This window comes from Athene noctua, chromosome 1 (genome assembly GCF_965140245.1).
Source record: "Athene noctua chromosome 1, bAthNoc1.hap1.1, whole genome shotgun sequence".
NCBI classification, from domain to species: Eukaryota; Metazoa; Chordata; class Aves; order Strigiformes; family Strigidae; genus Athene; species Athene noctua.
The window spans coordinates 90,415,308-90,487,396 of record NC_134037.1 but is presented as its reverse complement, the minus strand read 5'-3'; the positions used below and the strand labels follow the sequence as shown (position 1 = coordinate 90,487,396).

The 72,089-nt window shown below is 42.8% G+C and overlaps 1 protein-coding gene across 1 annotated transcript; it reads left to right on the top strand.

Annotated features, from left to right (window-relative positions):
* The first annotated feature begins 36,696 nt into the window (after positions 1–36,696).
* On the top strand, positions 36,697–67,282 carry SRD5A2 (steroid 5 alpha-reductase 2). Its single transcript, XM_074925667.1, has 5 exons — positions 36,697–37,008; positions 61,822–61,985; positions 63,893–63,994; positions 65,292–65,442; positions 66,008–67,282. The coding sequence occupies exons 1-5, from the start codon at positions 36,725–36,727 to the stop codon at positions 66,072–66,074; spliced, it is 768 nt and encodes a 255-aa protein (XP_074781768.1). The 5' UTR covers positions 36,697–36,724; the 3' UTR covers positions 66,075–67,282.
* Positions 67,283–72,089: the final 4,807 nt, after the last annotated feature.

Genomic DNA, 72,089 nt, shown 5'->3' with positions numbered 1-72,089 from the left:
ACCCTTTCCTCCACCATGACTTGCTGCTTTCCTCCAGACTGCTGGTCAGTGCTTCAAACTGTAGCATCCCAAATGACTCATTTCTGCTGAGGCCAGACTGGTGCCAAATGTGGGGTGTATCACTTCACGTTTTCACAGATCTCACCACTGTATGGTGTAACCTGGTATGATGCTCACCCTTCCCTGCAGCAGCAAGGCACTGTGACACACGCTAACAACTAAATTCAGCACAACAGCTGTGTAGCCAGGTGTTGCCTTGTCAAATGTCTGCTCATCCAGAAACCCATGCCAGGTTTGCACTTTCTCTTGTCCTTATCAAACTGCCTTCAGTTTTTTAGATAGTTTCTCCAGTTTGACTAGATTGTTTTGAATTCCTAGGCTGTCTCCTGTGGACTGGAACTCCTTCCACTCCAGCTGTCATCTGCAAATTTAATAATTGTACTCCCAGCTCTCAGCATCCAAAGCATTAATGAAGATAGAGTATGGTACCATAGACTGGCTTCAGTGAAATCTATGCTTGATGTACCCTTCCAGTTTGACTAAGGATTTACTGACAGTGACTCCGAAACAAGTTTTCTAACCAATTTTAACTTCCCTTATGACAGTGTCACATTGATTCAAGTCACCTCCCCTTATAAGCACGCCATGTGAGAAAATGCCAAAGCTTACATGGAACTATGGTCTCCACTTGTATTCTCTCACAGGAGGAACCTGAAATGAGTTTTATATTAGTTCCTCATTAATCTGCATTTACCATCATCCATATGCATGGCATCTTTGATGTGTTTGTGAGTAGCCTGGTTCATTCTTACGGTGTGTTTCTGGTCACTGAAGTTAAGCCAACTGGTCTCCAGTTGTCTTGCTCATCTGTCCCCCCTTTATAAAACTAGGCACTCTGTTGGTCAGTCTTATGTGACCTTGGTCACCCTCCCCAAATTCTCAGGTAACCTCAGCCAGCTCTGAGATACCTTCTGCCAGCGGTGGAAATAACTATGGGGAATTTCATTAGGCACAAACAGTTTGAAAACATTTTATTTATCTAAATGGTCTTTTTAGATAAATTTAGATAGCTTTCTCTTTTTTTTTGTACTACCCTGAAATCTCAGTCTTTTGATGGCAGTTCTGTCAGCTGTATGATCGCACTTGACCCTTTCAGTGGAAACAGAAAAAAAGTGATAGAAACGTGGGAGTGGAAAGGACTACCTGGTTCAGTAAGTCCCATCTCCAGTGGCCATAACGTATAACATAATGCAGAGACTATGCAAATCTCTGCACCTAAGAAGCCAAACCCCCTTTAACAAGTTCCTGCCAGGAAGCTATTACCCTGTGCTGCTAACACTGAAAAGGCAGGCTGAGCTTTTGGAGACCTGGGGGTTTACCTTTTGCCTTTCCTTATTACGAGGATTATGCTCCTACTCATCATTGCAGCACTAGCATGCTTTTGGCTACTGCCCTGCTGGGTGGACAGCCTCTGGGTGCTAAAATGGGCTGTGGCTGGAAAGGAAGGCCAGGGAGAATGGTCCCCAAGACAGGAGGTGGCTGTGGTGGCCTGAGAGTGCAGCCCTGGTGTGGCACAACATGGCCAAAGGGCCTCTCCCTCGGCCCTTGGTGCAAAGGGGAAGAGGTGCAAGGCTGGGGCTTGAGCCCTTGCTGCAAGGCTTTGGGCTGCTGATGGGACAGTGAGGAGGGAAAATACAAACGAGATCTCCAGGGGGGAGTCTGCAGGATAACAGCAATGCTCATCAGCTAAACAGTGTCATTGCTAACTTCTATACAGGTTCTTGTTCTCAATTCAAAAGGAAAGACACTTTATTCAGGGCTTCACCCTTTCCTGCAACAATCCCTGGTTTCCTTGTGACTTGCCCATGGATGTATGATGGCTGTGCTCTCTCTTGTTCTCCAGTTCTTTTTGCAGCATTTGCAGCATCATCCCAGATCAGAGACCCTCAGAAATGTCCCCAAGCTGTAAAAATGGATTAATCATCCAACAATCTTACTTCCAATTCAGCAAAGTATTATACAAGCAGTCATAAATGCTGATCTTTGAAAACAAGAGAAGCTTCACATGCAACTGTTTAGTTCAACCAATGTACAAAGCAAAAATTTTCTTGGAATGCTACATTATTGTTATTTTTTTTTAATACTAAGTGGTCCTTTAATGAGTGTTAATCTCTGACAGATGGCTCTGCCCATCTGGCACTACTGAAGAGTGTAAAAGTCTAATTTATGTGGAAAACTTATTTAAAATCGTATATTAATTAAAAACAACTAAAACAACTGATCTTTTCATCCTGGGAGTGCATGGTGGTGCCAAAGCACCACTAATAAATTCCACTGCCAAGAAGTGGGAGGGAGTTTGCAGACAGAACTGATGGCATGAGCAATTTTTCTCCTTTCATAGTTGTGAAATATTTTTAAGGAAAAAAAAATCCTGTGAACAAAGTGCAATATCCCTCACAGACAGATTCACACAGGCTCTGGCTTGCACTGAAGGAAAGTACCATATCAGCATCTGCCTTGGTCTCTGGTACGAGGGAGCATCCCTGGTGGAAAGGCAGAGTTGGAGATTCTGGCTTTGAGTGTGCCTAGCTCAGCACAACACATGAAGGGATGATGATGTCACTGCTTCCCCCACCAGACTAGCAACTTTATACTCATCCAACCTACTGCAAAGGGCTGAAGGTCCAGTCAGGCTGCCCCAGCAGCTTGGGGTGCTGAGGGCATTGCCTGGAGCAAGCTGTGGGGGGAAGCCAAGCACAGCCCCAGCTGGGGAAAGCTTTGTGCCTGCACGATGGGAGAAAAGGGAGGAGGAGGAGATGAGAACCCTCTAGAAAGTCTGCAGAATGGCTCAAGTAGGGAGGTGAATGCACATGAAAGCAGGCTTTATCAGTCCTGCTGCTCAGGGAACAATGTTACTTGAGCAGGCATCAGCTTCAGAAAAGTTAAAAAGGCAGGAGAGGCCCTGCAACAAACAGTTGCACAGGAATTTTTAATAAAACACAGGATTTGCCATCTTCAGAGCATGATCCCACTCCTATGGTGGCCTGTGTGGTGAATCCCCTTGGATTTGGGGGGAACTTGACTGGATTATTACATTGCTCTGGGAAGCTGAAATGTTATTTGGATGTGACGTTGTGCTCAGAGAATAAAGAAACACTTTGTCTATGACAAAATAAATATCGATCTGTTATTTTTTCTTTTAGCATCATCAAATACCCAGCCTGAGAAGGAATACCATTGTAAAATTTGTCCTGAAATAAGAAAACATTCTATGTCAGTTTAGAAAAAGTTCTTGTCAGCATTGAGCAAGATGATTGTCTTATCTTGAATCATGAAGGGGTTGAAGTTTGAGTATTGTTTCATGCTGAAGTAAAAATATTATTTTGTCCTGAAGATCGGAACAAAGTATTCAGTATTTGTCCAGCAAGCTGATCTATATTTAGAGTGACAATACACAAGGTTTTCTTAGCAATGGTAATTTTTTTTTCTACAAAAACAGTGTCCTAAAATTAAATCCTTAGACAAGACTGTTTAGCATTTAAAAAGTGCTTTCTTTTGAGACTTCCAAGTGAGGTTAGCCTCTTAAATGTGTATGGAAAAGTCTTAGGTGATTTATTAAAAAGCAAACTAATCATGGCCTTGCTATGTGATACCAATGTATTAAAATGTATAATTTCACTAAGCATGTATTTTCTGGTGGTATTTTAATCATTGAGTATCTGACAGCAGAAGCATTTTTGTGTTAAAGTTCAACGGGATAATTTTAAAAGGCTCTGGAATACACTGTTTCCTTTTAAATGCTCTATGATGATTCCCTAGCAGTGAGAGGTAACAGCTCCAGGCTGCCCTGTTCGAAGCCAAGCCTCATTGTGCAGTGGATGCTGAGGGAAAGCTGTTGGGGCGCTGGCCTGTGAATTGGAGGAGCTGAAAGTGAATCCGTGGTCCATCCTACTCTTCCTGCATGACTGTCTCTAAACTCCTGAGTGTGTTACAGGACTGTGAGGCTTCAGCAGCCAGGCAGGGCTACTAACATGAAAACCAGAACCTGGAGCTCATGCTTTTGATACAGGAGACATGGAAAGTTTGATACTCTTTAAAGAGGTTTGGAAACCAGGCATACTGTGGGTCAGGCAGCCTCTAGAGTTTGCCACCAGAAGATGTACTGGGATAGGTTCAGAGTTAGTGCTCCAGACCTTGGGCACCCAAACTTGGGTTCTAACTTGAACGCTGGTGGTAACGTCTTGCCTTTCCAGAACCAAACAATGGTCATTGAATACTTTAAAAAAAAAAAAACAACAAAAAAACCCACAAAAAAACACAAACCCAAAACAAAAAAACCCCGACATTGGTGTTAATGCCTAAATTTTAAATTAGTGGTTTGAACACATGCTCAGGAAATGAGACACAAGAGTTGTAAGTCCTTTTCAGCTGGAGGATGTTCAAACCCACATCAGAGAGAATCAGCAAGAAAGAGCCTGTAGCTGAGGGATGAGCGAGTGCACTCAGGCACAGGGGGCAGGTCTGCTTACACATTGCACTCTAGACTTTGGATGAAATGCAAAATAATTTTGGGAACACAGATTGGAGCCTCACTGGTCTTCTGAGTCATACTTCCTCCTGCCTCGTCTCTTCTTCCATGCTTTGGAGAGCTGTGTTTGTATTGCCTCTGCCCAAGGGAGGTTGCTTCTGACCCTGTGACAGATACTTAAAATTATTACCTTGGAATAAAACTGCCCTCCCTGACAGAAACCTCACAGAGACAAGGCACAGGTGCTTTGTAACTGAGTATGAGTTATTGAGGTTGGCTACATGCTCACAGCCTTCATCTGTTACCTGTACGGTAAAAACTACCAACACTTCACCTCCACTGAAATAGACATCCTGAGCTCCATGTCTCTATGTAAAAACACAAGTGGTGGTCACAACATTTGGCTTTCATTCTCCACATACTGATTTAAAAGCTGACTTGCAGTTCTCTCTGGAAATACCAGCTCAAAAGGGTTGCAAAGCGCTCAGATACTTTAAAAGAGAGTGGCCCCATTGGAAAAGGTCCTGCGTGAAAGCCGCACTGTCAGCTGTTTGCGCTTTCCCAAGCGCAGAGACAGCAGAAATCTTGTGTTGTAGAGGGATCAAACCCCGGTGATGGCTTTCCATGACCCTCACTAGTCAGGCCAAAAGTGGGACTGTCTTTGCTGGTGTGAGAGGCCTGAGTCCATCCTGGAGCAGCACATGCTTTCCTAAACTAAACAACTGAAGAAGAGAATTTCATCCAACAGTTATTTTGAATGAAATTCATAAGCAGATCTGCCCTTCTGCTGCCAAGGGTGTGCTCTGTGGAACTGAGGCATTTTATTGCAATTATCATGCTACCAGAGAGTCTCTTAGAGTCCCGACTCCCACAGTCCAGGGAACACAGGACAATCCTAGAATTGATTAAAAGTAATAATTCAGTTTCTAGCTGTCATGAGCTAGAGAGAAGCTGGAAATTGTTACTTGGTTTTGATTAAAGAGTTCAAACAAGCAAAAGGTCATGGGTATGTTCTTTTTTAATGTCATTATTTTAAAACTAGCCCCTTTATATAAAGGAAGAGCCTGATTTGTGATTTTTGGACATGTGTAGTTGTCAGTTCTGTGAATAGGAGTACCGTGCATCTAGGTCAGTTAGTGTGTGCTTCACCAACATAAGAAGCCCCCAGCATAAGAAGGACATGGACCTGCTTGAGTGGGTCCAGAGGAAGCCACAAAGATGATAGAGGGTCTGGAGCACCTCCCTTATGAGGACAGGCTGAGAGAGTTGGGGTTGTTCAGCCTGGAGAAGAGAAGGCTCCGGGGAAAGTTTATAGTGGCCTTCCAGTACTTAAAGGTGGCCTACAGGGAAGGTGGGGAGGGACTCCTTATCAGGGAGTGTAGCGATAGGATGAGGGGTAACGGTTTTAAACTGACAGAGGGTAGATTTAGATTAGATAGAAAGAAGAAATTCTTTACTGTGGGGGTGATGAGGCACTGGCACAGGTTGCCCAGAGAAGCTGTGGCTGCCCCCTCCCTGGCAGTGTTCAAGGCCAGGCTGGACGGGGCTTTGAGCAACCTGGTCTAGTGGAAGGTGTCCCTGCCCATGGCAGGGGGGCTGGAACTAGATGGTCTTTAAGGTCCCTTCCAACCCAAACCGTTCCATGATTCCATGATTCTATGATATGCACATTTTAGAAATTAGGACCCTGGTGTCCATTTGTTAGTTAAACCTCCCCGGATCTGGCTGCATTGGATCTGTTCTGGAGGTGCTGCCAGGCATTAGTTAATATTTACATTGCAGCATCTGATGCTACCTGTGGTGTCTCTAGCTATAGAAATAAACACTTTTCCAGGGGTAGCATTCACAGTCAGGCTTGTCAATACAGGGGCTTGATGTTCATAGCACAACAGGGTATTTTTAAGCTCGGTTCATTCCTGTAGTTGAAGTCTTTTGAAATCTTTGGAACCACTGCCCAGAACAAAGTACAGCTAGAGGAGAGGCTGCCCAAGTAACAGCTGACTGTCTGTCTTAAGTGTTCCCTTATGACAGGAACTATTTCAGATAGACTGTAAGTAGCACTTCATTGACATAACAGTTGTCCCATGACAGCAGGATTTTTGTACTATCATTAAGCTCTGCAAGACTTGACACACAGACATGAGAAAGAAACAGGAAGGTAACAGAGCAACCGGAGCCCTCCATACCTAATCCACTCATTCCTCTTACTCCTAGTTGTAAATGGAGTAGTCTTGTTTCCACTTCTCTCTTCATTTCTTCCTTTGTGTGAAGAAAGTGAGTTGACTGAGACAATCTGATCATGGAGCAGTTGAAAAAAGAAGGGAAAATGCATAAAAACTGAATGCATGCTTCTTTCCCTTAAAGAAAAGAAATGGATTTGGAGAGTTATGCTTATAAATGGTTATAAATTTGAGAACCAATTCTCTGACATGGGAAGCTCATTCCCCCGCTACCAACATTTAAGCCAGGAAGGTAGGTCTTGCACCTTGCTGTTCACTGTTCTCTTTGTGGGTTACTTAAATGGATGGCTTGTGTTTTAAGTTGCGACTATGAGGGAGTACAAGCTTTCAGACAGAGAAACAAGTTCTGAGGCTTGAACACAAGCTCAGCTGTTGTCAATACAAAGTAACAATTAACCTAGAAACTCTTACTGAGGAATCTGAGCAACAAATGATCAAAGAAGATGTCTCTCCCCCATTTCATTGGTCTGGTTTAACTCCCTACAAAAGGATGTTTTGCACTCCGAGCATGGAGGAGGGGATGTCCTTCTTTGAAGTTTTTTTTTCCAGTGCTTTTGGCAAAACTGGTAAGCAGTATGATGTTTTCTATCTCCTTCTCTTTGCAACAAAATTACCAGCTGCACAGGCCAAAGCCTTTCCTCAAGAACTTCAGAAGAGTGCAAAAGGCTACTCCTCCAACTGGTGCTGAACCTCTTCCTGACAAATCTTCTCTACTTTTACACTGGCTTTTTTAGAAGCCGGTTGAAGGCCATCTTGCTCAAGCATGGCAAGTGACAGATCAAAGGACATGTTGTCCAAGGGCTCTGCAGTAAGCTGGGACCGGAAACATGGACGAGAGCTAAGCCTAAGCAATGTTTTTAAAGTTTTGCTGTTGGCAGCACTTTCAGCCCAGCCAAACCTGAAAGGGAGATGAGCTGGAGCTTTTGACAGCTCAACTCCCTGCTTAACACACTGTTCCCAAAGTGAAAGACAGCAAGTTTTAAACGGCACTGTTAAGTGTCGCATAGTTTTACTGAGTTAGTTTTCTGTTTCCTGATACATGGGGAAGGAGCAGCAGCAGGGAGGAAAGGCAAAACCACCCTCTTCAGTGGCAGCACAAACTAATTAAAGTGATTAAAGTCATGCTGTAGCCGTGACCTCAGAGGACCTGCAGCAAAGACGCAGCTCTTTATTCAGTCCTGAGCAGTCCACGTGGTTCAGTAGGTAAGTATTTAAGCAGTACTCCATATGAGGGATCATAATATATTAAATTCAACCTTGTGGCAGGAACAAAAAAAGACAAGCACACACATAAACCCGACTATAATGACATTTAAAAAAAAAAAAAAAGAGATTAATGGAAAAATCATAGAATCGTAGAATGGTTTGGGTTGAAAGGGACTTTAAAGATCATCTAGTTCCCACCCCCCTGCCATGGGCAGGGACACCTTCCATTAGATCAGGTTGCTCAAAGCCTCATCCAACCTGGCCTTGAAATGAAGAAGCTGTTTGATAAGAAATTAAAAGGAAGCTGGGGACAATATGCTTATAGGCATCACAGAGGTTGCTTAAGGACACCATTTTAGAAGCTGAGAATAAATGTGTCTCTCTAATGAATAAAAACTGATAGACCCCTGATAAGCCAAAGAAGTGAGTGTGGTTAAACAGCAGAAACTAACAAAAGTTTACTAAAAAAAAGAGATAGCTTATTTCAAGCAAGGAATAAAGCATGATGTCTGTCAAGTTAAGTGTGAGAACAAAAAAAAGTTGGACCAGATAAAAGTTTTTAAAGAGCAAGTCACTAAAGGCAAAATCTAATATTAGATGTCTTTAAAGACATCAGAAGCAAGAAATTGTTAGGTTATGTAATAAAAGCTCAACTGTACATCCACGAAGAGCACAGAGGGATGGGGCAGGAGGAGAGAAGGGGGGTATATAACACCCTGCCTGGTTCCTCCCAGGTCCAACAGCCCACTAAATGTCCATCTCCACATACAAGCAATAAAGGTAACAGGCCATGGCAATAAGGTTAGCAGAAAAGCTTTGGTGTCCACTGTATTGGCCTTTAGCCTTTCTTTATGGCAAAAAACCCTCCTAAAACTAAAGAACAAATAGATGAGACTTCAGAGCTGATAATATAAATATTGTCTGGTTCTCAGGGCCAGAAGGTATTCACACTAGAGTTCTGAATGTAGCCAGAACTCAGATATAAAGTCATGAAACTACTGCTTGGATATATAATCCATCCAGACATAATACCTGAGCTGTGGTGCCACAGGAATGGAAGATGACAGATGTGACACTAATCTTTAATCCAGAAAACGGAGCAGCAATCCTGACTTCCACTCACGGACATAGCACAGACTCAGACTAGAAGTAGTCACATAGATAAATGTGGTATGTTGGGAAAGGTCCCATACCGGGTAGAGAAAAGTCATGATGTGTGTTATACTTCTTTGAAGCTTTTAAAAAAGAATTAGATTGCCAGGGGCTTAGAAGGAAGATAATTTTATGTATTATTAAGTGGTTGAATAATATAAAATAAAATTTTCTCAATGGAGAAAGGAAATCAGTGGAATCTCTTAGGAATCAGTGGTAGGGCCTCAGCTCTTCAGCGTATATATAAACAATCAAACGTGTGTGAACAGTGAGGCAACAAAGTTTGTTGATTATAAAAGCTATTCAGATACAATATGCCCTTCTGAGTTCAGTTGAGGTTTTCAAGGCACATAATAATTTACAAGCAGATCCTTAACAGCAAAAATACACAAAGTAATAAAAAGTTCAAGACATAAATGAAATATAACCCAGGTGTAACACAAATAGCAGCTACAATCTGGATTTATAAATAGTCTCATCTACATCATTTTCCAGTAAAATCATATACAAAACTGATTGTAGTACTATAAATCAGTATTATGAAGAACTGAGTATTCTAAATTATCCTGTGTCTTTAAACTGAAGACAGTTGGCCATGTGGGCTGGCTGAAATCCACTATCAGATGTTATCTTAGTTTAAACTGGACAACTTCACATGCTCCTAGAAAGAAAGGCTGTAAAGGGGCTTCTGAGACCAGTCAGTCCATTGTCCTAAGGCTGCATCATGTGTGCTTGAACCTTTCCTGAGAGGCTCATGTTTCAAAGACCTGCAGCACTGGGGAACCCAAAGGCTCCACTTTGTAACCCTTACTATTGCAATGTTTTACTTAACATTATCTTGACTATCCTTTGCAGTAACTTAAGCTTATTACTTTTCATTGTGAATATGGGAAATAGAGTATTCCTTTCCTTTGTACGGAACCCTTATATATATTTAAGGACATAAAAGATCTTCCTGACTTCTTCGGTCTTCTTTTCCTTTGGTCTGAGAACTCAGTTCATTCAATCTTTCTTCTTAAGTCATATTTTCTAGATCACTAGTCATTCGTGTTGCTCTTCTCTTGACTTTCTCCATCTGCAGCGACGTAAGCCAGAACAGCACAGGCAATATTGCAGCTGAGTTTTTACCAAGCACTGAATTAGAGCAGAATGGTCATTTCTTATGTCTTGCAGTCTTTAGTCTTGCTTTTACAAGAACAGCATTTGCTTTATTGCCACCAGAACAACACTGTTGATACAAGTTCAGCTTCTTCAATTAACTTATTAATCCTCTCGGATAATTTTCTGGAGAATGCTTCATAGCATTCCCAGCTATGATTCTATAACTCTAGAGACCTATGTACTTTTGGTTCATTACCTAGTGACAGAGTAAACCTAGAAGAGATTTCAAAGAAACCACCTCTGTATGTTTTACATTTTAATAGTGGACCACCAGTGGCTACTCTGAGGTCACTTGTGTAACCAGTTTTGTACTGGCCCTATAGTAGTTTTGTGTAAACCAGCGATTTTGAAACGTCATCTTTAGGCTTTGATATTTTCGCCAGCATTGGACACTTTTAAGATTCAGCTGGACAGGGTGCTGGGCCACCTTTTGTAGACCATACTTTTGCCAAGAAAGATTGAACCAGATGATCCTTCAGGTCCCTTCCAACCCTCTATGCTGTGATTCTATGATATGGGCTAGCTTTAAGGGGTTTCTGAAATGCGGCAAAGAGAAGTAGGCGTATTTTCAGTAATTAAAATTTATTATGGAGGACTGTGAGTTTCTTCATGGATCTACATTAGAAAAGCCTGAAAACCACTCATCTAAATCATGCTTACCTAAATTATAATGAAAATAGCAAATGATATTCTAAGGCTCTAAGGAAGGCCTGGCTAGAATTGTGGAATGTGGAAACTCTTGCTTTTGCTCTTTCCACAAGACATATTATTCCTGTTGCAGAAGGAAAGCAAATTGGCTTAACATTATTTATACTTAACAAACCTATCTTAGTTAATACTCATCTTCTTTGTCTTCCAGATACAGTTTGTTCAAATTTTTTCATCAAGATTTTTTCAGTGAAAATTTCCTTTGGTTGATAATTTCCCATTTCCATTCTACACTTTTAAAAGTTACCCACTACCTTTTCCATTTTCTCATCTTCAGGCCACCTTGTCTGCCCTCTGTGGATTTGCAGAGCTTGCATCATTTTGAGGTTACTTCCACCAGGTCTTCAGGATCTCAGGCTGAAGTTTATCAGTCCTAGTCCACTTGAAAACTTCTAGATTATCTAAATAATTTTCAACTCATTATTTGCCTATATTAGAGTGAAAACTTTCTCCTTTGCAGCTGATACTGCTTTTTTTTTTTTTTTCCAGATACTTGTTTCAGATGCTTTTGCTCACTCAGATGTAGTCTAAACCAAGCAAAATGAAAAGGCCAGAAAGGCAATTTCACAGTAATCCTAACCAAGATTCAGTTAAAAAGAGAGTAATAACTCGGTGAGAACCACGCCCTGTCTCATTTCCCAGGCATTATACAATGACTGAACATAGGAGACAAGTGCAGCCTTTACTCTAAAAGCACCTGGAATACAGACCAAGAACCCTCAATCCCCATAATCAAAATGCATCCACCAAATAACCTGGTGGAAGAATCACACGTGTTTTAGGCAAAAATTGCATTCTCCAGAGGAAAAAAAACCAAACAACTGAGAACAAAGGAGGAATGATGTAGGTTCATAGGCAAACCACGCACAGTTTGTAGTCTAGTTGCCAAATTCTTCACCTAAAGATGACAGCCAGAGAAGGGACAAAACCCTTCCTTGCTTCATTCCCTAGAGATTCCTCTATCTCTCCTGAAGCCTCAGGATAAAGGCCTGGTGATAACTAAGTGGCAAAACTTCTCCCCAGGCCTCTTTCATATGGCCTGAAAAAAAAGACTAACAGATCTTGTGAAACTCAAGTGGCAAACCACTAGTGCTGGGTGTCATGTCAGGAATGCAGCTGCTTGAGTCAAGGGTCAGTGCAGAGAGAATCAAATCCTGCCCAATCCTTACAGGTCCAAAGATGAGATACTGTGAGGATCTTGATGAGATCTGGTGAGTCACCAATGGACACATGCTCTGAAAAATGTAGGTCCTAGAAGATCCCCCAAGACCCTTGACACTGTCATTTGCCTTCTGTATCCCACGCTTTAGCCCAGAGCAAGGCAGAAGGGAGCTAGTGCAGAAATTTGGGGTGCTCAGAAGCCAAGTCCGGACCACTTACCCAAACTTTGTCATCCTACACACCCTATAAGTTTGGGTTTTGCTATTTTGTACTCTTTGTAGTGGCAAAGGTTACATCAAAAGGGGTTTTTGTTAGCTCTGTGGATCCCCAAACTTCTGCACATGGTGGCAAAGACTCAGGGCTGTCTAGTCCAAAAGATTAATATTTACTTTCCTCTTCCCAACAGTCCTTAAATGCAGGAAAACCCATCCCTTAAAGCAAACCCATCTCTTTAGGATAAATCAAAACAGTACCACAGTTACACGCTTTATATAATGTGAGTCTTAGAAAGTCATGGGAGGAAAAGGTTTGAAAGAAAACATAGCTATGAAGCACCAGTTCAAATTCTTATCTACAACTCTGTTAGAGACCACAAAGATAGAAAATAAATTATCTACTATTGCATTTAAACCTGTCCAATGGGCCATGAAGAGAGTGGCACTAAAACACTGCAAGTTATACTGTCTTTCCTCAGGGTGGAAATGTCACCAAACTTCAGCCAAGACTAAATCACTGAGCAAAGAGGATGCAGTTCCAAATGTTCCCCATATAACATCTAGTTAAGAGTGTTTCAAATCACTTCCCCAGAATAAAAGGTCAGTCATTAAACAATTTGCCAAAAGAACAAATTATCCCTGTGGAAGAAACATAAACACTAATTAAAGAAAATATTATGTTGATCAAAAGAGGAACTCAAAACACCAATAAACAACCTGAAATAACTTCCTGAACAGAAATCAAATCAAGCCAGAGCTGCAAGCTCTACACTACAACGAAGAAAAACTCCCCTTCCCTACTCAGTAAACCAGTCAGTGTCATTTTCTTTACCTAAGTGCATCTCCAGCACAAAACAGAAATCTATCATCTCTTGGAACATGCTCTATGAAGAGTTGCTCTGAAGAGACATATCTGCAGAGACCCACACTTTGACTTTTACAGAGACTAAAAAAGAGCCAACTGCCAAGCCTCAGACAAACTACTGAAGCTAAAGCAGTGGACAGTCACTAATGCCCGGCATCATCACTGGCCCAACAGGCACAGCAGCTGTCATTCTCCTTAGCCTGTATCATTTCCAGTTGCTAGGCTTTACATATAGAGACATGTCCCACAATACATTGATCAGACAAGTAAAACAAGGTAAAATCCAGAACCAAATATCACCCCTATCCCATCTTCAGATCCATCCAAAGAGACCACTGAGCACATCCTCCTCAGGGCACAGTGAGACCAAAAGCATTCCTGATTCCCTGATCCCAAGCTCAGAGCTGTAACCCTCTGCCAAGATGGTTGTCACTCAGACCAACCACTTGCAACTCATACAGAAATTAGACACTGAGCAGACACATGTGAACAATACTTTCATTAACATTAATCACAAGAGAAGTTTCTAAAGCAGCATCCTTGGGCCTTGCCATTAAAATCAGATTTCTCACGTCTCACATGTGAAGAGAAGCCCTAGACGGGTGGGAGAAGTGCCATTTGCAGGGTTTCTCTGATGCACCCAGCACCAGCTGCTATTGGAGGCCAAGGGACTCTGGACCTTCTTCCCTGTGGCACTTTTTTCACTCCTAAATAACATGCTGGCAATTTGCCTTGGAGATCTCGATAAGACACAGCACCAGTTGATAGCTAAAACATGATGCTGACATGTTGGTACAAGGATTTGTTTGAGTAAATTAATTTTAAACCTTATCATTGCAGCAACGAGTAAATTATTAGATCTTGAATCCATGCTTAGTGTAACTTTTTCTGAGATAGGTTTGTGAATAACCACAAGCTTCAAGGTAGGCCCTCAGAAACACTGAGGCGGTTTGGAAAGAGAAGTGCAAATGGAAAGAGAAGTGCATGACCTCTGTTGTTTGGGTGATGATCCTTGGCAGATAAGCCATGGTGTGGAAAGGTTTGCTCCCATACAGGCAGGGAGATTATGGATGAGCACCTGGTCTGGCACCAGGAGGCCGTTATCACTGGTGGGGGACACATGCTGTGAAAGCACAAGGGATGGCACGTGGCTAGGGTTTGGTGCAGATGGATTAAAGCCAAATGGGACTGACAGGCCCGCTAGAGAGGGAGAGAGACATATAAAACCCTGTGCCTATTTGCCATGCACAAGCCTGTGTATGTCCTATGTGTAAAATGGCAGTAGACACTTATGTTTAGGAACCTGCATTCCAGCGTTCCTGTCCTTCCTGGTTTCCTCTACCCTCAAATGATATCCTGACTTGAAGAGGGCAAAGAGCTAAGAAATGCCAATGTTCAAGTTACTCTACCTCTGGGCATGCATGGCCCTCCCAGCAACCCTGTCTCACTCTGGCTGCGCGCTGTGGCAGCCCCTGCTCTGTTTACTGAGATATCTATGGCAGCTGGATCAAGTCTCTTCCTAAGGCTACAGCTGTCAAGACATCTAATGAGATGCATCTGCCAGTATTACTTCCACAAGACTTTACAAGGTGTTGTTAAGAGTTGTTTACTGTCACAAAGCACAGCATTTGAGCAAGATATGAACTCCTATGTGGAAACCCTTAAACTATCGAGACACTGAGATGCCAATAAAAAAGAGATGCAGGCCAGTCAAACCCTGAGGTACTGAACAGTCGTTGCAGAACTATGTTTACTTTTCAGTGAGCTTGTGCATATCCACAGGGCAAGTAAGTAGGGCTTTACAGAACAGCGAGATTTCCATCATAGCTCTTGCTGTGACTGCTGTCTCAGGCTTACAGACAAGGATGAGAACTGCTGTGGGGACATCTCAGCTCAGGATACTTTTATGTATGATTTCCTAGGATATTAAAGTGGGTAAGACATCCTTTGTTGCCTCTGCCTTGCATCCTTTTTCAGTCTGTTATCCTGGGGGAAATAAGTGATGAGATGCAAGTTCCCATGCAGAGGTGGTTCTCCAAGAAATGAGACGAGGCAATAAGGGCACTGAGTGACCTGTGCCACTAGTGTCAGCACCTGGGTGAGCCTGAATATGGGGTTTCACATCCTAAGGAAAGGCTGGCAGAAGGCGCACTAGAGCTGAAATCGTGGATGCTCACTGAAAGTTTCTTGGTATGGCAGATGGGTACTAACCCAGGTTCAGAGAGCCCGAGATGAAGATAGAGCATCTGTCTGGAGATGGAGATCAACTGCAGTCAGTTCTTTGGAATATGATGTGTGATACAAGACCTGTTACTGGGATGATTCAGCTGTGATCAAATTCTGAGCTGGTAAAAGGGAGTAATTCAATCCCAAGACAAATTATTGCATTTTGAATCTTGTTTTCATCCTAATTTAGGATTAAAAGTAAAAATTTAAATGAGTAAACAAAATCTAGAGTAAAAACTTTGAGAGAAAGAGAAAATTGTATACAAGGACATAGAAACCACCTTATAGCAGCACTTCTGACATAAAAAATAGCAATGTTACAATGAAAAGGCTGAAAATAAATTGAGTTGGTCTGCAATATCCCATTTTCAAGTCATTCCAATATTATTATTTTGAACCAGAATTCATACATTCCCATTAAAAAATGAAATTTCAGGGAAATTAATTTTCCACCTGTTCTGAAAATAGAGGAGGAAATCAGTCTTTAGTTGGTAATAAGTGATAATAGATAGTTCTTACCAATCTGGTCTTTCAACTTGCATTTAAAAATACTGCATGGATGAAATGAACTCTTTGGAAGCAATTGATTTGCATTGAGCGAATTCCCATTCTTGCCAGCTGAAGCCGTAATTTGGGTCAGATGTCTGGGCAATTCACAGCTAGGAATAGATGAAGAATTGTTGAGATTTGCTTTGAAACACATGATGGGGTGAATTTCAATTGTCAAAATTCTTGTAAAGTTGAAGCAGGGTAGGTTCCTGCTGACTAGATATTCATGAAAAATAGCTAGCAGCAGAAGAATGGAAAAAATGAGTGACAAAATGCAAACCAAGGAATATAGCAAAAGCTTGTACAGGAAGCCCAGTCCTTGAGAAACATTTTGACATCCAGAGTATGAACCTATCTTCAGTGGGATCTGTTGCCCCCACGTTGCAGGCCACGGGTGCTTTCAGAGCAGCAAGGGGTTTACTTTGTAATGCACCAGGAACGTGTCGTTGTTTCTTGAAGCAGCACTGTTCCCATGCTAAAAAGAGAGACACAAATTGTTAGAGACTGTCTGGAGCCTGAAAATGAGAGATGTACAGCCCTTGCTGGAATGTGTGATGACAGCTGGGTGTCGCTTGATTTTGTAATTGTCTGGGAATTTTCCAAAGCACCTCGAGTGGTTAGGTACCCGCTTCTCACTGGCATCCAGTGGGACTATGGCATGTTGCTTTCCTACACTCTTTTCAACATCTTTAACAGTGATGACCGGAAAGAGGCAGTTCATTTTTTGGGGGGAGAACCTGTTTTCTTCTGATGTGGGAAGGAATATCAACTTAAAAATATTCTCATCAAAAGAGAGTGAAGCAACATGGGTCTAGGACAGCTTGGCTGCGAGGGTTCCCCCAATCTAGGATTCCTCAGTGTCCAATGGTCGGCACCAAAGGCTGTGGTCACTGCATTACCCCACGTCTGTCCCCACACCTCCGGCCTGGGCAGCCCTGGGACCCTACACCTACCTACCCAGTGAGGCCACCCACGGTGAGGCTCACAGGGAAGGAGTCAGGAGGGTTTTCACAGGAGACGGCATGTTGTATGTACATGGATTTCATGAGTCACTGCTCCAGGCAACAGGAATGCAAAGCCGAAGTACACTGTATACCTCCTCCCACACAGGTATCACTGCTGACTCAAGGTTAGACTTTCTCAGAGTTTTCTAAGAATTCAAAAGAAAATAATTGTAAAAGCACTGTAATTTCAGAAACAAACAAAAGATGTAAAGTCAACATATGTTTAACATCTGCTAGAGCTAGAAAGTCTTCCCAAACCTTACTTCAGCATCCTACTGTGCACATCACAGAAATTACTGCAATTAGAAAAACTAAACTTCTGTGTGGAGGAGGAGTTTGTTTAACATTTGACTCGAACAGTGACCATCAGAAGCCAATCTCTCATAAAATGACAATTTCTTTGGCACTTTTCAAATTATCAAAGAGCATGGAAAAATACAAAGGAAACCTTATTCAGTCCATACTGACAGTGCTATGGTAAGGAGGAAAAAGCCTTCACAAACCCAAAGTAAACCCAAGTAAAACTCACTATTACTAGCCACTGTAAAGCAGAGCATTTCTGCCCTGAAATGGCAATTAAATTTAAAACACATTTGAAATAAAAACACAGTGACAGTCCTGGTTTTCATCCAGCTCTTATTATCTTGTGAACCTTTCTGCTGCAACATTCCTTTACTGCTAAATCTGTATTTCTTTCTTACACAGAGAAAAATGTAAGAATATGATGATATTTCAGTTGATTGTACTACTGACAGAAATGGAAATTCAGTGACATGGTTGCTGAATGTATGTATAACTTGGCCTTTATGAAATGAAGACAAAACTTTGAGCATAGTTGTACTAACAAACAAAACACAGCAGGTGCTTAGATCTACTGCAATTTGTTCTTATTAAGTTTTGCGCAGAGAAGGAAAAAATGATCATTTGCCAGATGATCCATATCTTAAAATGAATAAATCAATGGTAATATGTTTATCTCTAGCATGTTTAGTGTACTTTTGTCACCTCTCAAAAGCTTATAACAAAATCAACAGCCCACACTGGCTGAAGTTATTCAATACAATATCATATTACAGAATAGGCTTCTGTGTTTTTAAAACTTGGTTTTGGTAATGCAGAATTAACTTTCAATGTCTACTTTTATGTTTGGAGTTTTGTTTTTGTTTTTGTTTTTTTTACACAGAATTCTGGGTCAGGAATTCTTGTTAAAGAACATAGCTGAGAATGTTAGCTCTGCTGTCCAAGCAAACAAACACATCTATATAAAATATCTTATCATCTTCCACTGCTAGATTCAAAGTAAGTTAAATTATTTTTTTATCTAAAAGGAAAGGTGAAGAATGAGATAGAGATAATAAGATGGACTGTATGAAAGTACAAAAAAGGTGTTAAAATTGAGAAAATGAGAACAGGAAATGTCATACAGCAGCCAGCCTCAGATAGAGCTACTAAAATAATTGATTCATGGCTTTTCTTTTTCAACAAAACAAAAACTAGTCAAAATTAGATTTTTGTTTAAATTATAAAATGAATTTAAAGCTTATGCTTTAAACTATTAATAGTTTTTTCAGATTTTAAATGAAAACATTCTTTTGAAATGCATAACTGACTTATATTGACTAATTTTTTCCTCATTTTGCTTCTCTTTTGTTGAAGTGTTGAACTGAACCTAGAAATATCTTTCCATATTTCTCTCCCTGAATTTCTTTAAGCTGCATGGTCTACAAAATACTGGAATAGTCTCTGGTGTCAAGAAGTTTCCCAACTCGTTTGGTTGCATAAATACTGCATCCCCCCAATTTCTACAGCCCCGTATTGCAGTCATTAAATGGTGTGTTAATAGTACTGTTATTTTGAGAACTCTGATTCTATCTGCTCTCAGGGTGATAGGCTTTTCAGTAAGTGGAAATTTGAGAAAAGTATCTTCTGAGCTACAGTACCAATGTGTGAAAAATGACCATGAATTCTGGAAGAGGGAAAGAAAAATGGAAACATGTCAGGGCATGGCTTGAAGCACTTGAGAAATTTCTGCCTTGTGTTACCAACACATATTGTGTTTTAGAAGTTTCTACAGGCAAATGCCTACTCAGTATGTGGCAGAATAGCAGAAAGCTCTTCCTAGGAGAGTACAGAAGGAGAGGAGAGGGAACTGCTCAGTGCATCCATCAGTCAGGCAAGTGTGTGGAGATGCTTTTATCTTCAAAAGCAGGGTGCAGGGACATTAAATGTGACCCAGCACTTCTGCATGCATCGATTCACAAAAAGCCTCCAAGCCTTTTAACGAACTTTAATAGCTTGTTATGGCACATTATCAATTTTGAAGCTGATGTACATGTGTTGTTAATATGCTATGGTATTTGTAATTGAATATGACCTCCTGTGACATTAAAAATTTGACTGTCTGTCCCAAAAGACATCCACATGTTTTATGAAGGACGAGTGTGCTTCAATAAACCTTTTAACCAAGAACATATGCTCAATAAACAAAAAGCTTTTATTGATTTCATAAATAGCAAGACAATGTCAACCCTGAGCCAAGCAAACTATTGCACAGCTTACTGAAGTGCTATGGTACGTGTGAAACAGAGAGTGGTAGTTATATGCCAGGGGGACCATTACTGGTCTCCTTGTCTTGGGGCTGGGACCAGTGAGACAACTGTCCATTCTCTCAGCTCTGCATGGAATTGCAAAGGATTCCCTGCACAGCAATAGCAGTCATGGAGGAACAGGAGTAAAAGGGTGCTGTGATCATGTTCTGCATCTTTCCTTCACATCCTTTTCCTCACATAGTCACTGCAAAGATATTCTCTTGACATCTTTTCAGTCATCCTCCAGTTCTTTTGGTTTTCATCCTGCAGTGTGTCTTGTCTTCCAGTCTTTTAGTCATGTTTGCCATCTCCTGGGAATGACTCATGAGATCAACAAGCATTTCTATATAGGCCATGCCCAGGCAGGGGTTACCAGAACAGAGAAACCACATAGTTACATGGCATAACAATGTTAGCCAACTGCCAGCATAGATAAAATGTTATTTTCCCTTAATTTTTTTCAGTTTGGGAATTTGATTTCTTTTTGCTCTTGCCATTGTGGGGAGTGCCTGAAAATGGAAAGGCATTTTTCCAGTTAAATCTCCTGGCAAACTTCTTGTACCATTGTTATGTGCCCTAATTTAACATTCCTTTGTCAGATGACTTCTACTGGAGATGTTCTGATGATGATTAGATTATCCTTAATTTTTTTTTTTTTTTTTTTTTTTTTTTTTTTTTTTACAGACCTAATACAGTTTACTGGTTTTGTCACAACACTTGGTACAGTTCAGGAGTGTTTTTTCCCCACATATGTTTTACCACTCTTGATCTATTTTAGCATTCTGTGATTGCTGGGAAGAAGCCAATGGGGAGGCACATCTCCATGGAAAGACCCCACAGCAGGTTGTTATGATTGAGTCTGATCCTCCATAAATTCCTCTGTGAGCTCTTTGGCACATGCCTGTAACATTCAGAGAAAAGTGGGACATTCAGCCCAGGCTGTGCCAGAACAATGTGATTAGGCAGGCCAAGCCTAGTACCAGCTAAGGCAGGAATAATTGCAGCAGCAATTGCTCAAGCTTGGATATACATCATCATGAAATTTTTATATATTTTGCTTTCAATTCCTAACAAAGTAGCAAAGTTCTTTCCAATTATTTTGACAAAAAAAGGTTAAATTGGGAAAAAAGGGACAATATCAGTAAAAGTGGGGGGTTTTCCTACAGGAAAAAACAATCCAGGGTTGCTACTGCATTCATTTTTAGTTGCCTATAATGTTTCAGCACTATCTCTTCCCCATTCGAATGTTCATATTATAACAGATGAAGAAAACTAATTTGCCTAAATAAAATAAAAGCAAGCATAGTGGAAAAGGCTATACATAGACCCAGCTCTCCAGTATTCCTGAATCCATTATAAACAGTGACAATAATAACGCCTCTGCTTAGTGTTGCTGACACTACCCTATTTTCTTCTTTTCTATATTTTCCCTGCTTGGTATCTGCCTAGGACTGATTAAAAGAATAGGTGAAGTGTTCAGCACTTTGGAGACATCAGTCGTATGGGAAAAACAATACATTTCTCTCCACTTTTAGGAAAATCAGAAATATTTTAGTTAAAATATGGTAATTTAAATTAAAATAATTCAAAAATTCATTTGAGATCAGTCTCTCTGAGGATGAGGTATAAGGAAAATTAATGTCTTTTCCTTCATAAAAAATTCTTTAAACTAGCTTGTTAAACAGAGAAAAAACCTCCATGTTTTAGAGCTGGCAGTTTTCACTCAGCAGTGATTTATCCTGTTACCAATCCCCACTGAAATATAGTGAAATGCGTCCCAGTTTCACACTTCAGATGACTTGTATGCCCTTTAGAAACTTTTAAACATTTGCCTGCTAATTCTCCAAACACCTGTCTGTAATGAGCATGGCCTAGTCCCTCCCAGCAGGCTGAATATACTTGATCTCCACCAAATGGCTGAACAGCCTCCATCCCAGGCCTGAAAATTAAGTAGGATCTTTCTCACCTTTCTCATGTTGTTTCCCAAACACCTGTGGTGTATGACAGCAGGGCGGGTGCCTCAATCCCTCCTCAGCTAGCAGTAGGTCAACATGGAAAAGGAAGCTGCTACTTGTAACATTTATTCCATCAACTCCAGCAATAAAGGCACATTCAGTTACTGAACATAGGCTCTGTAGATCCTAATTGTGCTGATGATTGCCTTTGTGGCAGTTCAGTTAGTTCCACATGAAAACACTTGTCTTTTCCGGTGTTCAAGTCAGAATGCAATGTTTAAATCAGATTTTTTCCCAAAGGCTTCCAAACATAGTCTTGTAATTCCAGAGTATTGTACTGGTTCCAGTTCATATTCTATCCTGTGTGCAGATCAGTTCTCATTTGGTTCTTAATGCAGCCAAAAGCTTTCTATTAGCTATGTGCATGAACTAAACTACAGCTGACATACATAGTCAGCTGGCTGGTGACTGAACAGTCAGTGTGTGCCTGTCCAAAAAAAGTAGATGTTTCTGTACCCAGTTCTGTGTTACAGCAAGGAAGAGGCATGGTTTCATAGTGAGTCAATACAGCAAGTCTGTAGGTCCGTCAGCCACTCACTTGATAACAGTAAGCAATTAGATAAATTGACAGATAGATAAGATAAATTGATGGAATTTAAATTAAAAGCATCATATAGAAACACATATTTACAATTTCACAGATGTTGAATTGCCTATGTAGTTGTAAAAATGCATGCTACTTTGATATACAATACAGGAATTCAGAATGTTTTCCTAAGAGAAACTAAAATTTGTCCTTAATTGTTCCTGGGTGTGCACTAGTTTAAGTGCTCATTCTAGTTTTAGAAGTTCAATTTTAATGCATTTAAATTCACATTCCACTTGTTATTACAATTAGACATTTTTAGAATTTCTATAAAGCTGTAAGTAGACATTTGCTAAGTTTTAAAAGTACATGAGTTTTGTATGCTTGCCAATATGTAGAAATTCCAAGTTACAGGACTTGGCATATGGCTTAACACAAGCAAGGTTGCTTCTCTCCTGTCACTGACACCAAGTGAAAACGTTCTCAGTTTGTTCATTTTCTTTACGTAGGTCAGCACTTCAGCTATAGTTGTCCTCTAATTCTGCCAGAATCCTGTTGATCTTATCCTGATTCTCTTAATAAAAGACATAAATTTTTATTTTAGCTCTAGTTAATTATAACAATACTTATAACTTGAACAAATGTATGTGGATCTTCAAGAGGATGGCAAATGCCACATTTCTGAAACAGAGCCTAAATTCAAGTACTCCCAAATAGCAATTCCCTGTCTGCTACCATGGAGGAGATACCACTTAAAGAAAATGTTGCCAGAATACCCTCAAGAAGAGGTCATGTCCCCTTTTCTTCTCCCAGCGCATGCTGAGTCTGTGTGCTCTGTTGGTTTTGGACTGAGCATGCAAGCTCACTGTGAGGGAGAGCACAGCTGATAGGGAGATGATGGAGGAAAGCCACAGATCCCACCACTGTGCCCCAAGAGGATGCTTGGCAGGAAGGGCCTTGCTGCTCTGCACAGGCATTCAAGCTAAGCCAGGACTCTGGGGATGGCTGTTGGCAACCCCATTTTACATGGGATGAAATCTGCTTACAGGGGCAAGGCGACTTTAAAGCTACTACTTCAGATGTGCAATTTTTGGTTCATATGCTTCTTCCCCCCGTTCATTTCCACTTGCCCCACCTTTGCTATAAGTCCTTGGGTGTGAGTGAAAGGAATTGGGCAGTGAACCTTACTCATGACTCTGCACCATGGTTGCAGGGAGTACAGGATGTCAGTGTCAAGCAAAAGGGCCTCTGCAAGAGCTGGGCAGTTTGTGGTTCCTAAATGGACAGCAGGATGGATGGCGTCACTGAACACCCTCAGGAGCACATTAAACAAAACAAACTAGTCAGTGTAAGATTGACACATCCCTTAGCTACAGCCAATCCTTTATGTAGGCATGCTCAGCAGCTTCTGAAAGGAAGCAACCAGAAAGCAATCAAATGCTTGATGTACCAAACATACAGATTTCTACTTCGTGTAAGATAGTCAGAGCAGCCTGGCAAAACAGAAGTACACAGAATTACAGTAACTCCATTACCACTACTTGTATACCAGGCTTGCAAGCACACAAAAGGGAAATGTTGAAATAGAAGAACAACCAAAGGTGCTTATAACAGAAGTAAGAAAAAATTACAAACTATTCCTAAAAGAATACTGCCAGGGGTAAAATAAAATAATTACATTTCAATAGCAGAGACATAAAATCAGTGTGGTCTGTTGTTTAAGACGGTGCCAGGAATATGTCAGCCTCACAGACTGTGAAGTCAGAAATGCTTCATCACTGGTACAGCTTGCTTTGTCCACCAAGGCACACGTACGGGCTGTGCCATGAAGCACTGCTGCTAATGGCAAGGTCTTACAGGGTTGGTGACACACACTTCCTTTAATTCCTTGTATTCTGTTTTAAGCAAGTAGCTCATAGTATTATAAGGATCAAGAAACTCATAGTCCCCAACACACTAGCCTTCTTACAAACCAGGGAATCAGAGTGCTGTTATTGCCATTTCACAAACCAGGGACTGAGGAAAAAAGTGATGAAATAACTTGCTCAAAACTACCTGAGGAGTTTCTGGCAGATCTGAGAAGTGAACTTAGATCTCCCAAGTGCTGGGTAAAATACTGAACCATTCTTTCCCTTGCTAAACTTCTATTGTCTGCTCAAGCATATACTTAGGACAACAGCAAGGTTTCTGAAGAAACAATATGAGAAAATACATGTCCCCAGGGTCTCCTCTCAAATGCTACTGATTAAATCTAACACAAAATGGTAGCCAATGACTAGTAAAATATTCCCTTGAAACCTAAGAAAAAAAGACCATAACCCATCTTTCTAAAGTCAAGAGTAGTCTTTCCAAGTAATCCCAATGAATTTACAGGGATGGGGAGGAGGCATGTAGCAAATAGATTAAGCACATGTTAAACAGATGCTATGCTGATTAAAATATTAAAAATAGACATGTACATAAAAAAACCATAATATTTGGCATTAGCTTACAGTTCAAAACACAGTCCTTTTGGCTACATCATGTCACCTGGTAACCCTGGGCTGAGCACTTCATACCAGCTACTTCAAATGTTCTGCTTGAATCCACAAACATATTTAATCATATGTTCAGCACACAGATGCTCTGCCCCCAGGTCACACACCATTTTTTTCCTCACATTTACCCCTTGCAGATCTAGCAGCCACTACTCTCCGCCCAATCCATGACAACCACTCCTTGTGTCTCCCCTCCAGTTCCTGCTGGCACTTCAGATGCTGGATCTTTAGCTGAAATCTAACAGAAATCTAGTTATTTTCCAAGATTTTTGTATAAAGGTAACACAAGGGTCTGGGTGCCTTTTATTTTCCAGATGGTGTGTCGCCCAGATTCTTACTGTAACTGCCAGACACAACTGATTCTTATTCTGCATGATACTTTCATAAAGGTCTATCCACTGCTCATTGTATTGCCAGAAGTGAAAGTCAGTAGAAGCTAGCAAATAGTGATCCTCCAGCCAGGCTTTAAGAAGTCACAACACAGCAACATGTTGTGTCCTGTTACTAGATCAGTGCCAATGCGTAAATGAGCCAAAATTAAAACAAACTGTGAGGATAACAAAATACATCAAGAAACAATTAGAGGTATAATCAAGGATATCAGCTTCTAACAGACCATGTTAAATACGACTGTTTTCCCAGCTTGTACACAGCGCAATCTTTACTGTCACCACTGCCTTACTTAAATTAAACACAATTATTTACAAGTACATATATAACTATAAGCATGCAAAAATACACCCAATTACTTGATCACATAAACTTTCTTAAATAATCTAATATCATGCTATTTTTACTGTTGCTGCAAGTTTAACTGAAGCATTCCATGCAGTATGTGAAAAGCTGAACTCTAGGCTGGGCTGAGAAGTATATGTGTTGTAGCTGCGTTGGTGGCTTTGTGCCTCTATTTACTTTCTCTGGCTTCTGCTGAAGAAACTCATGCATGCTCTGTGCAACAAGTGGAGGTGATTGGGTATTGTGTGTCACATTGTTCTGGAAAGCCCTTTATTTCTAGGCTGTATCTTGATTCCTTGAATGGCCAAAGTGAACAATGTTTCTGGTGGTATGAGTATCACAGCTTCATAAGCTCATGCTTATAACCAGAAGTGGATTAATATATGCAGCAATGGCAGCTCCTGGCTTTTCAAACTCACTCATTTCAAGGCCAGAAAGAACCTAATTCACCTGAGTACCTAACAGAGGCCACTTTATTTTATCCAGCTCCTCATGCATTGAGTTCAGTAACTATACTCCCCTGAAATATACCTCCTGGAAAGGCAGCCAGTCCTACTTGGAAAGCATTAAGCAATGGAGAATCGACTGCTTCTCTTTGAAAGTTTATTCTAGGATAGTCACCTCCAGCTTTAAAAATGTGTTATTTTTTTTCAATTGAAGTTGGCTGTTTTATAATTCCAGACACTGGTTTTTGTTACACATTTTTCTGATAAAAAAAAGTAATTTAGCACCAAGTATTTTATCTCTGGGAAGGTCCTGTCACACTGTTTTGCCAATTATTAGGCCTAGCATAAAGGACACAGCCAGCATAAAGATGAACCAATAACCAAATTGTAGTTGATACAAAAGGGTCAGTACATGGGTGAGCACTGGGGGTACAAACAAGTCAGTCAGATTATACATAATCGACATCAATCCCACTGACCCCCAACAACAACACCACACAACCAACAATGGGTGGAATAAAAGGTGAAATGCAGATTCCCATAGAAGCCAAACACATAAGACCAAGGAAGCCACATACTGAATCTCTATACAGCCTGCGTTTACAAAAGCCAGACCTGACCGGAGCCCAGTTCCAGGGAGTCAGGAGGTCCTTCCCCAACATGGAACTCTGCACAGTGCATCCACCTCACAGACAGACACTGCCCCTGCCTGCAAGTGGTCCCAGCTTTTACCCCTCAGTGGGACACCTGACCCTTGGTTACTTAATGCAGACACCCAGGGCTCATTTACCCAATGGCTCTCCCTGCCAGGCCGCTGTACCCTGGAGGGAAGTCTAAAGGCAAACTCATCCCCCTTTGTGAAGGGCTGTAGGAATCACCCATATGTCAACCTTAATTTGGGGCTTGGGGTTGAAACCCCAGCATTTCACACATGTATAAAGTCACCTTTCCATCTTAAAAATGAAGTAATTTTAAAATATTGCTGTATGATTTTTTTCAGACCTAGAATAGTTTTATAGCTCATTTCAGCACTTTTGGAAACATTCTTTATAGTAATGTTAACGACAGATTCAGAAACACAGTTCCCTTGTAACTGGCACCATCACTTGAGAATAATGTATGGATTTAAAAGTACCCAAAGTAACTCAGAGGAGGGTGGAAAGAGTTGAAAAGGTGAAAACTCTGCTCCGTTCCATGAGAGGTCAGGAAATGAAGGTCCTCATTTTACAAGGCATCCTGGTAGGTCTCACCAAGAGAAATGAAATTCATTTGAAACAGTTGTTTGCTTTAGAAAAACAAGTGAGGTGCTTACACAGTTTGTGAAGACTAAAATTGCAAAGGATGATAAGAAGATAAAAATCAGCAAGGAGCTATCCCACCAGGTTGGAGGGAGGATATCCAGGTTCCAAGAGTCACCTTAACTGATGGGGCCTCAGTGGCTCAGCAAAAAGTTGAGGCGTAATGACAGACACCCATAACTACTCTTCTGGCTCAGATATACAGTTCAAGGAGAAATTTCTCTTTCACTATTTGCACTCTGTTGATTTGACTTAGAAAATTGTCAATTGTTCTGCCTCTTTAAAAACATAACAAACAATAATATGTTGGTTTTGTGACTATCAGAATTGTTTCAGAAACTGTTAATGGCTTCAGACTGATGTAGAGGAATCTAGTCTTTCATCAGAAATAAATATATTCTGGCAACCTCTGGCTGCATCTACTCTGCTGAATTGGACAATGCCATGAATGGCACTAGAGGGCAACTGTTAAGTTGCTAGAATGATCCTTGGCACAGTTTTGTCCTAAACCAGATGACTCTCAGCTGGGATTATAATGCATGCTTTGGCAGTGAGTGTTGGCAAGGGCCTGTTCCCTATAGACAGCTTGCATGCAAAATCGATCCAAGAGTCTGCAGACTGCCTGGAGTATCATCAATGAAAGATATGACCTGTTCTGTTCCTCTCCATGGGACAGGTCATACTCCAACCCATACTTTGAGGTTGCAATTCACATGCCAGTATTCTCAGCTGCTTCACTAATGGTTGTTTTGGTCCTGATTTAGATGGGACTTAGGCACTCACCCAAACTAATATATCAGTGATACAGCATTATCATCTTAATTATATTGAATCTTTTATTTGAAGTTTGTAATAATGGCCTAAATATTAGGATCAAGAGATTACATGAAGATGTTAGCTTCATTCAAGTCTTGTAATTCTGGCAGAGTAAACAATTGGCCCAAAGAGCTGTGGTGGAGTTAAATCCAGTTGGTGGCTGATCATGAATGGAGTCCCCCAGGACTCGGTTTTGGGGCCACTCCTGTTTAACATCTTTATTGATGATCTCGACAAGGGGATCGAGTGCACCCTCAGTCAGTTTGCAGATGACCCCAAGTTGGGTGGGAGTGTTGATCTGCTCGAGGGTAGGGAGGCTCTGCAGAGAGACCTGGACAGGCTGGAGCCATGGGCTGAGGCCAACTGGAGGAGTTTCCATAAGGCCAAATGCCAGGGGCTGCCCTTGGGCCACAACAACCCCCAGCAGCGCTACAGGCTTGGGGAGGAGTGGCTGGAGAGCTGCCAGTCAGAGAGGGACCTGGGGGTGTGATTGACAGCCGGCTGAACAGGAGCCAGCAGTGTGCCCAGGGAGCCAAGAAGGCCAATGGCATCCTGGCTTGTGTCAGCGATAGCGTGGCCAGCAGGGACAGGGAAGGGATCTGGCCCCTGTACTCGGCACTGGTGAGGCCGCACCTCGATTCCTGTGTTCAGTTTTGGGCCCCTCACTACAAAAAGGACATTGAATGACTCGAGCGTGTCCAGAGAAGGGCAACGAAGCTGGTGCAGGGTCTGGAGCACAGGTCGTACGGGGAGCGGCTGAGGGAACTGGGGGTGTTTAGTCTGGAGAAGAGGAGGCAGAGGGGAGACCTCATCGCCCTCTACAGCTGCCTGAAAGGAGGTTGCAGAGAGCTGGGGATGAGTCTCTTTAACCAAGTAACAAGCAATAGGACAAGAGGTAATGGCCTCAAGTTGCATCAGGGAGGTTTAGACTAGATATTAGGAAGCATTTCTTTACAGAACAGGTTGTTGGGCATTGGAATGGGCTGCCCAGGGAGGTGGTGCAGTCCCCATCCCTGGAGGTGTTTAAGAGTTGGGTTGGACATAGCACTGAGGGATATGGTGTAGTTGGGAATGGTCAGTGTTAGGATAATGGTTTGACTGGATGATCTTCAAGGTCTTTTCCAACCTAGATGATTCTGTGAAATGGAAAACAAAATACCATGGAAGACTAGCAATCTTCCTGTATAAATGTGATTATATATACTGTGATTATATATACTGCGATTATAATCACAAAATCTGTGGTTAAAATGAAAATGCACTGAAAGCAAAACCAAATCCATCCAGTTACTGAAATAAATGTGTTAGCAACATTCAAATAGTAAACGGTTCACTTGATAACTTTCCTACCTCAGTTTAAAATAAATTGCCACCGAATTTAACAGAATCACAGAACAGTTGAGGTTGGAAGGTATCTCTGGAGGTCACCTGGTTCAACCCCCTTGCTCAAGCAGGGTCACCTAGAGCAGGCTGCCCAGGACTACATCCAGGTGGCTTTTGAATATCTATCTCCACGGATAGACATCTCCACAACCTTTCTTGGCAACCTGTGCCAGTGCTTGGTCACCCTCACAGTGAAAGTGGTTCTTGATGTTCAGATGGAGCCTCTCGTGTTTCAGTGTGTGCCCATTGCCTCTGGTCCTGTCACTGGGCACCACTGGAAAGTGCCTGGCTCCATCTTCTTTACCCCCTCCCTTCAGGTATTACATGCATCGATGAGATCCCCCTGAGCCTTCTCTTCTCCAGGATGAACAGCCCCAGCTCTCCCAGTCCTTCCTCGTATAAGAGTGTTGGGATTCTAGAGGACTTTCTGTGAGAGAATGGACATGTGAGCAATCCTGCATGAGAACAAGACTGGTAAGAGCCTCAGCCTGAGCAAGAATGCAATAAGGATGTGACCCTGAATAAGGGGGGAGAAACTCGATGAGACAAACAACCCCCGGAAGGGGTTGGGACGGAAGAGGAAGTTACACAAGGCAGGAAGCCTGGCAAGGCCGATGGGGCACTTTTTATCCAGTCATAAGAAGGCTTAAAGTGCAGGCTAAGTTAACTGTCCAGTCTTGAGGACTTGTACTGCATGTTACTCACGTGTGCGGGAGAACATTATGAAAGGGCTTTTTTAGTTGTAATAAACGGGCATTGCTTGATCACATTGGTCGTGTGCGTGCTCAGCCCTCCCGCAGAAGAGGTGCTCTGACCCCCTCTAACCATCTCTGTGGCACTTCACTGCACTCTCTCCAGTACCTCCATCCGTCTTGTGACACTGGGGAACCCAGGCCTGGACCCAGCACTCCAGGTGTGGCCTCACCAGTGCTGAGCAGAGGGGAAGGTCCACCTCCCTCCACTCACTGGCAACATTCTTCCCAGTGCAGCCCAGGATACACACCATCGTCCTTCTTTGCCTCAAGGGCCCAATTTAGAGCTGATTTGCCATAAAGTACTAACAGGCAGAATGCTAATACTGCTGTGCCATCACAGTTCTGGAAGTTCAAGATACTGTATAATACAAACAGATGATGATATAGAGACATCCATGACAATGGTCTTGTGCATCACACTGAATTATCCCAAGCAGACTATTCTGTTTTTCTGTGAGTAAGGACTTGGGTTACCCTGGTTTATCACAGGCTACCTATGGTTTTCTAGCCTCTGAGACTCCTACCTGTGGAGTCTCCTTAAATATGGAGAGATTTCAGGAGGTAATTTGAATACTGGAGTAGCTCAGGGAAGCCAAAAGTGGGACTGCTGCCTCAGTGCAGAGTAAATGGGCAGAATGAAACAGCACAGCCAGCTAGGAAGGTGGGTGCTTGTTGGTGAGAAAAGAAAAATTTCCATGCTTCCGAATTACACAGAACAGTTGCTAGATTAGTTATCAAGCCTCAGACTTAAAGCATTCATCCCAATTCCTGTTTCTGAACTTGCTAACCATCGTAAGAACTCAGAACCCCAAACCTCTCTAATTCACATGGTTGGAAACAGATCCTATACAGGTAACTGAAGTATAAGTCTGTATCTGCAGCACCGGGGTACGAATTTACTACCCATCCAACTCTATATAAGGACGTCAGCCCTATTCTGTCCAGGTCCTGTCCCCTTCCTGGACTTTCCATTTCTATGGAGGACAAACCCAGTTGCACTGGCTGGAAGCTGTGGCACAGTCCGGACAGGTCCCTGATTTTAACAGGAAAGGGCCTAGGACCTCCAGGGGAGGCATTTGCCCTGCAGTCCAGCATAGCTGGAGTTTCCACCCGGTGCCTGCATTGCTGGCTCAGACCACCCAGGCCACTGAGTCACAGGCTGGGCAGGCAACAGCAGTGGTTCAGTGGCAACCCCTGCTGCTGGGATTCAGGCAGGGAAAAATTCAGCAGCAGAGGAGCCACTCTACTTCATTTGTTGTTTACATACATAGCAGGTAGGGGGGAAAAAACCCACCAAAAATCCTTAACGATGCTTGGCATTTCCCATTGTTAGGCCCCATCTTACGTTGTTTATAACTTTGCCAGCTCTAACCATACAATCTGCAGTTTTCCAAGTTTGGTGCCCGCTCAAAGTTTTTGGAAAAGGTCAGCCAACAATTCAACTGTTTCTGAAAAGAAAGAAACTAACCATGTTAGAAAAAAATAGTGTCATTTTCTTTGAGCTGCTCTAGCACCCCCAAGCTTTGGAGCATTCACATGAAAGTTGTCAGGAGGTGGCCTTCCCGTCTGGGACATGCCAAACAAGAAGTCTTTGAAAATATGTGGTTTACAATGATCAGGAGAGGAGAAACATGCCAGAGTTTATAGCTAATTTCCCAGGAGGAACTGTCTGCAGCGACCGTGTCCCAGCTTCTGGTGAGCGCAGAAACTGCAGTTCTGTGCGGTGTGGACTCTGCTTTACACCAGACACCAGATGAGGAAGATTCTCTTGTGCTCCTCAAGCTCCCCCTACTTTTCATTCTGTGATTCTCTGGCTCAGCTTCAATGGGCCAGACAGTGAACTTGAGTGTGTTTCCTCATCTTCTTGTACCATCAGTGGCTAGGCTGTTTTAGTGCTAACAAAACTAGGTGGGGCTGTGTGAGTCTACAGATATCTTCCTATCTTCCTTCTCTGCTGAAAGAACTGTGTTCTCAGGGATCAGAATATGAAAACCAGACCACACTGCAATAAAGTCACTAGATAAAATAAGATGAATCAAAGGAGAGAACTGGGGGTCAGACTCTGATTCCGTGGCTGATTTATACAGGTGCTGTTCAAGAAAATCTGAAGTAAAAGGAAAGCCAGTCTTAATATTTTAAGTCTCTCCCTATTGCTTGTGGGCTTTTGTTTGACATCATTTTTATACTCATCTCAGTAATGATGCGAACACCTTATTAAAAATAACTTGCTGCAAAACTCTGTGTGCACTAGGTTAAAGTTAATCCTGCAAGAGATTTATTCCTCCTTCACACACGCTGGAGTAATCATCTGCTCTGTCTTCCTCAAAACCTGTTCTCACACTTCCGTCAGTGTTAGGAGTACAAACAGCAGCGGCTTATTTATTAAATTTCACAAGCCAAATTAATGCACACTTCTGAAGTTCTAATTTCTTTTCTACACTTGCTTGCACAGGTCATAGAGGAGGCCTTTAAAATGTGGGTTTACTAACCAGATGTTGTTTGGTTCCTACTCTTACTATGCACTAAAATCTTTGACCAAAGGAAAATGATTTTTCTGTTTTGAAATGTTTTAAATTTAACCTGCTGGATCTAACATGTGATGCAAAATCACAGTCATGCAGCTGCTTACGTCAGTAGATGACAATTTCTGCTAAGTAGTAAAAGACCACTTGTGACTGAGAGGGAAATGTCTGTATTGGATTATTAACCATGTGCTCCTGAAACATTAAAATTTGTATGAGGAGAGATAGCACAATAGGAAATGAGCCATGAGGAAATGAATAGTTTCTTATTCAGCACAGGATACATCTGATGTAAAACAAAGTGTCAACAGCAGCTGATGGCTCTCAATGTTTCTTAACTTTGGCCTAGATACATTCACATCAGCACTGGAGAGAAAGCTGTTCAAAATCGCATCAGTGCACGTCTAACTTCTGGGAGGTCTAAGGAACTATCTTATGCAACTGTTCATCTGATCTAGTGTTCTCATTCAGAACTTAATCCTGCAGCCCTTCCTAAAGATGATGCATGTGCAACGAAAAGACTGCACACCTAATGGTACTCTCTACACCCAAGCTCCAGGTCCTCTTGGTAAACGTGACAGACCACTTCTTACTTCCACCGTGCTCTGATTCTGGTTTACAGGAGGTCTCTCAGATAAGAAGTTTCTCTGGACTGCAGAAGTACCATCAAACAGAACCATCCTGTTCTCACCCAGAGCCGCTGGAGCAGGGACATAGATCATGGACATCAGAGGAGGCACAACCGTGTCAGATGGTGGCCGGCTGTGCTTTGGGAACGCTACACTCCAGCCGTTCTGGAATTACGCAGTGGGCCACACCGACTTGGCTACCTCCTGAACCCAGGGAAGAGACCTGCAGTAGTACAAGACCATCCTGATTTCCATCTACAATTTCCTTCTGAAAAGCCTCTTAAATCCACAGACCTCTAGATTTATAAATGTCCCACAGTTTTTCTCCAGATGATTCCTGCTTATAAATTTATACCTCTGACATACCTCATTTTGTACCTTCTGTACATTCCGTACAATTAAATTCTGCAGAAGAGTTGGATTTTTCTCTTCAAAGATAAAATAAGCCAAGAGTTTTGAAGTTTTATCAGATATGCAAACAGGGCTTAGACTGTGCATTCTTCCCCCCTCTCCCTTCAAATTCAGCAGGCCTGCAAACACTTTACTGTTGAAGTATTTTTTTTCCAGCAAATACTCCCACTGAATTATTTACTGTTGAGACACAAAAAAGCACTCAGAATATCTGTAATTTACTGGAGGAGAAAATGTCTGAATTAAATGGTCTGTGTTTTGTAGCTCGATCGTGCTGGCTCGAGAAAATTTCAGGGCAAGATTCATTACTGCTTGGTACTCCTTTGTGCTGGTGAAATGAACAGTCACAGATGCAGCCATAGGAAAATAAAGTTTGGTTTATATAAAGTTTTGGCGATCCTATACAAACCACACTCTTTCAGCACTGCACCTTGTCCTCTTCTCAAAACCCACTAATGTATACAAAGAATGATTCTGCAGCATTGCTTCTCCTTTCTCATCGCAATCCCTGATGTGGTACTTATGCAAGAATGAATTCTCAGGGGAAGATCTGTCCAGCAGTTGAATGTGATGAATAATCATGCAGTGTTTGATTCCAAGAACGAACATAAACACTGTGGTACTTAAAGGAGTGTCTGTCCACAGAAACTACTTCAGAGCTCTAACTTACAGAGCAAGAGTGGGATACAGTTCTCCTAACACATTTGTCTAGACATCTTTTAGAGCCAACAGACAGAAACAGGCTCTTCTAGGTTATGCTTCATTTATCTCTTTTATCACCCTTCTGGATGAGATGAATCTCACCTTAAGAGTGCCACTTTCTCTCCATGGACCGTAAATGGTTGCTACATGACTAGCTTTGCTGTTTAAATATTAGAATAATTCCCACCCTGTTTGTCATCCCCTGCAAAGGAGTAGAACTAGGCCCTTTCATCTTGAATCCAACCAGCCGACGATGGGTGGGGGACTACCTGAAGCTACTAGTGCTTGTGTTTGAGATCTCAACCCCCTCTAGTTCTTATGCTGCACCCTCTTTAGAGTTTCAGTCTGAATCCAAAGCTTTTAAATCCAAGTGATTCTGAAGTGATTCCCACAGTCATCTCCAACTAACTACTGAGCTTTGATTTGCTTCACGAAATAGTCTGAGTCCCTCACTGGTTCTCCTTCGGATGAAACTAAGCCAGAAGATGCACTCCATGAATGCCCCTTGTGTGCTTCTTTCGCTAATGTGTGTTCAATTCATGGGATCAGACTAGAGGTAGTTTGAAGTAATTCCCCATGAAACTTGCATATTGTGGACACTGGGTCCTCTTATCTGGCTGCTCCACTACAGAGCCATTTCTTTCGGACTGCACTTCTTCCTAATTCAGATGCAGCCTTAGATTTCTAAAACCTTTCCTACAGGTACCTTCCTCCACTGATGGTTCACAGCCAGGAACTGTTGCTCGAACACAGGTGCCGATGCCACTAGCCTGCTATCATCTATACTGTTTTATGGCTAGCATACCTGGCACAGTACTGGACCAGCCCAGCTAGCCCTCTTTTATACACAGCTGGGAGACGGCGTGTGCCAGAGACTGTATCCAGCAGGCAGCTTGGAGGCAGACAGGCATCTCCTGTGGGGCAAGAGTGGTCTAGCATGTGGCTGACAGCCATAACATGCCACACATCTCCGAGGCCAGAAAAGCCCTGACCTGTTTTACTTACTGCAACAAACATGACCTTAGTGACTACAACACTCTCTAAGGATAAGGGAGAAATTGTCCATGGCTGAAAGAACTGCGCTCCTCTGTTTTAAGTAACTGCCCCATAGAATAGTCGACAGAACAAGAGCCTGGGCTACAGGGTGATCTGTAGCCTGGTGGTTTGCTCAGCCTCTGCAGAAAGATAATCCCCTTAAACAGAGAAGGCAATCGAACCCAAGTGTCCCACATCCTAGATTAGTGTGTTCACCACTCAGATCTTGAATAAAAAACAGTTGCCGCCTCTGCTCCACAAGAGCATTTTGTACGGTGTTCAATCCTTTGCAGAGCTGGATCCAACCGCTTTCTCGGTGAAGCTGCAAAATGACAGGGATGCAACTGTAATTCATGGCCTTGAGGTGATCGCTGTAACGGCCAGTAACTGTACATACAGAGGTTGTTGTGCTGTTAGCCCTCCTGCAGGTGTTCAACACCCTGACAACCCTCACCGAGGGAAGATCCCTGAGGAAACAGGCAAAGGAAAACCTAATTCCTGGGCTGTAGTTTTAGTCAAACTGTTGTCGAAACTGCTTCATGCGGTTGAGACTGGAGGGTTTCTGAGCACACCCCAAAGCTAGCACTTTCGTTAGGACTGTCTCCACTAAAACTCGGGGCGCTTAAAAAGGTTAAGCACAGTCTGGTTATGCCAAATATGAGCTGGAGCCGTCAAGCTCGTAGGTTTCAGACCGGGTTTCGCTAGTCCTTGCCAGGGGCATCGACATTTGCTCGTTTTGACCCGGCCTTCAGCACCTCTCTGCCTCCACGCCGCACCCGCAGGCGAACGGAGCGGCACCGCCCGCTCCCAGAGCCCCGCGCCCGCCGACCCCGAGGCCAGGCACCGCCCGCGGGGGCACTGCCAGGCCGCGGTGCGCCGAGCCCGCAGCACCTGCCGGGGGCTCAGCGCGGGAAGCGGCGGCGCTCCCCTCTCACCGGGGGCAGCCGGTCCCCGCCGAGAGCCGCCGCCCCACGCACCTCCGGACAGCGCCTTCGCCCCGGGGCCGCCCCGCCGCCCCTCAGCGGCCGCCATCGCGCCGCCCGCCCGCCCGCCGGGCTGCGGGGCCGGCTGAGGGAGGGGCGGGCGCGGCCCCGCGGGGGGCAGCTCCCCTCGGGGCGGGCTGGGGCGCCTCGCCCGCGCCGGCGAGAGGGGCTGCGCCCTCTGACGAGCCCGGGCGAGGGGAGACAGCGCGGCGGGGCGGGGCGGGCTGACCGCCGCGGCTCTAATTAAAGGCCGGGGCCGGCGCCGGCCGAGAGCCGTTCGCGGCCACCGGTGCACCCCCCCCCCCCCCGCCCCCCCGCCCGCCCGAGCATGCAGTGCTTCCCCGGCCTGGTGCTGGCCCTCAGCTCGCTGCTGGGCGCGCTGGCGCTGCTGCAGCTCTCGCTGTACCGGCGGGTGCCGTCCCGCTACGGGAAGCACGAGGAGCGGCTGTGCCGGCCGCGGGGCCGGCTGCCGGCGCGCTGCGCCTGGTTCCTGCAGGAGCTGCCCTCCTTCCTGGTGCCCGCGCTGCTGCTGGCGCTGCGCAGCCCGCCCCGCCTGGAGCCGCTGGGCTGCCGCCTCCTCTGCTGCCTCTTCTGCTGGCACTACTTCTACAGGTACCGCCGCCGGGCACGGCTCCCGCCGCGCCCCCCCGGGGCCGCCGCCGCGGCCAGCGGGGGAGGTGACGAGCCGAGGGAAACGGGGCGAGGGCTGGGCTGCGGCTGCGGTGGGGCCGGGGCCGGTCTCGGCTGCGTCGCCGCTCCCCTCCGCGGTCCTCGGGCCGGCGGGAGCGCGAAGGGGGTGGCCGCTCCGCGTCCCCGGCCGGGCTTCGCTCGAACGCAGGGGCCGGTCGGGTCTGCGGCTCTGCCCCGAGCCGGCCACCGCGGGAAGGAGCAGGTGCCACTCGGGTGCTTGAAGGAGGGGAGACGATGTATGCTTTGGATGTTTATCTTTAAAAAAACACCCAATAAACAACAAAGGGACGAGGTTCCGCTAAACTGGAGCAAAGTTCTGGGTGAAACTAATCCAGATGCGATGTAAAGGAACGTGCGAGGGGCTTATTGCGGGCCGGAGCAGGGCAGCGCCGGCCGCCAAAGCCGGCCGTGGGCCCACGCGTGAGGGTGGCCCCGGCGCTAAACCGCCGCGGTGTGGGGCAGCGAGGCGGGAGCGAGCCGCGCGGCTGTGCCCTTCGCGCAGGGACAGAGTCCCTGCAGGCTTTCTGCACCGCTGCACAGAGCCTGGTGCTTTATGCTCAGTTTGTCACTCCCACTTCACTACCGAAGTGGCAATTTATCTTTTTTCGTTTGTTTGTTTTTTTAGAAACTTTGTCATATCAGATGCCAGTGAATGCTGTAACTCCAATTAATTCTGTATTTACTAATCAGGAGCTCAAAGAAAACGTAGAGATTTGACCCACTGTTGGTGATAACTTTGAAGTGACATAGCTCTACAGTTGCCACCTGGTTCTGCAGTCAGAGGGGTTTGGTCCTGGAGTATATCGCCAGAATATATCTGCTGACAGATTGAGCCGAGTGTGTTTTATCTGCTGTACCACCTCCATTTTCTGTGGGGTTCTTTCACAAGGAATTTGACTTCTGGGTCTCTGTTCACAGAAAAAAAATGGCTTTTCACAAATGGCAGGTCCATGTGACAACGTTATGCCATAGAGCTATGTAACTTCTGAGGCAAAACTTCTTTCTGACTTGGTTTGCCATTTTTTTAACCCGATCCCTATTTCTATTTTTTGTTTGGCTTCCTAGAAATAGAAAACACTCGTGTAATAATTGATCAGAAATTATTATTTGCAACTCCACCAAAATCAATATGTTGAAAATCCAGCAGCAGTATCTCTGCAGACGGTTTAGGGATAGAAACTCTAGGCTGTTGTAGATAAATTTAAAACGGAGAATGGTTTAAAGTGCTAAAACACTTACGTTAGAGATCTGTTCGTTATCACTAACATTGTCTTTCCTGCACTAAGTCAGCTGGAGGGCACTACCTATAACACATTTGGCTCCCAGAAGGCTAATGTATTAATTATATGTAGTCATACTACATTTAATTTAATGTATTCTGCTGTTCTCAAGAATTCCCAATCATATCAGAAACACAGAAATCAACGGTCACCACTAGACAACTGAAAGAACCGTTACCCTACCGGTATGCATACATCTTTTGAGTCAGTGGCTTCTTTTTTCAACATTACAGCTAGACTTGGGCAGAAGCACCCTGTTTTCATAGATTTTCTTTCTCAAACAGTTTGGGGTCTTCTTGTCTGTGGCTGGAGTATACTTTTTCCCTTTTAAAAATGAAAGTCCTCTTTTTAACCAAGTCTGTATAACAAACAATTTTGTTTCTAATGATGCATGTTATTCCAGTTTTATTCTTACGCTGTGCAGCCTCTTCTCATGCAAGCCATCCTGAGATTCTACCAAATCAATTTGTATTTGAAATGTCGTATTAAATATTAGTGCTCTCTTGTTATGTAAAAGAGCAACAAAAATTGCAATTAGGAGTTTTTCTGGGTGTCATCTGATGCTATGGGGACAAGCAGGTTCTGTGAGGGATCTTTGGTAGAATGACCAATGGCCACAGGGTTGTGGTTGTAAACAGAGCTTTATTATTACATTAAAAATTTTAACAATCAGCATAGTTTATTGTGATCTACAATTTTTAGCAGTTAGTATAGCTTATTGTTACACAGAATTTTTAGCAATTAGCATAGTTTACAGTTAAACAAAATTTCTAATAATTTACATGGCTTTCTTATTATCTAGGATTTTTATATACCTAAACATTTTAGTAACCTGGACCCTCCAGATCAAGACAAATCTTCATAATCAGCGTGTGATACCATAATTGTAATCTAGACTCAGACTTCACCTAAAAGAACGTGAGTTACTCAGTCCTTGGAGGAAGAAGATGACAATGGTGAAGGCATCCCTGACCACCGGGGGATAACGGGGTTTGCCGTCCAGCGGCCGTTCCCCTCTAAGCCCATGTGCAGCTGCTGGATTTTATAGGCGGTATCTCGTGTGCTGTTACGTTTCCCTGTTCCACAACGGGTACCACCACATCCTGGCAACAGCGCTGGTGGGCAAACTGTCTTACTGCAATGTTGAAAAAGGTGTAGAAAGAAGCCAAGGGGGTGGTGTGATATGTGATCAGCATGCTTACGTATTATGGCTGTTTGCCTTATAAAATGACATTGGTTATGCTAACCGTATTACCAGGGGCTACTGGTATGAGCAGGGGCTACTGGTCACACTGGGTTAGGACTTGTCATCAGCATTGGTATTTGAAAAGAGGTTCAGTACTTTAATATAACAGCCAGACTTCATCCTGGTATTTTTTCAGTTTATTATCTTTACTAGAAGTAATCTAACAATAGTTTCAAAAAATTTTGTGATTAAACTTGACCGCAGGTATAACGAGTAAAACATACAAATGATCAATAATAAAATGGCATTTACTGAGTGGATGTAGCCTACTGCAGTTTTTCTGACTTTAAAATTTTGAAGTGAATAAAACTGTTCCACTTTTAATTATAAATATATTTCGTTAATTTACTTTTACTACCGATCATCTGATATCTGTATTTAAGCATTCCTTTATGTTTGTACAAAACAGAGAGAAAAGTTTCTTCTTCTATTGTTGCATAATTTAGTGACTTCTTTCTCTCCACAGGAAAGCTTTTATCATTCCTAATTTTGTCTCATCTATTAAACCAAACATACATGCAGAAGGGAGGCTTTGATTAGAGGTATGCTCAGCAGGACAATATAGTCCATAAGGGAGAAACATAGGTTTTAAAAAGACCGCTCTGCTAGCTATTCTCCCTTTCTATATGTTATGACCAGTAGCTTGTGTTTGGCTGAAGGATGTATTTTGGAATAACTTCAAGTCTTGGTCTGAAGACCCCAGGAGATGAAGAATCCATCATTTTCGATGGAGAATCCACTGTTTTCTTTGGTCTTCTGAACTCTTTTTACTGTCGCTTAAACAACGTGTTTAAAATGTCTTGCTTGAATTTGACAAGCCTTGATTTTTGTCCCAGTGGTGCTGTTTCTCACTCTGTGCTAATTTAAAGCACTCTTTAGTATCCTTTAGTACTTTCTTACCATGATATCACTTATACAGTAATCAGATCATCTTTTCAATCTGCTTGTTACAGAGCTGTCAGGTCCTCCATCTGCACCAGTGTGATCCAGATAATATAGCAGCACATGATCAGATTTCTGATGAATTAGCTACTGCACATGATATGGTGTTTATGCTGAATTTATGATTTTATGCTGGATTTATGCCAGATACAGGGGAACAGACATTACCTGATCTGACATAGAGTTAGAGTGGTACAGACACATGATACTTCATCCAGCATGAAGCTGGTCAGGATAAAATTACCTTTTCATAAATTTAGGAACAGGTTTAAACCAGCAAAATTAATTTGTCCTGCTTTTGGACATGGTGCCGAGTAGCTGCCACATATTTTGTTTGATCTGAGGTATCCTAAACCAGATTTATAACGTCACTGAACCACAGCTGAAGGCCCTCAATGCAAGACATTTTTTTTTCCCTCGGCCCTCAGATGATTCCTGTGGCTTTTTTCCTCTCCTCCTTTCCTACATCCATTTTAAAATGAAGACATCGGTGTTATAGTACCACCAGCGTTGTAGTATCACATCTAGAGACAACATCACTTTCTTGTTCCCGTATGCTACTCCCATGCTTACAGATCAGAAGAGTGCTTTTTGTTTTGGAGTCACACTAGGAAGGCCTGTGTTTCCAGGCTACTTCGAGCACCCTGGAGCTGGTGTAACCACGACTGTAACTAAGGTTACAATCTACAACTCCTTAAGAATGGTTTGTGTTCGTATGGCTGTATTTCTTTGATTTTAAAGTAACTATTCTGTATGGACTTAGTGATCGGTAATGCTGTCCTACCCACACTGATATTTACCAGTTGTCTAGAATTTGTGCCATATGCCAGCTTTATCAGTGGTAATTTTGTACTTCTTGTCAGGCCATTGAGGAATGTTTTAAGGATCACTCTGATCCTCTTCTGGAAACTCCCTGGGTTAATGCTGATGGCTCCTCATTGACAAGGACTTTGTAGAACCTGTCTACTTGCCCGGTGGGGAACCCTGTGAGCCAGCCCACTGCTGAAGGAGAAGGGAAGATAGTCATCTGGGTACCAGCTGATGGCCAAAGAGCCACCCCCTACACCCCCCACCCCCCCCACAGTCCAATACAAAGATTTGCTGCCTGAGAGCAAGAAGGAGGTGGATGGAGCCAGGAGACCTCCCTCCTTCCTGCCGTGGCCCAAGAGCAGCAGTCCAGCAGCCTGTGGTGAACCATGACAGCGGTACGCTCTCCATCATTCTCTTCCACCGCTAGGCAGCAGTCTCTCTCTTTGCGGCAAGCACAAGATGGTGTGTTCTCTGAGGCTTTTATGAAGGGCTAAAGGCAAGCTACTGCTGCTGTTGAGGGGAGGAAAGGGGAGGGAGGAATCCCCAATCCCACCCCCTGCCTTTTGGTCTGCTGTCCTTAGTTAGCCAGCCCTTCATCTCTCAATGTGCACTTTATTACCACAGCACAGTGTGAATTTAATCAAATCCAAATGCTCTATGATGCTAAAACAAACGTCCTGTAAAAATCTGGATTTATCACATCTGTTTTAGATAAGCTCATAGCTTCTTCACTTTCTTAAGGTAGGGCCTGTGATAGTAGGGCCTCCAAAACTGCCGGTGTGGGAAGGCAGGAAAAAAGGAGAAAGAAAGTGAGAAAAGCACTGAATGCCAAGTCTGCCATCTGTATGTGCCATCTCTGTGAAAAGCTGGCCATGAGCTGAAAATGATGAGTGGCATAAGATGTATATACAGGAATACTTCTTGTGATAAATGACTTATAAAGTATTTCACTTTGAAATGTAGTTCGTAATACAGCCTTTCCTGCTACAGGGGCTGTGGTGGTTAAGGAATACAGTGAGAATGCCAGCTGAAGCCCTCAGGTGGTGGGGAAAAGCCAGTTTGCTGCATTTCCATTTTGCAATCCAGCTTCAAAGATCAGAGGTGGGAAACAAAACGTAAGATGATGAGAGGAAGCCATTGCAATTGGATTCCATATAAACCTTAATGCTGCATTTCTCTTAGAAGGGAGCAAGACAGAGTGGTGAGGGGCCAAGGAGATGCCACCATACACAGTGGCAGGGAAGGAAGGCCTTGTCTCACTGACCTACAAAACTAGTCCTGAAGATACTGGTGTAAAAGAGAGGGTGCCCCCAGTCTGCTGCCTGTAGTAGCTGAGGCATCAGCAATTTAAGGAGGCATTTCAGTTTCAAATACCACCTGGAGTTACATTTAATTATTTGTTTTCTTCTCTTGCAACTTTGTTTCTAAGCTTTTACTCTGTTAGTGTGTGTGTATATATATATATATATATATATATAAAATATATAAATTTGCTGGTTTCATTTCTGAAGTGCACTCAGGTGAATGTGACAGACATTAAGGGGGCTGCTCTTTCAGATCAGCTGGATCCCTCAACGCCTTTAGTTGCGGTAACCCACTTAGTCTGCCTGTACTTGGTTTCCTACGAATTGACATCTTTCTAAAAAGATCAGGGAATGCAGGCTTTCATGGCAAAAGAATGGGAAACCGGGAGCATTTGAAAACAGTATCCCTGCATAAGTTTTTTACACTCATTTTGGCCAGTTCCTCTGTCTCCAAATCTAAGCTGGGGGAAGAAAGAAAAAGACTCTCCCTCTTCCCAGGCTCTGCAGAATGTGACTCACGTAGTCCCTTTTTAAGCTTACTGGTACTGCCTGGTTGGTCAGGCAGGTGCAGCAATTTACCTGGACATGCTGGTCATTTTTTTTGTGTAGGTGTGCCTACTTGTGATCAGCGAGAAAAGCAGCTCAGGCCTCCAGAGAAATGCAGACAGATGCAGGCCCCAAATGAGTATGTAATTTATAAATTAATTTGCTCATAATTTGTAGAGGTATTTTGTCTTAGTTCATAAGGAGTTTTAGTTCTGTTTTTTGGAATATGAAGTGGGTAAAGAGAGCGATTAGATTAAGTTTGAAGTATATCTTTAGATTTCTAAGTGGTACTCGCCTTGCTATCAGACCATATAATAACCACCAGATTTAACCCAGAGATTACTTTTTTCCTCTCATAGAAATAGTTATTTTATCCTTTTGTCTTAGAAAGTCACCATCATTAGGTGTCAATAACTAAAGACATTTTTATTATTGGCCTCATTAAGCCTTTCATTAATCTTCCAAGACACAACATGCATGTATTTGACAAGTAACAAATCCTATTTTCTGTTTTGCTTCACCTCGATGCTTTGCGCTTGGCCCTAACCAGAGTCGGTTTGGCCTTCCCCAGCTACTCAGTAATACATTTGCATCCTCTCTCCTGCTGGTTGGACTTATCAGTAACTCTAGACCTGATAGCGATATCAGAGGCTGGCCATTCACTTTGCCTCTTTCATGCATTCCTTTCTTTCCAGTCAATGAGTTTAACTTTTTGTGACTCATCCCAGTGAGTTTCAGTAATGCTAATATCTAATTTCTTCAGTGAAAATACTAGATTTATTGCTATTTTTATCCATGTTCCTCAAATTAATGTATGAATAGTCAACAAAAGTATCTCTTTATATGCTTTGCCACAGAAGTGTAATATTTTATGTACCCAATGCTGGTGTGGAGTTTGTTTCCTTGCAGTCTCCTCTAGCATTATTAAATACTTCCTAATTATGCTCTCAAAATAGAATATGAGCTGAATGCCTTCCGAACTATGAGCATAAATAATCCTATCTATACATTCCTTTCCCCTTGGAAAGTGGGCTAACGTTACAGAAACCTATAGTTTTTTGCCCAGCCCAAAGTGTACCCACATACTTTTTCCTTTTATCTCTTGGAATGGAAGAATTTCTGCAGAGATAAGACTTTTGCATTTCTTTACTTCTTTTTAAGACAACATGCCTGCTAACAGTATATTTCTATCTGATGCCAATCCATTTGTGCTAGTTTGTCATAACAAGGCAGCTTTACAATCCTTTATGGTTTGGGGGTTTTTTGCTCCAGGTTTTCTTCCCAGATAGGCGTTATTGTGTGCCATGTTCCTGCTCTCCATTCCTTATCATACCCACTGCTCCTACTGTGCCACCTAAGGCCGTAATTACCTAATCTGATTGTTCAAGAAGGTTTTGTATGCTTGTGTGCTGCACACAATTTATGATTCTAGATGACATTTGTTGTCTTGCAGCCAGTCCGCTGGCCTGAGCTCCATACACAGAGTGTCTGTTCTGTCCTCCAGAAATAAAGGGAAGCACAATACACACAGAGCAGGTCACAGAAGTTTTTTCTCTTCGTTTCATCTCTGCTACCTGGAGCAGGGCCATAGCTAAAAGATTATTCATGTTTGCTCTGAAACTTCTCTGTCGCTCCTATTTGCCTGTCACTGATGAATATGCAAAGGCTTGGTGGGCACTCAATCCCAGCTGCTCTGCAGAGAGCTGTTCAGATTACAGTCCCAGGGCAGAGACCTAAAATCCCAGCCACGAGGCTGTCGCCAAGGCACGAGCAGGCCCTTCTGATCTCACCTATGTGAGGTTTGGGCCCAGCGAGGACATTACAACACTTGTTATCCTGGGCATTTAAAGCCTTATTTTTTAGAAGGTACATTCTGAGCACCAAACTCCACTGAGCTTTGATAAAACTGGTGAGGGTCTGGATTTGCATTACCAGATTCCTGCTGTTGATATTGGAAAAGCAGGGCTATAAATGGCGATACTAAGACAGAGAGGAAAAAAGATTAAATTATATACAGGAGTTTCAGTAAACATTTTTACTTAGAAATAATAATGCTTTTATGAAATAACTTGTTTTAATACTGGGATGTCTGTACTATTCCCTTATTGGGGCTGCTTTTTTAAGTCGGAAATAATAAGCAAGGGAGAAGCATTAAGATTCATTCCATATGCACAGTGGGAAATTTGTTATGGACATTGCTCTTTCAAGGTCCACAAGTCTATGGGAGGAGGTAGCACTTTTTTAATCAGCCAATAAATACAGATTGACAAAAGGACAAATTTTCACGAGCCTCTTTGTGTACTCAAAAGCTTATACAATTAGGTCATTTCCTAGTTTTAGGGAACTCTGTTAGGAAGAAAAATTTATGAAATAACCTCCTAGTATAAATACATCTCCATCCCAGACACTACACCTGTTTCCCTTGGCATGTTATATTCTTGGTATCTCCTTCAAAATTAAAGTCATTTTGGTCAAGAGTAATGATGACAAATAAATACTTTTGAACTATAAATCAAGATAAGTTACATGCCTTGAAGTGTCCTTCTTTCCCTTTAGATGTTGATTTGAATCTGGCAGGTGAATTGATCAGTAGGGTGATCCTCACTGAGTTTGGTTAAATACTTAAATTCATGTATGTCTACACCCATTTGAACATAAGAGCTCTGTTAATCTTTGCTGACCACTCAGCTGACATTGTAATTATTTTTGGAATATCTCATAGATACAACAATAGCAATGAAATTATTTTGTAAGAAAAATTTAATACTAAAACTGCATTAAAATATTCAGTGCAGGAAGATGGAAAAAGTCAACTGATAAGAAGAAAAATGTATCTATTTTTTGATAAAAGCAAATTCATTTTAAGACCCCGCTAAATTTTATCTATCTGTGAACTTTTGAAACATCAAGTGCTGCCCTATTAATACCTAAGAATGGGCAGAAAGTTTCACCATTCCTAGAAAGACGCATCAAAATTTCACCTGCAGTAGCAATGAAAAAAGGTCACATTTGAAGGAGATTGATTTTGACCTCTTCCTTCCTAATTACTCTTTATAAACAGGCAATAGAGTAGCAACACCCACAGTCAACTTTTGCCATATATAAAATACTGTTTCACTTGTTAACTGTGCTAGAGTTCATCAACTTAATCCAATACTTTCCATGCTGGGAGATTGCCTCCCAGAAATGTCTGGAAAATGTCACTGTATCAAGGTTGTCTGCAAAGAGATGTGTTGTCTACTAGAGAAAGAGGGTTTGCCTATCAGAGGAAGAGATCAATTTCCAGGCAGGACTCTGCTGGAGCAGATCCTGGGGCAGAGTGACAGCCTGCAGCACTTTGATGTACTGGTAAAGATGGGCTGGGTGACTTTCCTAAGAAGCCAAATCCCCTTGAGCAAGGTCTTCATGTCATCATTTGATGTAGGGCAGGAAGGCTAAAGAGAGCTCTGAATAAGCTAGCTGGGCTACTCAAAGCAGTCTAGTCACATTGGTGTGGTCTCCTGCTAGAGATGCACATGAAAATACCTCTGGCCGGCATGGTCCTAGCAAACCTTCCAGTGACTCCTGTCACATACCTGGGGCAGGACAATTCCGTGCATCTATAAAACTTTTGCCACTCCTGATAACAATGAAGGACAGGAAAAAAAAGTTGTATTTACATTATGTTATTGAGTTCTTTGTGTTTATTTGCTCCTCTTTAGAACCCATTTTTAAAAAAAGAATCATGTTTTCAAACTTGGCCTAGGTTAAGGTTACTAGAGTGTAGATATGTGTCTCTGGTTATTTTCAGGAAAAGCAATTTAAACTTGGCAGTGTTGTTTCTGAGAAATGCATCTGTATTTGTTCTAACATAAAGTTTGTCATCTCCTCAGCTGACGTCTCCAGAGTCTGCCCATACAGAGCAGTTCTCTGGTTCATCAGAGGCTATAAGCAGGATCAGTGTGTGTGAACCTGCGATCCAGCCAAGTATTGTCCAAGCAGGGACTGTAGGGGCAGAGCAGGATTTTTGATGCATTTCTGGCTGATAGGGTACTCAACAGGGAAGAAGTGGTTTCCTAGCTGGAGTCTTGGCAGCATGGATTAGGAAAATACAAGTCCTGAATGCAGAGAAATAAAAAACACTGTGAGGCTTACAGTCAGGGCCAGAAGGTGGGAAGAGATAAAAAGGTCAGGTGAAAGAGAGTAGCACAGGAAGGAATAAGTAGGAGAATTGTTAAAAACAGCTAGGGCAGAAGGTGGAGCAAGAGTGAAAAGAAATGGAAGGGAGAAGGAGATGTGAGAGGACAGCATCCAGATATCAAGAGACACTTTAATTCAAGAGACACTTTAATACCAGCACTTCCTATGTGTTGAGTGTTTCACTTAAATACTTTCAGTGTTAGGAAATGTTTTAACACATTTTGGGAGAGAGCAAAGATGACCATGAGTCAGAGTCAGCCCATCGTAGTGCTTTTCTGTAGGAAAAAAAGATTATATTAAGTCTTCTGATCATTCTAATGTGAGCACAAACTTAGGACCTGACCAAGCCATTTCAAATATTGTTCCTCTCTCTACCGCCATGGATGCCATGAAGTCATACAGGTTCAGAAGAAATTTGGATTACTACTTTTCCAAGAGCAAAACATTTCAACCAATATTCTTCAAAATGTGAGCCTAAGGATTTAGAAATTATAATTTTCAGCTTTAACATTTTTGATTGTTTTGGAGAAAAAGGTGTGCAGTGTTTCTGGCCATTTCAGTTATGAAGAAGACACTCCCGACACACAACAGGCCTAAACTGCTGCAGAGGTTTATTGCTGAATCTTTCAGTTTCTTATAGCATTTCTTTGCATAGTAACAAGTAAGGAAGAAGATGACCTGGTGAGGCACTTCTGAACTCTGTGGACTGTGTTGAAACAGTCAAAAATGCTTCTACCATTGCCCTGCTGCATGTTGAAAGAAGCACTCTCAGCAGAGGCAGGACTTAGAACTGGTTTTGATAGGAGCATCTGTAAAACAGAGCTAGAGAGAAACTGCTTTAGTTTATAACCTCAGTTTTCTCAGGTTGTTTTGTTTTGTTTTGTTTTTACAACAACATGTAGTTTACAATCTCAAACTACTTGTAGCAGAATAAACAACCCAGATGTGTCAAGTCTTTTGTGCTGAGGGTGAGACTTCTACAGCTGGCTGACACCCATGCCCTCGTGTCCTTAGGTGTGTATCTCAGTCTCCTGTAGCCCCAAAGCATCACTCCTGCTCTGTGACCCCCCCTGCCAGACACGGCTGCTTGGGCTGACCAGCTTGCTCTCTGTGGTGGGAGCAGTGAGCATGCTGCCTCTGACTGAACAGATGCTCGCAGGTCCCCAAGGGTGGACAGGATCTCCAGCTAGAGACTGGCACTGGAAATCCTCCACCACCAGGTACCTGGCCTGTTTCTCCCTCACACAAACCAATTGCGTGGGCACTCAGGAGAGAGGAAACCCAGGAGGTCTGCACCCCCCCTCATGTCCACGAGTACCCACTGTTGCTCTGGAACAAACAACCAGCTTCTATCGCAGCAACTGTGTAGATCAATGCTGTCATATGTCCCAATTATGCAAAGAGTTTGTAGTTTATTGAAATGTGACACTATGGAGTCGGTGCAAAGCAAACAGAATGTGGAATTAAATAGTATAGGAGGGGTGATGTGTTTTCATGTACAGGTCAATATAAACCATAGTAATCCTGTGTCATTGCTGAGTCCTTTCCAGCTACAGGATCTAGAAAAGTTGCTGCAGAGGGAATAAAGACCTGCTAGGAAGCCCAAGAGGAGAAATCCTGTTGCTAAAGGTACACAGTCATAACTGCAGAAGGAGAGGGATAAAGGTGAAAGAACTATAATGAAAGAGAGGCAGAGTGCAGTGGTAGGGCAGCAAGAGGGACAACTCCTAATTAGAAAAAAAGCACATGAAGATCCATAAAGGAGATGAGAATCTTAAGAAAGAAGGACAAAGAAAGGACAAAGTTAGGAAGACTGAAAGAGCAAAATGGAGACAGAGCAGGAGTGTAGGCGTAGAAAAGGAAAAGAAGGAATTACTAGAATGGAAAAAGCCAGTTAAGGGTATTTTAAAGACTGTTAGCAATGTGTCTTGCAATTCTAGTTGCAACTCTAGAGTCTAGTGTATGTTGATTTGATACAGTCTGACCAAGATTTATCTTTGGAGAGGGATAGCTTACCAAATGTCTGGTTTTGGTCATTTCTCAGCCCCATGTAGGACCGCTTATGGAAAATAATTACACTTTCTCTGATAAATGCAGTTGAAAGAGCACAGATTTGTGTATCTTTGGATTTCGTACCATTTTTCATGTAGATGCATCCTTTTGTTCTGCTCACACTCTCAGCCTCCGTGAACTCTTTGAACTCTCTGCTCCAGTGAAGCAGTGAGCTTTTTGAAGTGCATAGCGTAGTGTCTGGTTAAGTTACTCTGGCACACGTTTCATGCTTTTGGCAGACACCCACAGTTTAGCAATAGGAACAAAGTGATCTGTCTTCATAAATATCGAGTGGTTATTTCTGGAGAAGAAAAAGAGTGAGATACCTTGCTGAAATATATGCTTTGGCTGGCTAAGCCTTTGACACACCATTGCTTAGATAAAACAATAGACGTTCTCATAATCTTTAAGTGCTGCTGCCCTTTAGATACGATCAAGCAGTAGAGGTAATCATGAACCACCGTGAGATCCGCACGTGTTTTGTCACCACAGTCCCTCTAATCGTGTTGACCCTAGGCCTGTCCTCTAATCCTCATACAAGTATAAATCTGGACCAAGTTTAGTTAGGGTTTCAGCCGAGATAGCTGGCCTGGCATTGAGTTCAGTCTGCAGCCTGAGCAAAAGATTTTTCTTGTGCTAGTTTTTTTGCTCAGCTTATTCCAGATCTCATCCCTGTGTCCCAGCTTCTGTCAGAGCCTGTCTCTCACAAAGATAGCTTCAAGTTCCCATTCCCAGATAGTTCCTGGCTGCACATAGTCCTCAGATTTTCTCCTCATTCCTGATGGATGGTTGTCTGGCCTGTCCTTAACAATTGCTATTGATAGAGATTCCTCCAACCCTTCAGCTAGTATGTTCCAGTGCCTCTCTATCCTTCCCTAATGCTTAAGCTGCATTTTCTGTACAGCTGTTTAGGTCTGTTACTTCTTGTTTTGTTCCCAATAGACAAGGAAAATGTTTCACTTCTTTCTTCTTTGCAGCAACTTTTTATACAGTTGTACAAACAACCCTGACTCTCGGTTTTTCTGCATGTCACATTTCCTAGACTACAGTTGTTTTTCTCTGGGTTGCTTCCACTTTGTCTTCTGTAAAGTGCTGAGTTCAGCTGGACACAGTGTAATTTAAGTTCCTAATAAAACATGCAAAGAGGAATGATTATTTCAGGTGTCTCCAACAGCACTCCCATTCCCACATTACATTTTAACATTTGCCTTTTTCACAACAGCCTGACATCATTAGCTCATGCTTAGCTACCAGCACTCCCTCTACTATCCAGCCTGTTCTCCAGCTTCTCTTTTATATTTTGTCAGTCTTACCCAAGTGCAGTATTTTGCCATTGTCTTCACTGATCACATCTACTGTTTTAAAACTATGAAACCAATATTTCAAGATTGTTGTAAACTCTATCCCTCACTCTTGATGTGCTCAGTATCTCCCAGAGTTGTGCCAGCCACAGACATCAGGAATGCTATTTTTTTTCTCCAGAGGCATATCATTCATGAAACAATCCTCTGAGTAGTACCAGAAAAGTCTTTTTCAGAACTTCTCTCAAAATATCCTTCTAGTTTGATAGGGAACAATTGTTAGCTATCCCTTGATATAATTTAGCAATTAATTTTGCAGCCACTTAAAACAACATCCTCTAAACCAGGAAACCCCAAGTTACTTATAAGATTGACATGTGAGACAGTGTAAAAAATCTTACTGAGATCAAGACATGGGTCAAGGACCTCTGCTGCTATCATCCCTCTCCTATAATATATCTAATTTATGTCAATTCCTTCATTCAACAAACCTATTTTAAGAAAATAGGATTACCTAAGTTAAATACGGAAGTGTGCCCTGCCTCCTGCACTTAAAGACATATAGCACTCCCAGTCAAGGAGGCTGTTACAAGTATTAGTGTTTGGCTTTTCGGACAAAAGGTCCATCATGCCGTACATCCTGCACTCCAGTACTTGGCTGTGTAGTAGTTGGCTGAGGACAAACTGTGGGTCTGTGTGTAATGGTCATGATTTCAACAGGGATCTCTACAGAGGACATATTTCCTTTGCTTTACTAAGCTTCCTTTCAACTTCTTTGGCTATGAAAGAGCAAAATATTTTAAAAACAAATCCCCGTCTTTCCAATGAATTTGCCAAGTTTGGCAGGTGATGGCGAGAAAGATACTAACTCCTGGTTCTAGGCTCTTGCTTCAGTCACCTTTGATTATAGGCTTTCAGTCAATTTTTAACAATGTTTATTTCAGCTCGCTCAGATCTCCTTTCCACATTACAAACAAAAAGGAAGAAATAAGTGGTTAGCTAATAACAAATATAAATAAAATATTTAATAGTTAAGGGTATTTAAAACCTATTTGGTGTTTGTTCACCAAGATGGAAACATTTGAGAAACAAATATACTAATATAAATGTATACCGAGTGTAACTTGCTGATGGATTGTGACTTGCTGATGCATCTTGTTAATGCATCAAACCCAACAAATCTGTTCTTAGTTTCCCTTTAGAAAATGCATAATAATTGAGGTATAGGGTTTTGTTCCTATACCTGCTAAAGCCAGTAGAAAAGATCAATGCTTTTCACAATTCAGTGCCTTTTTTTACAAGTGACAAGGAAGAATTCTTCTTTATTGGTTCTAACTGGATGCTGGTAACCACTAGGAAATACCAGATTTTTCCAGTGACAGTTTCAGAAATGATGGAAGAAGAAGAAGAGGAGTAAGGAAGTAATTTATAAAAAAACCTTGCAAAACACTTTTGAAATCTGCCTGCTGTTGCAGTGAATTTAGAAGAGCAAAAATTTTTGCCTTGGAGTTGAGCCTACACACAGTTCTTCTTTACTAATTAAAACCAAATACCCATTCTTAGGTCCTGTCCCTTCCATTTCCCTTCATTTTTTCAATGACTCGTACTTTATTAAGTGTAGCACATCTAATAATTCCTGTATGCAATGTGAAGAGTACTCAGTTTCATCTGTAAACTGTATTTGTCCTTCTTACTTTGCTAACTGTATAGCATGCCTAAAATTTGTAGCAATCAATGAGGCACTACTGACTAGTGCTAGATAGTCAGAATGACTGATTTTAGGTGTTTATAGTGTTGGAACTGAGCATTACATTGCTCAGATTCCTTAAATGTATCAAGGTCAAATGCATCTGGTTTTTTTCAGCTATGATTGACAGTAATGTAGAAGCAGAGTTTTATTTTTAGCCATCCACACCAAAACCACATGCTTTTGCAAATATTTGTATATTTTTCCTATAATCCCACTTTATTCAAATGCAGTTATAAGCAACTGAGTTTTTCTGACCCGACACCAAGGATTCAGCCTGAAGTCTGTATTTAACTGTGTGGCCAGAAGTCAAGTGCAGTTGCTGATTTCCTTTGACTGTCAAGTCTTTGATGAAGTTGGCTTTTGCAAGTGCTGTCATCCATGGTGTCAGCCTTCTTGGGATACTGCAGCTTTGCTCATAAATGCTGGTGTTAATCTTATCTATTCTAGGGAGTTTATAATTTTTAACTCGTTCAGTTTGTGTGTAATGTTAGATGAGTCGTGAGACATTACGAAACCCTGAAGTTATCATACTCGATTAGAGCAGAGGTCCTTCACAGTCAGCACTCTGTCTTGGCAGAAGCCAATATTGGATGATTCAAATGAAAGTGCGGGAAATGGTGGTCAGTTGCCTGGGGCAGCTGCCACCTTCTGCCTCTCTTAAATGGAATACAGTTTATCCTCTGAAATATGAAAATGAGTATGCATTCCAAACCTTACTTTTTCCTCTCTTTTTTAAAGGACCTGCCTGTGTCTGTAACTTGTGGTTATCCCCCTTCTTCTCCCGGTCCTACCAAGCTCTTTACTTCAGTGTTAGTTTTATATTACATTTAACAGAAATTTCTTTTCATTGCATTCAAACTTACTTCCTTTCAGTATCATGAAAGCTCTTGGTCACAGCTATTCAGCTCTCTCAAAAAAGTTATCTTCCAATATTGTATGTTAATCTCCAGTCCGAATTCAGCAGCCCCAATAGTTCAGTATGGCAGTCTCTTCCACACCTCTTCCTATTTTGCCACTGAATCTTTCTGCATTTCTGCTGTCTTTGCCTTAAATCAGTGCTGCCCAGACTATCTACTCTGCATTGCCCTTCATCTCAAGAACTGCCCAAACCCAAGTGTGGTGCTATGTGTCTTAGGGTTTCCTCAGTCCTTCCCCATCCCTTGATCAGATGTGTGCCTGCATCTCTTGCCCACGAAAGATGAGTCTGTTCCTGCCAGAAGTCCATCCAACTCTGAACCTGCTACTAAGAGACCACAAAGAAAGAGTGTCCCTATGAACAGGCTTCAGGTTGGATGAATTTAATGAGTGAGCCACAGACAGTCCAAGGATTTTAGACTGAGCACATTGTTTTAGACAGAATACTCAGAAATTAATCTGACATGACAGGTTTACTGTTGTTTTATATAGCTGAACTTGTACAGCTTTTCAGTAATATATGTATCTTGTTCCTTAAATTGTAGTCATCACAAGTTTGTCCAAAGGTCTTTGGAGGAACATGCAAGTAGGATGTTTTGTATGTGGTTTGGAAAGTCATAGCTAGATCTGTAAATCTGTGTGATTAAAATAAAAAGGGAGTTGTCTTGCTCCCATCACAGTCACTAGACAATGATTTAAGATGAATTTTCAAACTGGGCCTTTGACCAGCAAGTGATTACAGTTATCTGATGGCTTCACACAGTCCCAGTGATGCAGAAATTGGGCATGGAGCAGCCCCCTGCCCCGGGGAAGGAAGACATGCCCTGCAGCTGGCCGTCACCCAGTGGCACGCACAGCCACTGCGCACCCTCTGCACCGGTGGGCTCCGCAGGCAGCTGCAGCTAGACAGCAGCTCCAGAAGAAAGCCCAGCTTCTAAATTCACAGCCTTCCTTACATCAGGAGATGAGATACACCTGCAACACTGCAGTCAAGAGATCTGCCATCTGTCCTGTACCTGCAGTGGGTATTGCCAGAGGCTTAACAGCCAGTCCAGCACTCCTGCCTGCTGGCATTGCTGGTGTGTGTGTGACCTGGGTGGTAGCCCAAATTTTGTTCTTGAGGCTGTGCCAGAGCATGTCTCACTGTGCACACCTTCTTAGCAAAAGGGACACAGTCCACCCTGTGCAGTACAAGTGGTTGCTCATAACTTACTTGCTCTCCTTGTTTAAATATTCTTGGCTTGCTGACCTTTTAGGGCTACTACAGTCCATACAAATAAGCAGGAAAAGGCAAATCATCTCAGGGCGGGATGTTTGAGGAGTGGAATATAAGGGGTGAGGAAGCTCTACCCCAGTTTGTGACATCAGGGCATCTGTAGACATCGTGATGAGGGAGAGTTAAAATGCTTGGTTTCACTTTTGAAAGTATTTTGGGGCATTTTGTTTTACTTACCCTTTGAACTGATAGCAAGATTGCCGGCTGCTTGAAACTGGCATTTTAACTGTTACATTTGTTTAAACCCAATCTGGGATAACTGAAAAATTTTGAATTGGGCACAGGAAAATTAGATGCCAGGTTGTGCCCTGGTGTTGACTATTCATAGATAATAGACTTGACAGTCTTCTCCTGTAAGTATTCAATGGAAGTCTGTGTAACACAACTTCAAAATAGCAAAAGTTAAAAATTACCTGAGTGCAATCCCCAAATAACCTACAGGACTGCACTCAAAAAGAGAAGGTATGTGCAGATTTTAGCACAGAATCTTCAGCAGCAGATGTCTTTGGGACATGTCACATGACATCTTTAAGTCCAGAATAATTAGAGGTTTTGCAAAGGACATCACAAATACCCCCGAGTAGAAGAATTCCATTATGTTTGTAAACATCTTGAGCCTTCTTCATCCAAGTGGTCAGGTATGCCAAAGATGCCAGCAGCTGCTCAGCAATGTGATTCCAGTGACAAGCTATGGCAAAGACTCCTGTGCTGTTAATTGTTGGTGCAAATAAAACTGTGTAAGACTGGTGTAATTGCCCCAGGTTTGGACACCAATCTTTTCAGCCTGTTCACCAGACAGATCAAAGGGAACTCCACTGTTTCATACCAGGGAATTCCTTTCAGGTCTGACTGGTCTGTAGTTAGTGTAACACAAATCACATATTTTTGCTTAACACCTGTGTTACAGATATTTGTACAAACTAAGAAAACCAAAAGCATCCCCCTAAGAAGGGAGCTGTAGCAGAGTCTAGAGAGAGGCTGAATAATGATGGAGGAAATAATAATAGTCCCAAACAGTGACAAGAAAAGGGACTGGGTGAGAGTCAAAACTAAAAACAGAGCACCAAGGGTGAGATGGGAGCTGAGTGCCCACCACAGTACCCGTCCCTTCCTGAAAGCATCCAAGGAGCAACCAGGCAGAGGCAGAAGAGGGAGAGGAAATCAGGCCTGCACCCACCAGGATGGCTCCCATCAGCCTTCCCTCTCTGGGTGCCCTGGACAGCCAGTGAGGCTGGGGACAGAGGGGGAAGGAGCTGAGGAGGGTGTCACCGTCCTCTGACTTAGTGAGGCCTTTAGTTGAGAAGGTGCCAATAAAGCAGTGAGAAGTGCAGACAGCACCTCAGCAAGGGGGTTTCAGTGTGCAAGAGAAGTGGCTGTGACATGTGCTGTCGATGTGGCAGGGTGTTGTTCCCCTGCCGGAGGGGCATGGCTCACCCACTGCATGGCCGCTGGAATGACTGTGGCCATACCCACTGCTCGGTGAAGTGTCTTCCAATGCACATCCCCAGCTGACCGTGGAGTCAGCTCGGCTTACATGTGAACTGAGAGGGCCCTGATGGCATCGCTCTTGCGGGGGCCTGGCTGCCTGGCCTCACTTGGACCACCAGCCCTCCTCACCTTTTGTACATCTGAGTGGGACAAGCAAGGAACCGGAGTGTGTGGAGCCCAGACCACGTGGAAACAGTTCTCAGGAACCACTGAGCACACTGGTTCATTCTCACCAGGGATGCAGGGCAAGCCCTGGCTGTCCCCAACCTCCAAGAGGAGCCAAAAAATCCCTGCAGGGACTCAGAGCAGCCCTATTCAGAAGTCCAAAAGACTCTTCTGGAGGCTGGCCAGGGTCATGGGATGGGCCAGGGCATTCAGAGAGTGCCCCAGCATGGGTAGGACAAGCTTGCTTGTGGCCAGCACCCTCCTTCAAGGGGAAAAGCATCACATCAGCCCTGCCCACCTCTGCAGTATCTCTGATTCCGGGTCTTTAGTTCATCCCAGTTAGACCCAGGAGAGGGCCTGGTGGCAGAGGGCTGGATGGGCAGATTCAGCCATAGGCTGGTGTCCCACAGGGTGATGAGGTGCACGGGTGGGAGGCAGCCCGATACCCCCCATCCCCAGCTGCCAGCCCCAAGCTCTTGGCCCAGTTGCTCCAGGTGTAAAACACCTCATGAGCACTGGAAACACCTCAGGTTTCCAGACTGGAAAACATTAGCTGCTACTGTCTGAACTACTGTGTCTGGGCCCTGGAGAGAAAAAGGCACAGCAACAGCATAAAGACCTCCAATTAACAAGCTGTTGGTGGAGGACTGAGAGCCCACTCTTACTGGATTGTGGTAACATTTGTGAAAAGATTTCCACCTTCTGTGGAAAGAAGAGCAAACCTATAATTGCCCCTAGTTTGGGTGATGGTCTCTGGAGTTTTCAAGGAGCTTCACCTTTAAGATGAAATTTGATGCCATGTCAAAAGATTTTCTCTTCAAAGCCTGTTCTTCTGGAAAATAAATGATGGACAAGAAAATGAATAATTTATTAATCACTCATTTAAAAGAAGTTGTTGGCAATGGTTTAGTCAGATGCAGTGCCTTTGGCCAGTAAAGCTAGTAAGGAATAAAGGATTAGTCATCAATATTGCAGTGAAAGAAAAAGGTCAAATTTGTCATTGGTCTAAATCCAAAAGGCCAGGTTTTGTTCTGTTACTCTAAAATGGTGGCCTTTGGTTCCTCTTTGATTTCCACACTGCAAAATAATTCCAGCAAAGATGCAGACTCCTCCATGGAATATTTAAACCTGTTAAATGTCCCCACTATATTTCAGTTGTTTTTTCAAAATCCATCAGGAATAGTTTGTGCACCCTCAAGTAGCTAGGTAGTATAAACTGACAAGTACTGTATTAAAACAAAGACTTAAGGCATTGTTCAGATACAGAGAACTGAACCTGGCCTCCGGATTCACAGATTCAAGTGGATTTCCTTGGAGAAATTGTTCTGCAACAATGATTCTTGGATGAATTCCTGGCTTGAATTTTCAAAACTTCTATGAGACGGGGTTTCAGCAATGCCAGAATTTCACTCTTTCAACAACAGAAAAAAGCTGATGCCTTCTGACTCCCCTGCAATTGTACTTATACTTTGCAAGCTGGTTCCTTCTGTCCTGCATCCAGTGCACCCCTGGTAGATAGGTAGGCCTATGGCTCATTTTTGCCCTGCAGGACAAGTCACCTTTCAAGGGCCTATAACCTTTACCCTGCAACAGCAGCATCAGGAAGTACCACGGCAACAATCGACTTTGCTGGGAGCTGAGAAATGCCAGCTCATGCTAGAAACTTCTGTTTGTATCAGCTGTAAAAATGGAGAGACTCTCAAACATAACTGGTTTTGACAAAAGATAAAGCACTGCAAGTCCCACTCCCATCTGCTGTATAAATTTGCCCCTTGAATTCACTTTGTGTAGTTTGTTATCATTCTCTCTTCTATACAATTTGCTTTTTCTCAGTTTCCATTTGCAAGTTTCTCACTTTTTCTCATAGCTGTTAAAGTCCAATTTGTCCATATTACTTCAACAGGCAGGTCAGATTGCTAAATCTGGTCTTGCCTACACGTAACTCCAGCAGTCCATTCCCCAAGGGCAAAACTAGTAATTATTGGTAACATTACTCCAAAGACCATTCCTTTCCATACTGTAATAAATCTGACAAATGTGATACCACTGTCTGAAAAATATTTTTGACACCTCTTAGGTTTAAGTATAGAAATATTTAGAACTTCTGCATCACAACTGTCTCAATTGCTAGAAATCTGGCTTGCCTTGCTTTGGAAAGCAGTGAATACATTAACATGTTGTTGCCTGTACTCTGCTTACTCACTTTCAGATACACTCAGTACTATTTAATCTAGATTTATAATGTTATGACATTTTATGCCTCAGCTTGCTTAAGTTGATATTGGCAACCTGGGCTGTGAATTATTTATCACCAGTGCTTATATACTGGTATGATGAGCACCATCCAAAGCCCAAGAGGGCAACAGAAAGAAATTAAGAGGGTAGATTTTACCATGTACAGAACTTAATTGGCCAGGTAAGAAAACACCTAACAAATAGGAATATAACTTCTCCATTTCACTCTCCCAGAAATGATACGGATTGTCAAGAGGGATACACCCACCTGAACCAAAGATATGTGAAAAATAAAACTATACAAGTACAGATTATTTGCTCTTAATGCATGTTAATGCTAGAGCTAGCACAGCTTTTGTCTAAGGAAGCCCTAGGTGCTGGAGCTGCATGGAAACCTTGTGTTTAGCATATTAAACTTAGTTTTTTAGCTCTTCTTACTTTTAAAAAAAAGCTAGAAAGCCTGAAGGAGAGGTAGGAACTGGAGGCAAAGCGGCTCTCCCAAGCAGCCAACAACATTGCTCTGCTTCTGAGTTGAAGTGTCCAAGCAGAGCAGGACAGAGCTGCTGCATGTTGGAGATGAGCGGAGGTCTTTGAGTGGAGTGGGAGAGGCTGGGGGATGGGATTACATCTCAGGCTATGTACTGCAGGGCATGAAAGAGCCAGAGGAGTCTCAGCACTGCTTTCAACTTCATCTGCCTGTAGCAAGAAACCCTTTTTGCAGGACGAGGCTGTGAGACAAGACACACACCAATATGGTTAACAGTCAAGCTCCAAAGTTTATCAGAAAAACAAGTCCTAATATATTCTTGTACATTCTAAAAATAACAGCAAATCCGTGTGTTGCTCTTGCACACGCTCATTTCAAATAATAGTTCCTCTCAGCACTTTCAACAAATACTACTAACCGCGCGCAGCTGATAGATAAGTTTCTGCTTTGTTATTTTAAAGAATCCTTTCTTATCTGTTTCTTCCCTAACAAGCACAAATTCTTTTGCTTTTAGCCGTCGTAGACGCCGTTAGTCTTCTAACCCAAGTGCGTCATTAATTTAGACGTTGTTAATCTTCTAACCTGAATGCTGATGATACTTTTACATTGTCAGTAATGCAGAAAGTTCACTACCTGGCATACGCACCCACAATTCCCCCTTTTCTTTTTATTAAGGTCTCCAGGCTATTTACCACACAAGACAGACAACATCTCAACAGAACAAGAAATCAGCATTCCAATAATCTGGCTATGCATATTGTCTTGCAATTACTAATACTGCCTAAATATAAATTGAGAGTGATTAGAAAGATCGTACAGCACAAACTTAATAAAGCACTAACACTTAGATCTGCAATTGCTGGAGAACCCTGGGTGCAGTGAGAATTCAGAGTACCCTTCCTTGCAAATCGGAAATCCTACGCGATGCGTCCATCCATAGGTAAGGCATCCAAAGTCACTGCAAGCAGGTCCAGCCTCTAAATCAACAGGCCAAAATAATTAGCAATTTTCTTTGAGCGGAAACATCTGATTTCATCCTCCTGTTGGTTCCACCCAGAGCCTGGCCAGCACTCAAGGGGGAAAACCAAGGGAGTTTCTAATAAGGTAAAACACTTTGAGTTCCTCATTCTTAATATTGCTAAGCAAAGAAAGTTGAATACACACATTTTTACAGCATTTCATCCTTATTAATAACTACATTTCATCTGAACTACCTCTTTCACTAGTGACTAGTAAGCCTATATATTTCATTAAGGAGTTGCAATTACTGTTAGCATTTTCTCTTTTAAGAGTTAGCAACTGTAGTGTATTTTGTCCCATTGCAGTAGCAAACATTACCCAGACATTCTGCTTAAATTATCAGTCAGAGACTACAAACAGTCAGCACAGGGGCATCCACAGCACCCACAGCTGGATCCTGAGTGCTGGCTGCCTCTCACGCCTCAGGTATGGCTGCACACACCTTGCCGGTAACCACTGGAGACCGTGACCTGTGAAGACACAAGCATAACTTCTTCCCCAGGTTATTAAAGGATATGGACCTTCCCAATTACCACTTTCTAGGTTTTTTGCTAACACTTGAGCCTTGCTCCGGATTTCTTGTTGATCTGGTACTGTGACAAGAAGTGACACAATATTGGTCGCACCTGTGAGACAGGAGGAATGTTTAAAAAGTTCATGACATATAATGCCTTATTTAGCCTCTTTTTTTTTTGTTTTGTTTTTTGTTTTTGTTTTAAATCAAATATTAATCCTGAAATTGAGATTATATGATTAAGATCTTTGGTTGGATATATTGCTGGAGGTGCAGTCGGAATTGCAGGCTGTGGCATCTGCGCTGATAGATTTGAAATAGCAGATCTTGAGTGAAGAAGATCAATCTTTCCTCCAACTGAAGTCACTGTGGCTTTAGGAGATTCAACTTCAATTTTCATAGTGTCAGGGCCACTGACTATCTTCTCAAGCATGGGCTCTAAGCTTAAAGCTTGCAGAACTTTAGTTAGATTCAGAATTTGTTCAGAAAGTTTATCAAATGAGTTAACCAATCTGCCTAATGTTGAATCCATCTTAGCAACTTCAATTTGCAGCTGCAATATAGCCTTAGACATCGTTAATCTTCTAACTCAAATGCTGATGATATTTTTACATTGTCAGTGACGCAGAAAGTTCGCAACCCGGCATACGCACCCACATCTGCCACCATGGGCTAAAGCCTTCAGGGACTGGTTCTTGTAGTGGGATCAAAAATGTCTTCTCCATAACAAAGCTCCTCCATGGTGCCTGTAGGCTTGTTTGGAGAATCAGTATTGCAATTGGTACTGCCCTGCAATACTTTGATTTGAACATCAGCATGTCCATATGCCTCCAGAGCATCCTTTGCTCAGCCCTCTACAGCATTACAGCAACAGGCAGCCAAGTCTTAAAAATGCTGTTTGTGGGCACAAGTTCCTCATTTTACCAACAGGGGACAAGGAAGGCAGAGAGACATTTCAAAGACAGCAGTGACTCTGGATGAGATTTCTAGCTTTCCACCTTGTGTTCGGTCCTGAAGGACTAGAAAAATGTGGGTATCTGCACTATTTCTTGTTCTCATTACCTGCTGATCTTATTTAGTTACAGTGTTTTCCATTTTTTCTAATCTCTATTGATCTTTTTTATATTTTGTGTTTTGTTAAAGTTTTTTTTTCCTGCAGCAGAGATATTGCAAATACAATGTTATCATGAGTAATGTGCTGACTTTGTTTTCTTATCTACCTCAGGACATTTATTTACCCCTTCTTCACTAGAGGCAGACCTTTCCCACTGCAATTGCTTTTCTTTGGCATGTTATTCTGTATCTATAATGGCTTCCTTCAGGGGTACTACCTGATTTACTGCGCTGAATATCCAAATGATTGGTGCACCGACATCAGATTTACATCAGGTAATTACAGCTGCAGGATTCCCAAGATCTAATCTCCAAGCAATTTATAAGCATTTTGAATTATGTCCTAATCTTCACTGAACATGTAAGTCAAATCAGTTGTGATGGAAATCAGCACAAAACTTGCCTGTTGGCCCGGATAAAACAAATAAAACAAAGCAGTGACTTTTTTTTTTTTTTTTTGCTTGGCAGACACCTTTGAAGGTGTATGATGTTATGTGTTAGTCGCAAATCACCAGCTTTGTTTTACTGACACCACTCTAGAGCCTCCCACTGCTACAGGCTGTGGAGATGCAATCTCAGGCCTCGGCTGAACGAGGATGTGCCTTTGCCCAGCCAGAAGTGTCCACCCAGCAGAGGCCGTGCACCGGTGCAAACTGTGGCTTTCTCTCCCCTGGCAGGGAGCTTTGCACTTGATACAGCTATTTCAACTGAAAGAGAAAAGAGGGGCAAAACTCCAGCATAACTGAGGCTTTAGAGACAAAGGGCTGTTTTCTCTCGTGTAAGGCACATGGCAAGATTAGGGATCATGCACGATCTGGTTGTATGTTAAGATGGTTCCTTTTTATTATGTAACTTAATAGTCTAGCTGAATTTCACCCTGTAAAACACCTGGGAGAGTAACTGAGCAAGAGTAGCATTACACATTTGGTGCTGCACAGAGGATGTTTTTTAAAGGCACACATAGAAATGCAGATTAACATGGAGGTCTGCAGAAATGTTTTGGATATGACAAGTACAAAGTAACCAAGGTACTTTTTGTACCCTGTTTCAGACTGTTGATGCAAGTTCAGTCTTTTCAGACAGCATCACATATTAAAAATTCTGGACATTGTTTAGTAAGAGCTCCCCTACCCAACAAAGAAAACACTACGTCACATAATTTGCATGATAAATAAAATACATATTTAATAAAAAAAAGGAAATCAGCATTAGCAGTTCTTGAAATATTAAATAAAACACAAACAGTATATTCTTCCTCTACAGACTCTTACTAACTTTCTGTTGCAACTGGAAGTATTGAGGTTTTATCAGCACGTAGCCTTTTTTCTAAACTTCGTAGCACACATCACCCCTATTTCTTTCCTTGCTTCCCAGTCACTGTCAGAGGTGGTTTTCTCAGTGTCTAATGTGGCATGAAATGTAGGACATGTAACCTACAGAGTTCCTCAATCAAATGCCTCTGTTTTTTCAATGGAGTATGGTCAATGAATCATTCTGGCCAGAAGCTGTCAGCATCCTTCAGCGAGTAACTGCTCCATGTGCATGCCCATAGCTCTGTCCAAGCAGCCTTGCTGGCAGCGGGCTGAGCTGTGCTGAGATGTAGATTCCCTTCCCAGCTCCAGTGATGTGCTGGATAAGTCTGTGTTCTCTGTGCTCCTCTTTCCCCAGCAGTAAAATGAGAGCAATAGTACTTGCCTACAGCTCAGTGGTTACTCTGCAGTAACATTCACAGCTGTGGCTGGCCGCCATTAGCCAGCAGTGTCAGTTGGGTACTTTGTCCCCCTCCTTGATGTTTAACAAATGGTGACTGTGGCCAGCTGGGAAGTTCAGCTTTTTCTCACACCAGCTGAAAGTGCTTTGGTCTCACCAACAAAACAGCATGCTCAGGATACTTATCATTTTGTCCAGAGTTGCTCTCCACACCGAAACTATCCAGTGCAGCTGATCCCAGAGGACTGTGATTCCATGGCTGACACAGAGGGTTATTTGTCACCAGTCACCTATACTTCTCCTATTCGGTAGCCTTCTCAGTAGCAGCGCATCTTTTGACTTGAAAAAGAATCCACCCACCTCACATTAGGTCTCCTATCTGCCTGGCTGCAAAGATAAACCTCACATATGTGCTTGAGTAGGGATAACTAGGCAGAGCTGTTTTTCTAATCCATTTCTTGTTTGTTTCTTAGGCCTCCTCTTATTTCTGCTGGGAATGGGAATCAACATTCACAGTGATCTCCTGCTGCGCCAGCTGAGAAAACCTGGGGAAGTTACTTACAAGATTCCTCAAGGTATATTCTTATCCCTCACCTCCTTGGAGAAAGTAGGGCAGGAGGATAGATAATGTTTTCTGATGGAATTCTCAGCAAAGCAACAATAATAGCAGAGATGTCAGTATCACAGAATCACAGAATCATCTAGGTTGGAAAAGACTTGGAAGATCATCCAGTCCAACCATTAACCTAACACTGACAGTTCCCAACTACACCATATCCCTCAGCGCTATGTCGACCCAACTCTTAAACACCTCCAGGGATGGGGACTCCACCACCTCCCTGGGCAGCCCATTCCAACACCTAACAACCCCTTCTGGAAAGAAATGCTTCCTTATATCCAGTCTAAACCTTTCCTGGCGCAATTTGAGGCCATCGCACAGGTACTCTCTTTGGGTGCCCCTCTGAGCTGCAGGGACTAGCGTGAGCTGGCTGCAGACAGTCCACAAGAAGCAACAAGAGTATCTGGAAAACAGGAGCGCTGAGGAGAGGTTTTAGGAAGGGAGCTGGACAATTTAGAGAAGATTGGAGTGGGACATAGGAAGAAGATTTTAGCCTTGTGAAAGGCATCTGCAAAGAAGGAAATATTCTTCTCCATGGCCAGGAAGAAGTAGTGGACTTCTTACAGTGCAAAAGGGAGATTCAAAGTGTAAACTTTAGGGGAAAAAATAACACCAAGGATGCAAGGTGCAGAATTTCCTTTCTGTCCTCTTCAAGGTGGGGCTTGGTGAGGAAGAGTAGCTGTGGGCTAGAGTGGTGAAGCAGGAAATGTCTAGTTCTGTAGAGCATTTGAGATGGGGATCTGGGAATTCCCTGGTTTTGGTGTTGACTCCTTCCGCTGCCTTGTTACAGGTGGTAATATCTCTCCCCCAGAGTTTCACACCTCCAGTACTTAACTGCCTCTTGCAGATGCTGTGATTAGCTAAGATGCAAAACTGAGATCCAGATTTTGCATTCCCCAAGGGTCGTGGAATTGCAAAATATTTTTAAGGCCTAAAGAGAATTGACTAATGTTAACAATCTTAATTTAAATCTAATAATGGACTTTCTTAAGTACTTTTCCAAATGAAAATAAATTATTGTGAAAGTGCTGGAAACCTCTGGGTTAGAATCACCTTTGATTCCTGTACTTGTACAAGTCTTGTACAAGATCCTCCTTTGGCAGGGCTCCCTTGGCTTCAGGGCAGCAGGTTTAGGTTGCTGTTATGGGCTCTGCATAAGAAAGGTAGAATATTCTGCTGCTGACTTTATGGGAAAGAACTTTCCATATGCATGAGATGACTGTAAAAATTACATATTTTGTCTGTTGATACAGGGGGACTGTTCACCTATGTTTCTGGAGCCAACTACTTTGGAGAAATTGTGGAATGGTTTGGTTTTGCCATAGCAACCTGGTCCCTACCAGCCTTTGCCTTTGCCTTTTTTACGCTCTGCTGCATCGGGCCACGTGCTTATCACCATCACAGGTATCAAACCGTTTGCTGCTGTATGCTGCTGCTTGCTCTTGGAGTGCAGTTTGCAAAATGCCGGGGAGGGGCCGAGGAGCAGGGCCAGGATTCGAGACAAAATTGAAATTTAATACTATGTACAAGAAGTGTATCCGCTTATTTGTGACTGGGTGAAAGTAAGGCAATCGGCTGGAGCCCATGTTCAGTGAAGTGGGCCTGATAGTCATTTAGTCCAACATGAGTTACATCACTGCTTCCACCGTGTTAAAGTCTCTTTAAATGTGAACCTTTCCTAAGGTTCTCTTGCAACCTCTGCAGTCCTTTGGAGTAGATACAGTCCCCTGCTCTGAATTCCTAAAGTTTCTACTTTAGGTCTGTTAGAACCTTAACAGTATTATCAGCTTTCACATAATTAAATAACCTGGTGTAAATAGTTCCAGAATGCTCTTTTGCAGAGTAACACACAAAGGTTACAAAGCAAGGCAGTTTGGAGGAGTTTTCAGGTTCCTCAGCTGTGCTGTATTGAAATTGTGCGGTTCTGTTGTATGTATGCAGGTTCACTCTCTTGCTTATTTTTTTTCAGGTACTATCTCAAGACATTTACGGACTATCCAAAATCAAGGAAAGCCTTGATTCCTTTTGTTTTTTAATGATTGAAATATGGACTCTGTTCTGCTTTTACAGGGCTTTTTTCAATTCCTAGTTTTAACGTTAGGTCTGACTAATTGTACAATTGATAACCTGGGGTTGTAACAGACAAGAAGGTAATTTGGAACTGAAGTTCTTGTTTTTAATTTCAGGGGAAATTGCAGGTAGTTGTGGGCAAAGGGCTTGTCAGTGGAGTTCTACCTATAGAAAATGGATATATAACTGCACTGACATCAGAGAAAAAGCATTGGCTAAAAACTGATGCAGAAAAGTAGAAAGTAAGCCCATGACTTCAGAGAAAGTCTTCAGCAACCATTCCAATTTATAGCACTTCTGCAGCTGCTTCTTCCTGCCTCCATGCCATAGCACGGATGCCCTCACTCTGCTGGCACTGCCCTGGGTCTTGCCGTGCTTTAAACAGGAGTAAGGGTCTCCTTTGACATAAAAATAACTCAGCCCATTATTTTTCATCTAAAATCCAGCTTAGCTCCCAGAACCATAATGCAACAAGAGGATATTTGTGCCAGCACAAGGCTGGGAGCACTATGCCATGGCACAGAGGAGATGCAAAGTACTCAGAGATGGAAGTATCTGAAGCTGGCACTCAAGCACGATGTCTGTGTTCCTTCATTAAGCAATACTCTCCTCACTGTCAGATGATTAATATTCAGGCATCAGGGTTTTTTTTGAATGTACTTTGTCAAAACAATTGTAGCTCCATTAGGATTTTTCTTCTCTTGCAAATCCAGAGCTCTTTTCAGAATAAAAATTTGTCCACTCAAAAACACTCAGTTGTTATTCATAAAGTCTTGAGATGGTGATGTATGACAAAAGTTAAAACAAATAAAAAGCTCTGTGTGGAAGAAAATATTCTCCAACACTGGCAGTACATTTTGTCTACAGAGAACATTTTCAGATACTCATATTAGGAAATGATACAGAGATATTACTGAATTGTCACAAAAACACAGGATATCTCTTCTTAATTTCAGAATATAGTCAGGAATTTAAAAAAAAAATGTCATTAACCTCAATGGGAAGAGACGTCCCCATGGATGTGGATAGTTTTAGTTACACCTTAGCCCATAAAGTCCTGCTAAGAATTATGCCAAGTAGCTGGAAAGACCAGACTGCACATACTAAACATACTACCTGTTGCTGGAGTAAGCTGATTGACTGTACACGATTTTCTCCAAAACACAATAAAATTTATGTAAACCAGAGCTGTGCTAGCCTATAACTTACTGTTTGCAGAAACATGTCTCTGTGATGTTGCTTACCAAGTCCTGCGCATGCTGGCTTCCTCCTTCTGGGTAAACTCTCCCTTATTTGCACATTAATTGTCTTCATTACTGTAGAGCAGGGCAGAGCAGCCAGCCGAGGCAGGGTCCCATTGCATTAGTGCCTGTACAGAGCACAGGAGAGCTGGACCCTTTCCCATGTGTAGGCAAAGGTAAAGGAAGGATGAAATAAGGCACCAGCAGAATTGTCATTGCATGGGCCATGAATTTCACATCAGCACCACAATCGTCTTTTGCTTTTGTTTCCTTATTTAAATCCTCCCTGTGGAAACACACTGGGAAGGGGGTTGCTGGATGTGAAGTCAAGGACAGGAAGGCTGGAGGCGACAAGGATGCTGGTGGGAGAGAATGGCCTCTTCCCCAGGGAATGAATGCTGAGTGTGAGCAGCGCTGTACTCCCCAGGGCTCCCAGCCTCAGCAGACCCTCCTTGATGATTCCTCTTTGTGCTTTTTTCCCCCCAAAGCCTCAGAAGTGGTGAGAGAACAAATAGCCCGTGGGTACCAGTGCCCATAGCTGCTGTGTCCTCCATGTATTGCCAAGCCTGGGAAAGGAGCAGGGACCAAGCTGTGCCTTACCCTTTGGATCAAAACAGGGTTTGTGCACACTTCTCTGTCCCTCCTACCTACCCCTCCTGTCAAAACAGGACTATTCCTGGCATTTATTTTCTCTTGCTTAATATTTGCACCAGGTGCACTGCTACTATTGGTCTCAAGCTTGGATATCTGCCGCAAGGGGATCAGGGTGGGAGAACTGACACTGCCCAGAGGTGGGAGCTGCCCTGCCTGCAGGCTGGGGGGGCCCCACAGCCCTGTGCCCCTGAGTACAGGGTGCCTCAGGGTGCCGGGCGCCTTGCAGGAGCAAGTCCATCCTCTCTGTCACAGGCCTTGGACATGGCGCATGGAAAGGGGATGCAGGTAGTAAAGGAGCACATCTTTCTTCTGCCCTGCCCCATGATGTGTTTGGAGAGCAGGAGCAACGTGAGTGCTTTAAACCCTCCATAAGCAACGATTGCACTTAGTAGTGATGGAGAGGAGATGTAGGCTCTCCCCATGTTGAATTTCTCCACGAGGCAGTGGCTGCCCCTCTGCCCCTGTGGGGACACCAGTCTGGCCCAGGGTGGCACACCTGGGGGCACAATGCTGCCAAGAAATTTGTTTCATCTTCCCTTATTTTTATAAGGAAAAATATATTCACCTTGACTCTGGGAGAAAAATGTAGTGGAGATTTTCATATCCCTCTGCTCAGGCCTCTGGAGACTACATACACATATGATTTCAGAGCTGACTGTGAAGTGTTTTGAAAAGCAGCGTTTTTCTGACTTCCTTTGCAATGTGCTTTTGTTCTGCCAAAAGCTAACAGAAGTGTTCTCCGCTGGTAAGCATTTAAAATAATGATTTCCTTTTCTCCCCCTTTTGCAATACAGTTTTTCTGTTTGGTTTCCTCTGATTATTCACATTTTAGTTTTTATTTATCTTTGAGGAACATTTATGTTTAGGTGCTGTTCCCTTGGAGAGGCCTCCTTCAGGACAGCTCTGAGTGTTGCTGCTCTGCTAGAAAGACCTCTCTTATATGGAGCTGATAACCCAGCCTTCATCCCTCCTGGCAGCCTGCTGGGAAAATTAAGCTTTTATTCCCAGGACTCTCGTTAATTTAATTATTTTTGTATTGTTCGAGTGCTTTTTTCAAAAGCTGACTTTCTGTAAACACGTGCTATAATGCTGTGGTAATACACAAATGGTTTAATCATGCATCTGACAGTTTCTCCTGTGAAACACATTTTCTGAATCTACGTGATCAGACAGACCACTTATTGATACCAGAATTTAGATATCTAATCTCTTCTGACAACTGAAAACAGAATTAAATGCTGTTCACTGGGAGGCAAAGAGGAGAACAATGGCACTTGCCAGCCCTCATTCTCATCTCTATGTGCCACACGCACTTCAGCCTTCGCCTGGCTTTGGTCCATGCTTCAGAGGAGAGGTCACTCGAGACAATAGAAGACCAGCTCCAGGCAAAGTAAGACATTTGTAGCTATTGTTTTAAAATACATATTTTACATAATATATTTACACAAAAGGCAAAAGCCCCCAATATGGGCCACTGAGTGACTGTCTTTAGGAAAAGCACTCATCTGAGAGCTGCACTCCTGCTCACATTACTCTACTGGAACACAAAGCCTCTTACACTTGGCCAGAAGCTCTGAATGTTTCTTCAGAATTACCAAACCGTCGTGTGTCTTGGAACCAAAATTACTGAGGAACTCTCCCTAGGTAGATAGAATGCTCTAATGGCTTGAGCTCAAGAATATCTGTTTTGTACTTTTGATGGTGACACTGACTGACTGATGAACTTCAGCAAGTTACCACTTTTGGGATTGTTTTCCTTTCTAGTGCTTGTCTCTGGAAATGGTCTTGAAGGCCAGGATTTGTTTTCATAGTACTTGGCAAAGCACTCCCAAACTCAGTTGAGGCCTGTAGTTACCGATATAACACAAATAAGATACAGCCTGTTGCATATTCTTGGGAAAAGGAGTTATTATAATATTGCAAAATATTCTAAAGACATGTAAGATATCCAAATGCACTGAAATGCATCTCAAGGAGATATTTCTGTGATACTTCATCACAGAAAAAGGCTAATACATGTCACCTGTTGAACTTTATGATCATTTGCTGGCAGCAGAGGGATTGCCTGCTTGTATTTGATTTACTTGTCAAATTAACAAAATCCTTTTCAGTGCAAATCACCATAATGTCTCATTTAAATCCAAGCATAGTCCTGAAAGCCTCATAGCCTCTTTTCTGCCATCTCTGGGGTCCTCCTGACTCAGTCTAAATTCTCAGAGCAAGCTTTTCTAGAGATGTCTCTTCTCAAACCCAAACACTGCTGTCTCTGCATGCAAAGTGTGATCTAGGAAAAACAAACATCTGATACTAATTCAGGGCCAGGGCCTGCTGGTTCCTCATGAGTAGTACCATACTCTGTGAGTAAAGGCATTGATGGCCACTGAGCAGCTCCTCAAGAGCATGCCACTATTCACTACAAACAGAGGTAGCAAGTTTGATCTCTGTGGGAGCAAAATTGGTGGGCATCAAGAAGTGCCTAATGGTAACATCCAGAAAAGTAAAGGAAGATGTTCAGGTCTGGTTCTGGTTTATGTTACCACAAGTTACAAGAGCCTTTCCAATAAACCTATCTTTAGCACTGTAAGTCTAAAAGGTAAAAGAAAACAACACAGAAGTTCACTAAATTAGTTCCTTTGCATACTCCAGAGAGAACAGACTGAGCTTAATTGATGCAATGTTTGGAATAATCCCACTACCGTGCCTTTCAGCTAGGTGCTAAGGCCTCTTCGCCCCAAGCAGAGTCAGTGGTGACATTAGCTCCTCCAGGCTGTGATTCACAACACCCAAGCTGGAAGCCTAGAATCCCACATAGGAGACAGGGATGCTAGAAGTACAGCCCGGTGAGCCCACATCTATCCATTAATGGCATATGCATTGCTTATGGCCAGGGGGGAGACAGCTGTGCTTGGGCACTCTGACCTGTGTTGTCATTTCTAGAACCCGAGTTACCCTGTTTGAACACTTCTCGTATCAGCTCCAGCATCACAGGCACCCGCCAGGATGCTTTCCAGTCTACTTGCCTACTTCTCCCAAGTTTGCCATGTGAGATGACACATAATACTGTATATTAATTAAGCTACACTTTCCTACTATACCAAACAAACCATTTCTGTTTGGACTGAATTTTTTTTCACTCTACAGTGTTGCTGCCACAAGGAAAGGCCCTTCGCTATATGGGGATGTGTTGCACTTGTACGCTGTGTGGTAAAAGATGAGGAGGCTGCTGAGAGGTTCATTTCAATGTGTTCGCAGCAGCCTTGCTTGTGTCTGACCCATGTCTGGGTGGAGTGGGTTTCCCCTGCCCAGCTGAGTGGTGAGAGGCAGAGCGGCTCCGAGTCCCCCGTGCCCCCATGCTGTGCCCACCAGCCCTCAGGAGCTGGCCACGGGCTCCCCGTGCCCACAGGGCACTGGATATCACACCTGTGAAGGGGAACACAGCTCTCCGGTAAACCTGAATCCTCCTCCCCATCTGCATCCTCATCCTCATCTTCCTCATCCTCATCCTCCCTAATAGGGGACTGCCACAGATCAGGATGTTACACCAGAGCAAAGCCCTCTTTGCCCAGCATGACCAGATACCTGCGCCCAGCCCTGAGTGAATCTGTTTTCTGTGATGGAAACTCCTGAAATGATTCCCATCTCCCTGGCAAGAAAGCAGCTCGCTGATGATATGGAAATCCACCTCTGTCAAAAGAGTGTTTCTGCCATTTGACCAGAAAGTCTGTGTTTCAGATCTCCTCAGGAACAGAAAACCTGTCCTTTCACCAATTACTAACTTGGAAGGTATTCAAATAGAGGAAACCAGGAAAACTTTGTTCACAGTGGGTTTCTAGATGTGGGAAGCTCCAGCAGGCCTACAGACAATTTTAAAATATTGGGAAACATCAAGACACCAAATAAAAAGCTGGTCTGGAGGAACTACATTTGCATCAATGGAGCCACTTGATATAAATCCTCTTTTCCCTCTGCTGGGAATTTATAACTGTCACACTGGTAGTAAATAGGAAAATGTGTATTTCAGCGCTGAACATACTAATCCTGCCCTCTGTGCAGCAGGGTGAAACCTTACCCTTGTGCATCCTGGCA

Bases quoted from the DNA above. Each gene is read 5' to 3' on its own strand.
- SRD5A2 (XM_074925667.1), top strand. From the start codon at position 36,725: ATGCAGTGCTTCCCCGGCCTGGTGCTGGCCCTCAGCTCGCTGCTGGGC. The intron at 37,009-61,821 runs GTACCGCCGCCG...TATCTACCTCAG, and splicing joins TGCTGGCACTACTTCTACAG to GACATTTATTTACCCCTTCT. The intron at 65,443-66,007 runs GTATCAAACCGT...ATTTTTTTTCAG, and splicing joins CGTGCTTATCACCATCACAG to GTACTATCTCAAGACATTTA.